The sequence below is a fragment of the Sminthopsis crassicaudata genome, chromosome 1 (assembly GCF_048593235.1).
Source record: "Sminthopsis crassicaudata isolate SCR6 chromosome 1, ASM4859323v1, whole genome shotgun sequence".
Taxonomy (NCBI): Eukaryota; Metazoa; Chordata; class Mammalia; order Dasyuromorphia; family Dasyuridae; genus Sminthopsis; species Sminthopsis crassicaudata.
Window position 1 is genome coordinate 517,515,820 of NC_133617.1, and position 72,089 is coordinate 517,587,908.

Below are 72,089 nucleotides of genomic sequence, written 5' to 3' on the forward strand. Positions count from 1 at the left end.
TTCAAAATGTATATAGAAAGCATAGGTAGGACCCCTGGCCTGAACTTATATAAGCAAAACCAGACCAAAAGATATAGGAAGTTCTAAAAAAATGAAATTTAAAGATGCAACAAAGTACAGTTCTGATAAGGAAGAAAAGGGGGAGCTGTCTAAAGAGACAAAGTATAAGGAATTCATTGGCTGACAGATTTGAAAAAGACATGCATAAAAGATGAAAACAAGGGTAGGTAATGAAAGATGAATACAAATGATTGACACAGTCCTATAAGAATGTTGTCAGGAGTGCTAAAGTATGAATGATTTGAGGCTGGCAAGGAAAGCTAAGAAGAACAAAGACAACCAAAAAACTTTTTTCCCCAGCTACGTTGATAACAAAAGGAAGATCAAAGGAAAGATAAGACTACCTCGGATGGAGGAGATGATAATAAGGGATGATGGAAAAGTCTAATATCCTGTCAATTGGTGATAAGAGAATATTCCATTTCTAAAACCTCGATTAGAAAGGATTAAAAACAATAGAGGGGCAGCTAGGTGGCACAGTGGATAGAACACCAGCCCTGAATTCAGGAGGACCGGAGTTCCAATTTGGTCTCAGACACTTGCTGCTTGACCCTGGGCAAGTCACTTAACCCCAGCCTCAGGGGGAAAAAAGGCAATAGGGAAGTTATAAACTAATTTTTCATGCCACCAAGTAAATCATTCAACAAACATTAATTTATTAAGTACCAGGCTTTGTGCTGGGCATTGTGCTAAGTGTTTGGAATTTAGTGAAAGAAAAAATCAGACAGAATTCAAGAACTCTCTTGCTATTAAGGAAAGATAAATATAAAGAGTTCAGAAAGTCATGAGAAGATTTATATGAATGATGCACAGGGAAGAAAGTACATTCAAAGGAATAAAACAATGATTATAACAATATAAATAAAGATAATAGTTCAGTGCAACAACATTTGTGTCAAATAAAACAAACAATGGTGATACTGTATTTCAAAGTTGAAACTAATACACTACCCTTCTGTTAACAGAAAATAAACTACAGAATTGGAAAATGGTATGCTATAATACTGATAGTCTTATTGGCTTTGTGATGAGTTGGGAGGGAGATGTACTTGTTGGGATGTTTGCTAGGAAGTGTCTGTTGAATCCAAACAAGATGTATCTTCCCCTCCCCAACAACAACAACAAAAAGGCATAAAGCCCTTAAGTAATAGTTAACATTAGAATGACATTCCCTTGGAGATTTCTAAAATGTTGAGCTAGAAGAGATCTGATTGAATCATATTTTTATCAAATCAAATAAGCTTTGGTAATATGTGATAATACAAGTCAACGCCTAGTGTTAGAAGCAGGTGTCTAGGTAGCATAGCAGATAGAGAGCCAGCTCTGGAGTCAGGGAGACAAGTCCAAATCTGGTCTCAGACATTTACTAGCTGTTAAACCCTAGGCAAATCTTTAACCCTGTTTACTTCAGTTTCCTCATCTATAAAATGAGTACAAGGAAATGGCAAACCACAATAGTGTCTTTGTTAAGAAAATGACAAATGTGGTTCCAAGAAGTCAGATGTGACAACAGTAATAACAAAATGTTACATACCCTTTATTTGAGGCAATTGGGGTTAAGTGACTTGCCCAGGGAAGTGTTATGTGCCTGAGGCCAATTTTGAACTCAGGTCCTCCTGATTTCAGAGCTGGTGTTCTATCCACTGCGCCACCTAGCTACTTTTAAATATAGTTTAAAAATAAAATTTTATTGATATGTTTTGTATTTTTAAATAAATCAATCAAAATCTCTCCCAGTGTTTCTATCCCTCCTCCCTCCCAGAGAGTCATCTCATATAAAAGATATTTTCCTAAAGAAAAAAAAGGGAAAAACTAATCAATACATGGAAAAAATCTGAAAATAAATATAATATATAGCACCTATATATGTCCCATTACTATGAAGAAGTACCTGGGGCTATTTTCTCATATCTTTTCTTTGGAGTAATTTTTGTTCTTGGTAATTTTCTAACATTCACTTTTGATTTTGTTGTGGTTGTTCTTTATATTTATATTGTTGTCATTGAGTATAGTGTTTTCTTGGATATGTTTACTTCATTCTGCATCAGTGCATGTAAATAATTTTGTATTTTTTTGTATTCATCAAATTCAGTATTTCTGAAAGAACAGTAATACTTCATTGAATTCATGTACCACTATTTTTTTTTTTAGCAATTCTACTACCAATAAATATCTATTTTGTTTCTAATTCTTTGCTAAATTCTGATTCTAATATTTTGCTTAAAAATCCTGTTATAAACATTCTCAAATATATTAAAACTTTCTTCCGAACAATGACTTTTTTGAAATATAAGCCTAGTAATGAAAAAGAAATGTGAGTGAAAGGATATGGGAATTTTAATGTCTTTTTTGCATATTTTTTTTGCATAGGTCAAAATTGCTTTCCATAACAGCTTCACCAATAATGCACTAGAATATTTAACTTCCCACAACTCTTCCAATATTGGTTTTTGTCATTTTTACCTATCTGCAAGGTATAAGGGTAAAACCATTTTTGAAAATTATTTTCTTATTATTAGTAATTTGCAACATTCATTCATATGGTTGATGACTATTTGTATACATCCTTTGATGCCTAATATATTATAGTCATGGACTGAAGAACTCTTTCCTCTGAACTCCTCTAACTCTTTATTTGCTTCTCTTTATTTTACTTTTGTATTCTTTTTTAATTATCATTCTTTATATGACTGGATAAGCTCCTATAAAGGCAATGATTATACTTTACTTTTTGTATTCTCATGGTACCTTACACAATAATATGTACAAATACTATATCCCTTGCAACTCTGGCCATCACCTTCTCCTCCCATTAGAACTCAGGCTTCCAGTTGTGAGACTCAGAGATCCTATTGGTCAGCATTTGACTTATCTTAATCTAGTCTCAGGCATACAGAGCTACTTCAAGTCATTGGACCTGTACCGTCCCTTCCCATTCTCTATCTTGATTTTTAATTTTACCTCTAAGAATAGTAATTAAGTCAATACCAGCATATCAGAAAAGACAAATCCAATTAATTGTTGGACTTTTGACTCTCTGGGAACCCATCTAGGGTTTTCTTGGCAAAGATGATGGAAGGATTTGTCATTTCCTTCTTAAGCTCATTTTACAGAAGAGGAAACAGAGGCAAAACAGGATTAAGTGACTTGTTCAGCATCTCACAGCTAGTAAGTATCTAAGATCAGATTAGAATACAGATCTTCCTCACTCCTGGACCAATGCTCTATCCACTGTGCCACCTAGTTACTCCAGTAATGACACTATGACTAATCAGGATGCTTTTGACATCCTGCTCTAAAATACTCTAAAATACACCATTCCTCCATATATGTTATTTTGTATTATTAGAATATAAACTTATTGAGGGCAGAAGCTATCTTGCTTTTTCTATTTCTATTTCTATTGCCTAGGACAGTATCTGGTTTATGTGCCTTGGAATTAAATTAATTCTGGTTAGTTATGTGAATCAAGTAATTAGATCTTGTGCTATTTTAACTAAGAACCATGTCCTAATATTCCTCCCTTCCCATGATCTATCCTACTACTCTAGATCCTCCCTGCTATAAAAATAAAAGGTCAATGTTATTAGTACCAGCTTCTGCTCAGAACTATCTCCAAAAATAAGGGACCCTCTGACCTTTTAGAATGCTATTATAAAAGGCCTGGGAATCTTTGGTATAGGACTGCCTGACAAGTATTAAAAATGATCTCTCTGTGTTATGATTTTGAAAAATTGATGCAGCTTTAACAGTCTATATTAATCAATCCTGGTCTCAGAGAAGAGTTGAAGGAATGTCTCTGCTTTTTTAAAATAGAAAGATGATAGACTAAGGGTTTGAAATTTTAAATACACTAGTAAATGCAGTTGGTTTTGCATAATATTTTTTTTTTGGTGGGGGCATTCAAGGGAGTGGTGTCATCTTTTTGGGTATCTGCTAAATAAATTATAATTTATGTAATGAGATATTATTATGACATAAGAAGTAATGAAAGGATCAGTTTTGGAGGAAAATGAGAAAATCTGTGAGCATAAGTAGAATAATTTATGGAATAACAATGTATAAGAAAAAAAATTGGAAATATTTTAAACTCTATCAATGAGTTGGTAAACCACAAATCCAGAAACAAAAATCAAATAGCATACTGACTCCTTCCTTCCTTCCTTCCTTCCTTCCTTCCTTCCTTCCTTCCTTCCTTCCTTCCTTCCTTCCTTCCTTCCTTCCTTCCTTCCTTCCTTCCTTCCTTCCTTCCTTCCTTCCTTCCTTCCTTCCTTCCTTCCTTCCTTTCTTTCTTTCTTTCTTTCTTTCTTTCTTTCTTTCTTTCTTTCTTTCTTTCTTTCTTTCTTTCTTTCTTTCTTTCTTTCTTTTTCTTTCTTTCTTTCTTCTTTCTTTCTCTTTCGCAATTGGGGTTAAGTGACTTGCCCAGGGTCACACAGCCAGGAAATGTTAAGTATCTGAGACCAGATTTGAACTCGGGTCGTCCTGACTTCAGGGCATACTGACTTCCTTCTGGAGGTTTGATGAAGGTAAAATGAAGAGAGAGATATATCAGGTATAGGCAGTGTGGGAGTTTGATTTGCTGGAATAATGAAGGTTTAAGAAGATAGATTAATATTTTCATTTTTATCATTGTTCAACTGGGGGCATGTATAAAAAAGCAAAAAAAATTAAATTTGGTACCATTTAAAAATTATGTATAAATAAGAACACGAAAGACAGGAATTGTACAGACTTTAGACTCTTTTCAAGTATCTATTTTTTTTTATGCTATGACTACTCTTAAAATAGCCTCATCTAAATAAATTCTTTGAAAAATGTTTTAAACACCTATCTGGCTACTGTGGTACATTTTCCCCATTGTCTTCCATAGCTTGCTTTATTACAGGAGTCTATTATTGCTTGGGAGTCTACCTGCTCTTGTTGCTATATATGGCTATAATTTTATACATGTGATTTTCATTTATTTAAAAATATTTGAAGGGAAGCTAACACTGTGACTCACTAAGATAGTCATAATCCCTATGTAAAGAATAAATAGCATTAGTAGATTATGACAAAATAGAGGAAATCATCTTATGCAAAGTGCTATTTTTTTTTAAACACTACTAAGGGCAGTGAGCACTGTGAAATAGATTCACATTGCAATACAAGACTTGAAAGAGCAATTGAAAATAATATTTTATTGGGGATGGAGTTACAAATAACTTTATTTTCTATATTCAAAGTTGATACCCTTCTTGTCTACTTTTCATTATAAAAACAAATGACATTTATACAAGATGTCACAAAAGTCTTAGTGCCGAATGAAGTTTTAATATTATTGAGGCTTAAAAATTTTCATAGTTTTCTGTGCTCAGAATTTATACTTTTATTTTAAAAATATTTTTCATGAGGAAAATATCTAATATCTTTACAGGTTATCCCAAAAGTCTTAAAACTTTAATAGGGACATTTTTCAAAGTGCCTTTATACATATTATTTCATTTACACCTCTCAACAAGCTTGTGAAGAAGGTTCTACAGATATTAGTTTCTATTTTACAGATATGGGGATAGTATTTGTCCTCAATAAGCTTCATTCTACTGGTGAGGAGGTGATTGTGATAAAAAGATGAGGGAAACAAATCAAGCATAGAATATTGAGTAGGGAGAGTGCACTGAGAACTGGAAATATGAGAATGATGAAATAGGTTTGGTAATAGATAGAGAAGGTAGCAGCTAAGATGAGCCTTAAAGACAGGCAAAAGATTTTGAGAGAGAGATGAAGAAAAAATCCTTTGCATGAAAGACAATGACTTTTGTAAATGCACAGAGGTGGTAAATAGAATTTTAATTTAGGGAGCTAGGGGGATGGCTGACAGTGTACTTTGTTTGGAAGATATTTCTAAAAGAAATATAGCTGGAATTGTAGGTTGAATTCAAACTGTGGAGAGCCTTCAATGCCATACTAAGTGATTTGTATTACATCCTATAGGTAATTGGATGCCATTGGAAGATTTTGAGTAGGAGGAGCATGGTCAGACCTGTGTTTTAGAAAGAATATTTTGTCAGCTGTGAGAAGGATCTATAGACTAGGTGGTGAGGATCTGAATTAGAATGGGGCTTATGTTAGTGGAGGGAAGGAAGCCCAGATATTATGAAATTAAAACCAACTAAGGAGATGTGGCAAGATATGGAAAATGAGTTAGAGTGAAGCATCAAGGATATTTAGAAAATTAATAACTTGGGTCCCTTGGATCATCACTAAGGAGAATGGTGGTGCCCTCAACGAAATTAGGATGTTTGCAGGAGTGACAATATTAGGGAGAAGATGATGAGGTCCATCTTAGACATGTTGAATTTGGTACACTATAGAAGAGCAGGAGCTATGTATCTTGCAATGTTGACAACTTCAACAGTTCAAGGACATAATTAGGGCTAAATGTAGCAGAGGTGTGTGTGTGTGTGTGTGTGTGTGTGTGTGTTATTATTTTAAATTGATTTGCTCATGTTTTGAAGAGGGGCCAAATTGACCAGCTTATATTTGTATGATAAATCCAGAACATAGTCCAAACATTAATTTAACTTCTATATTTAATGAATCTTTCCACCATATTACAAAGTGTGCTGTATACTTAGGCTTACAGACAGATGCCCCCAAACTATTCAGAGTTGTTTGGTACATTCAGATCAGACACAATACTTAATTTACAAATAGATCTTGGTGAAAAATTAAAAGAGCAAGCACTGTCATAAGGACAGCATTTGTTAGAAACAGATTTTTCTAGAGAGTAGGATTCCACATTTGACTATATAACATTTCCCTAAAGTCTTAAGACTTTTGGGAAATTCTATATTTCACCTAGTTTTCAGAACAGGAAATGCCACTCATTGTATTTATCTTGAGTTGGCAAGTGATAAAAGCAATTAAATCTGTGAATATGAACTTTGCCCAACTGTATGCCTACAAACTTGACCTTCTAATTGAAATGGATGATTATTTACAAAAAATATAAATTGTCCAGATTAACAGAAGAGTAAATAAATTCTTAAATAGTCCCATTTTAGAAAAAGAAATTGAATTCCCTAAGAAAAGAATTTCTAGAGCCAGGTGGATTTGCAAGTGAATTCTACCAAATATTTAAAGAACAATTAATTCTAATTGTAAAACTATCTGGAAAAATAGATAAAAAAAGAGTCTTACCAAATTCCTCCTGTGACACAAATATGGTAGATACCTAAACCAGGGTTAGCCAAAATAGAGAAACAAAATTACAGACCAATTTCCCTAATAAATATTGTTGCAAACATTTTAAAATAAAATATTAACAAAGATATTAAAACAACTTATCAGAAAGATAATACACTATGACCAAGTAGGATTTATATCAGGAATGAAGGGCTGGTTCAATATCAGGAAAACTATTGCCATAATTGGTCATATCAATAACAAAATTAATAGAAATCATATGATAATTTCAATGATGCAGAAAAATCTTTTTTTAAAATTTTATTTTTAAAATTAATGTTATAATCATAACATTTTTTTGACAGTACATATGCATGGGTAATTTTTTTACAACATTATCTCTTGCACTCACTTCTGTTCCAAATTTTCTCCTCCTTCCTTCCACTCCCTCCCCTAGATGGCAGGCATTCTCATACATGTTAAATATGTTATAGTATATCCTACATACAATATATGTGTGCAGAACTGATTTTTTTTTGTTGCACAGGAAAATTGGATTCAGAAGGTAAAAATAACCTGAGAAGAAAAACAAAAATGAAAACAGTTTACACTCATTTCCCAGTGTTCCTTCTCTGGGCGTAGCTGATTCCGTCCATCATTGATTAATTGGATCTGAATTAGTAGAAAAATCTTTTGAAAAAATACAGCTCCCATTCCTATTAAAAATGCTAGAGAGCACAAGAATAAATGGAGTTTTCCTTAAAGTGATAAGCAGCATCTATCTCAAACCATCAGCAAGCATTCTTTATAATGGGGAGAAGCAAGATGCATTCTCAGTAAGATTAGGGGTGAAACAGAGCTTTATCACCACTCTTATTCAATATTGTACTAGAAATATTGGCTTCAGGAATAATAAAAGAAAAAAAATTAAAGAAATTAGAATGGGCAATGAGGAGATAAAATTATCACTCTTTGCAGATGATATGATGGTATACTTAGAGAATCCTCCAAAAACCTAATTGAAACAATTAACAGCTTCAGCAAAGTTGCAGGATATAAAATAAACCCACATAAATCATTATCATTTCTATATACTACTAACAAAATCCAGCAGTAAGAGAGAGAGAGAGAGAGAGAGAGAGAGAGAGAAATTTCATCTAAAATAGCTGTTCTCTAACTTGAACTCCTATTTTCAACTTAACTTTTACTGATAGTTTCACTTACTGGATTCAAACATTACCTTTAAAAATCAATTAGTTCTCTGGCTTCCAAAGCAAAATTCTAGGGATAAATTTACTTCCTGGGAACCTAATCCAACATTTCAGAAAAATCTGCTTTGTACTCTCTTAATAAATAAATAGACCTCAGGGAAAGTGGTTTTACTCCTCAGGCTAGAGGAAGCAAAGGAGTTTTTTGGGCAATATTTGTACCCATTCTAAAATAATTACATTACTTTAGGCCTCTCTCATATTTGATAATTATTCCTATTTACATGATACTTTATGCTTTCAAAAATCTTTCCTCACAATTATAACCCCTATTTTACAGATGAAAAGATGGAGGTTCAGAGGAGGCACACTGTTAATAAATGTTGGAACTGATACTTTAATTCATGACTACTGAATCCAAGACCAATGCTCATTCCTTTATACTCATGCTGCCTACCATATTGGCTTGTTTTCTGAAAAAAAAATACAAAAAAGACAAGTAATACTGGCTGAGTGGAATTTTTTCCCTTTTACTCTTTGTAGCCATAACTTATGCTCTTACTACCCATAGTCAATTCCTTATCTTTCCTTCTATTCTTCATTTTTTGCCTTTTGAACTTGAGCTTCTACTTAACCTTTCACAAAAAAAGGTGGATACTAAAAATAGGGAAAATGTGGTTGAGAAATCACTAGGATTCTCCATGATCAAGACAGTGTTTAGCATCAAAGAGTTTAATGTCAAAGGGGGCAGTCTGGCTACCAAAGAGTGAGTGAGATGATTGCTACGTGATAGTAAGGCATAAACACAAATGTGCTGGAAGATATTGTACCTCCTAATTTTAACACGAACACACATTTTATGAGTGTGCTCCAAAAAAATTAAAACATGAAGTCATGAAGATACTAATTCCATTCTAAATATACCATCATATAAAATTACTTCTCTGCATCTTACTACTGTGCAAGTAATGTCTATTAATGCATAACTTTCATGCTTTTAATTGATATAGTGTCTCAAGATTTTATCAACAGCATCTACAAAGCAGCGGCAGTGACCAAATAATCAGCAGGTGATTTAATAGACTGTCATGAATATTAAAATCTTTAATGACATAAAATTAGTTTAAAAGTGTGGAGCTACAAGAACCAATAAAGGAGGAAGACAAACTAGAATTCAATATCTCTAGGGCTCAATAAAATGGAGTTGAACTAGATAATAACCTAAATCTCTTTCAATCCTAAATCTAAAATAATCTTAGTCAAGATCAAGCCAATTTTAGCTCTCAATAATCTTAGTCAAGTCATTTGATGACAATGAATGGAGAAACACTTCAATGGAGATACTGACCACTAAAACAGAAGAACTGCAACATGCATAAAATGGACTTAAGACTTGAATACTTTTGTTATGTTTCAGCATTTTAAAATGTTAGAATTGATAACCGATCTCACCAGTTATAGGTAAAGTTTTCATACTTCTTTTTGTTAATGTGATCCTGAGTTCTAAGTCATAAAATAAATCATTACCCGCCAGTACAGGACATTCAATTAAAATAAAACTTCATCAGAACATATACAATAACAACAACATTGTAGAATCAGAAATCTCAAGAAATCTGATCAATACAATGACAATTTATGATTCCAGAAGACCCATGATGGAACATATTATTCACCTCCTAATAGAAGTGACAGACTCAATGTACAGAATAAGACTGTTTTTTTTTGATATAGTCTATGGGAGAATTTGTTTTGCTTGACTGTATACAATTGTTTCAAAGTTTTCTCTGTCTCTGTCTCTGTCTTTTTCTCTTTTGGGGTAAGAGGAGAAATTAGGAGGGAGAGAGAACAGATCTTGTTCATTAAAAAATAAATACAACAACCTCTTTCCCTAAGTCTAAATTTGATGAAATTGGAGAAACTAATAAAATCTGAAGAGGAAAAAGTTTTAATTCTCCAATTTATTACAAATCTTCATGTATATAAAATTCAAATTCTGTTAGTTACAGCTATTAATGAAATAGAGGACAAAACCATTATTGACATCCCAAATTATTTTGAAAAAAAGCATAGCATAGATACACCAGAATTTCAAGCAAAACCAAGATAAAAACTTTCAAATATAGAAATCCAGTAGAAAAGGTAAGAAAAATGGGACCAGGATTTACTACATATCATGTCTATTGCTCTGCTATAAGAGGATGCTTTCAATAAACCCACAGAGGATGAATTTATATTATAATACTTTTTATCAAACTATAAAAGTCAATTATGTATCAACTGCGAAATAGTTAGAACAATCAATATAAAAGAATACTGGCAGGATAGTGACTTGAATCTGATTAATTACTAGCTAAAATCCATGGGAAAAGGTAAGAAAGAGCTGTTGTTATAAATAACTTAAAAGTCTACAAAAGTAGTTCCCTCACTACAACCCTATGAGGTGGAAAGTAAGTATTATTTTCACTATTTTATCAGTTAGGAAGATCTAACACAATTCAGTGACTAGAGTCTTAGGCTTGGAGCTTATGTTCAGATCCTGCTTCTGATATTCACTAACTGTGTGACGCTGGACAAGTCACTTAAATTTTGTATGGTAACTTCAGATTATCTGTAAGGATAACTACTAATTCTTACACATAGTTTAAGAAGAAACTGAGAATTAGTAATCCTAAATGACGTGTTCACCATCACAAAACTAGGAAGTTTCCTAGCCAGAATCCAAACTTAACTATCCTGATTTCCATTCCAAAGGTAGGTCTTTTACCAAGTGCCACAGTCCTTATATTCTCTACTTTGTGCTTTAATCTACTTAAGTAGAAGAAAAAAAACGAGAACTATGATACTTCATTTTTTTATTTCACAGAGTTGCTGCATGGATAAAAAGAAATATTTGTAAGCACATTTCAAAGAACTGAAAAACATGTGAGAGATTTTGTTAGATAATGTTGTTTTATTGATATTTCCTATGCTAAATTTCTTTTTGAGTTAATTTTGAGCCTTAGTGCTAGAAAAATTTTACTTAAATTAGCAAGAGAGAGAAGCCAGGAAACTGAATAGGACAAGAAGTAGAGTATAATAATTTATAACTGCAGTATCTAGGAAAAGATCTGTGAGATTTGTGTGCATTTGTAGTGGTGGTAGGAGCAGAGAGAAGAGATTGTTATGCTTCTCTAAGTTCATGGCTGTGGAGAACCTTTTTTTTTTTGTAAGCTTTTTTATTTTTAATACACATTGCTTTATGAACCATGTTGGGAGAGAAAAATCAGAGAGCAAAAGGGAAAAACCATGGGAGAGATTAAAAAACAGAAAAAAGAAGTGACCATAGCATGTGTTGATTACATTCAGTCTCTTTAGATCTTTTTCTGGATGCAGAGGGCATTGTCTGTCCAAAGTCTATCGGGATTGCTTTGCATCACTGAACCGCTTAGAAGAACCAAGCCTTTCATAGTTGATCCTAGCACACTTTCCGTTATTGTGTACAATGTATTCCTGGTTCTGCTCATTTCACTCACCATCAATTCATGTAACTCTTTCAAGGCCTTTCTATAATCAGCTTGTTCATCATTTTTTATAGAACAATAACATTCCATTACCTTCATGTACCACAGCTTGTTCAGTCATTCCCCAATTGAAGGGCATCTACTCCTTTCCAATTTTTTGTTACCACATAAAGAGCCACTACAAACATTTTTTGTACATGTGGGTCCTTTTCACTCCTTTATGTTTTTCTTGGAGTGCAGACGCAGGAATGGTACTGCTGGTCAAAGGGTATACACAGTCTTACAGTCCTTTGGGCATAGTTCTAGATTGCTCTCCACAATGGTTGGATCATTTCACAACTCCACCAACAATGCATTAGTGTCTCAGTTTTCCCAACATTTATCATTATCTTTCCCTGTCATCTTAGCCAATCTGAAGGTATGAGGTGGTATCTCAGAGTTGTTTTAATTTGCATTTGTCTAATCAATAGTGATTTAAAACATTTTTTTCCTGAGGCAATTGGGCTTAAGTGACTTGCCCAAGGTCATACAGCTAGGAAGTATTTAGTATCTGAGGTCACATTAGAATTGAGGTTCTCTTGACTTCAGGGCTGGTGCTCTATTCACTATACTACCTAGCTGCCCCTAGAGCATTTTCCCCATATAATTATAAGTGGCTTTGATTTCATTATCTGAAATATCATATGCTTTGACCATTTATCAATTGGGGAATGACTTGTATTCTTATATATTTGACACAGTTTTTTATATATTTTAGAAATGAGACCATCAGAAATACTGGCTGTAAAGATTTCCCCCTAGCTTTGTACTTCCCTTTTAATCTTGTTTCTCTTGGTTTTGTTTGTGCAAACCCTTTTTTAATTTAATGTAATCAAGAGTTGTCCATTTTGCTTTTCATAATGTTCTCTTATTTTTTGGTCATAAAATTCCTCCCTTCTCCAAAGATCTGATAGGTAAATTATTCCTTGTTCTTAGGGAGAACTTCTAATTTAGAAACTCTCTCTACCAATGCAAAATTTGAAGTCTGAAACTCATAGGCAATTTTTAATCTTAGAGATTTACTTGGGGTCCTTAAGAGGTCACACAACCAGATGTATCTGATGAAAGACTTGGATTCTGCTCTCACAGACTCCAATACTGGCCATCTTTCAGTTGTAGTACCTAAGGTTGGGGAGACAGAATCTGAAATGTAGAACAGTTAAATCTATATCATGATGAGTAATTTTATGAAAGGATCCTACTGTGATCTGAATGAAACAATGAAACATGGCCACAATTTCCATATTGAATATATTCCTGCATGAACACATCTTAAATTAACACTTTAAAATTCCTGCTCAACATTCAGCTTGGGCTTCACTATTTCATAGGAATCTCCTAAGGGGGCTCTCCTTCTCCATGAAGCAATGCTTTTCCTATTACCATATTATTAATAACTTTAGGCGACTGTTTTATCAACAAGGTGGAAAGATTCAATTGGGAGTAGCGTTGATTTCTTGGGCTCTTCCTGAGGCTGCTGTAGCATCTTGAGTCTCCCTTCCAGTCTCTGAGTCCATTCACAACGGAGCCTGTAGACAGGAAAAAGATTCTTTGAGCACACATGAACCAACTTTCAGATTCAAGTTTTTTTTTTTTTTTTTTTTAATTATTATTCTTCACCCTCTTATTATTCTTATTATTCTTCAGCTTCTCTTATCACTCTGCCACATGTGTACAGGAAGGCTCTACTCTGTTCTATCCTGCCACTCCCGGCTTTGACTTTCAGGGCTGAGAAATTTGGAAAACATATGGTTGGGTGGGTATCACTTCACAGTGAGAAGCCTGTGTGACCTTGTCAAGATTCCTAATGAATCACAAGTGCAAAGTATTAGTATTTATTAGTATTTAGTATCATATCTTCTGTGGGTTATGCTATTAGGTACAAGGAAAGGGCTCTTTTCTATTTAAAGACTTTCCACTCAAGGTCATAGTTTATATGAAAGAAGAGAAAGCTTTAGCTTAGTACTAACACTGCTTCGTGTCTTTCCTGGTGGGATGGAATAGTGGCTATATTGCCCTAGGATAGTAGTATTATGATTTTCTTAAATCCATGAATCAATCAATGAACATTTGTAAAGTGAATGAACACTCATTAAGAATTTACTAAATGTCTACCTTGCCAAACTTCATTTTCCAGAGATAAATCTAGAATTAGGGATGGCAGGATTAGGAACTCAAATGGAACCTTGCTGTCCTGAGTGAATTGGTGAAATTTAAAGATGTGTATGTAAGGTCCCTATGATACTAAAGTGATTTCTCTTTTTCTTGGAAGCTTTCTAAGTCAATATTTCATACACATTCAAGCCCTGCTCCAGAACAAAAATTCCACGGTGATAGGGGTTGCCTTTTCTGATCATTACAGGGAAGCTGTCATGCTACTATTCTGAAAGGCACCCTATTTAAAGTTCTTCTAAGAGGGATGCTGCAGATGTGCAACAATTGAAAGAAGGCTGAATTTGGAGTCCAAAGGATTTTTGTTCCAACTCTCTTACTTGCTGCTTATTTGACCTTGGACGAGTAATTTCACCTTTATGTCTATTAATAATCACAGCTAGTATTTATTTAGTGCTTTAAGGTTTGAGATTGAGCAGATAAATGACACAGTGGTTAGAGCACCAGGCCTGGTATCAGGAAGCCCTGAATTCAAATCCAGCTTTAAGCCACTTACCACCACTATATGCCCTGGGCAAATTAACTTCATTTGCCTATTTACTCATTTGTGAAATCAGCTGGTAAAGGAAATAGCAAATCAATCCTGAATCTTTGCTAAGAAAATCCCAAATGATGTCACAAAGAATAAAATAAGACTGAAATTAAACACAAAAAGCTCTGCAAAGTACTTTATGAATATCTTATTTGATCCTTATAATAACCCTGTAAGATAGGTGCTATTATTATCCTTATTTTAATATGAGGAAACTGAGTTTTAGAGACTGATTTGCCAAGATAGATACATAAAGCTAGAAAGTATCATAAGACAGTATTTGAACTGAGATTTTTAAAGTTCAGTACTCTATTCAGTATAGATGGCCCTTAGCTATCTATAAATTGAGGAGGTTGGACTAGATGACCTTGAAGGTCCCTTCTGCTCTAAATCTATGACTCTCAGCCAGCTACATGACCAGACATTCTATTCTTGTTCAGTAATTGCTGCTTTCTTGTCCTGCAAAGGAAAGCTCTTTTGGGAGTAGTTATGATGATTGCTGGTAGAAGAAGCTAACACTCCATGTAAAAGGAAGGTCTAAGCCCAAAAGTAAATCACCCATATTAAGCTAATTCTTTGGTTGTATGTTAGGAATCTTTGGAATTACCATGAATTCACTCAGGCCACAATGATAGCTTGCTAGAGGGCTCTATAATGTACCAGGTGTCTACTTGGAATTAATTTTGTTTTCAAAGGTGCCCTTGGGCAATGAGAAAATCTGGCTTAATGTTTGTATTTCTATACAAACACCTGGGGATTCAGAACTGGGTAGTTTTGATCTCCAACAATTTTTGAAAGATTGATGGCTCATGTGTTAATCCTGGAGCATAGATGCCAATGACAATTGTCTCTGCCTTTGCCAGGGGAAAAAAACACTCACATACACAACAACAGACTTTAATGTTGACATTTTAGATGTCCTAGTTAGTACCTCATGGAATGGGAGCTTACATAATTTTTCCTTTTTTTTTTTTTTTTTTTTTTTTTAACGAGAGGAAGTGACAATCCCTGGTGCTAAAAAGACAACCAAACACATAAACAGAAAAACAACAAAGAATATACCGTATTTACTTGTGTAATCCCATAAACTCGATTTTTGAAAATCAGTATGGCATTTTTCCCCAGTAAAAAAAATGTCCTCTTTTGGGAGTTCCTTTAGCTATTAGCAGGATAGAAACAGTTGAAGAATTATGTGACTCTGTTTGCTGAAAGTCACACAATGTTTTACTACTGTTCTTATAAGTATATCAGAAATTCAATACAGGGAAAATTAATGCTTAGGCCTATAAGCATTGTACATATCCATATGAAACAGAGTTTAGCCTTATTCTTTTGCTTTGGTCCCCAGAGAACAAAAGTTGAAGGAATAGGTTGAAATTGCAAAAGACAGATTTTAGACTACATGGAAGAAAAACATACTAAGAACTAGAATTATCCCAAAATTCAATGTATTGTTTTGAAAGTTAATTAATTTCCAATCACTAGAGAATGAATGAATACTATCTATAGAAGAAATTCCTAAAATTCTGTGATTCTAAGTTACTAGTGGTAGTGGTACTAGTGGTGCATCTTGATTCAACCTGTCAGCAGTAGTAGTTGACAGCAAGGTACTTATGCAAATAAAACACAGTGTCTAGTTACATTTAGTAAAGTGCATTTTCTTGTCCTTGAGTCATTTCAGTCATATTTTAGTCTCTGTGGCCCCATTTGGCGTTTTGTTGGCAAGGATACTGTAGTGATTTGCCAGTTTCTTCTCCAGCACATTTTTTATTTTTTTGGCTGAGGCAATTGGGTTAAGTGACTTGTCCAGGGTCACACAGCTAGGAAGTATTAAGTGTTTGAGGTCAGATTTGAACTCAGGTCCTCCTGACTTCAGGGCTGGTGCTCTTATCAACTGCACTACCTAACTGCCCCTCCAGTTCATTTTATAGATGAAGAAATGAAGACAAGCATTATCAAAGAATTTGCCCAGACAGCTAGTGTCTGAGGCTGACTGCAGAACAGTCTGCTCTATCCAATTATCCATTTAGCCTGCTCATAGTTAGCAAATAATTAATACTTGTTATTTCTTGTCTTCCTCTATCCTTTATGGGAGAAAATATTTGGTAAGAAAAGAGAGTACTGGAAGTAACTGCATAAATTGATGGATGTCTTACTATTATGGGACCTTTTATTAGGAGGGTTCTATACTCTGATATAATGCAGATCCATTCTGAACATTGACTAAAAATATTCATTGCTGAAAATGCTAGAATGGACCTTATCAATTACTACCTCATTTATAATGAAATATTGCGAGCTTTGAAGGCAATATTAACTGATAGACTCAAAGTGCATATTGAAGCATAATTTTTCTTGCTTATTTTACAGCCTTGGCAAATGTGGAAATATGTTTTGTATGATTTCATGTATATAATAGATATTGTTCTTGTTTTCTCAATGGGTGACAGACCGGGTGAGAGAGGGAGAATATTTGTAATTCAGTATAAAAATAAAAAAGAAGGTAATATTAAAGAGAACCTCTATTATATAAAGATAAAAATGGACAAGAACAATGGGGAATGAAATAAGAAAGACTCGCATTTTTATAGTGCATTAAGTTTAAAAATTTTTTTCCTCTCCCAAGCCTTGTTATTTAGGTGATACAACTATTATTATTAACTTCATTTTCCAGATTACAAAGTAGAAGCTCAGAAAGACTAAATGACTTACCCAAGATAACTTAGTAAGTATCAGAAACTATACTGCAGATGCCAAGTCGCCTTGTGCACTTTCCACTACATCAAAAGGAAAATACCAACAGTATGTCCTTGGGTTTCAGGACTGATGTAATGACAACTGCATCAGGAGAGAACTGTTCTGTTGCCTCTTGACAGGTGTTTGGGGTAGAATTCAGAGGATAAAAAGAAGGCACTAGTTTATGCCAAGCCTATGGGGAATCTCATGGAAGGTACAAAGACATGGAAAAGCCAAATGTAACAGTCAAGTGAAGGGTGGGCAGATGAAAATTGAGAAGAGAGAGGGGACAGAAAATTGTGTGTGGTGCTGTAGGGTGGTGAGAGGATTTGCTTAAGCTTGAAGATTTGGTACTTAAAGTATCATCTAACTATATGTGTTTAATAAAGGGAGCAGATATCTTGAATGACAGAGACAGGACCCATGTCTTAAAGACACAGTGGAACATGGAAGGAAGGGAGTGCTGACAGAATAGATTTTTCAGGGGAACCTTTCACACTTGGCACAGATTTGTGAGATCAAATCTCCTCTGGCCATGTCAGATCTGAAGACTGACAGTTTTCAGTTTCAACACTGGCTTAACAAGGACAACAGCTGGGTACTTTCATTTCAAGATTAGTGCTGTGGATGCTTTACGTAGAGCACTTTGTTAATTTCGAACTCTTCAGAGTCACACTATCTTAGTATGATTATAAATTAATCTTCTTACTTGGATGTATTCTATAGTGACAGGCAAATTTTGGGTCAAAGATTAGTTTTATATATTATTCAAAGCATGGAACCCTCACTCAGTTCACAAGAGTTGGAAGGGACCTGAAAAGGTATTTAATCCAACCCACTCCTTTTATAGATGAAGAATCTGAAAATTGCAAAGATATTAACTTATTGCGGATCATATAACCAATAAATGAAGGTATCTTTCCTTTGAAGCAGGCACTTGGTGGAATGGAATCAACAGTGGATCTGAGCTCAGAAGATCTAGATTTTAGCCCCTTACTAGACAGATGATGGAGGGAAAAAGTACTGACTCAGGTGTCAAATGACTTGAGTTCATATTTATTTAGGATGTTTACTACCTGTGTAAGTATAAATTGGGCCAATATATAATCCCTGGATCTCACTATCTTGTGTTTGGATTAGAAGTTCTCAGAATTCTCTTCTAGTTCCAGTTCTATGCGAGATAAAATTTGCCTCACTTGGTTTCCCCATTTGTACATTGAGAATAATATTTATAAAAAGAAGCATGATTAAGTAGATAAAAGACTGACTTTGGTACTTAAGAAAAAACCTTCTCTCAAGTCTTCTCCCTTATACTAGTTGAATGACCATAAGTGAGTCAATTCTCTAAGTCAATTCTCTAAGATTATAAACTACAGCTGAGTTGCCAAAATACATTGGTAAGGGAGTTTTGATACTGAAAGTTCCCTATCCTGATGAAATCCCAAATTAAGACTGCTATACCCACTCTTTCTCTCCTCCTTTCCCACATACTATCCCACAATGTAATATTTTTACCATTATATTCATATTGAACTTAGTCTGTCAACAAAGAGAAGTAATATTAGTTTTGGTCTCAAGCTTCTTACCAACTTCTGAGATCAAGTGTGAACATGATTACCATATATACATTTCTCATTGGTCCTATATCCCCCATAAAATTGATGTGTCAAAGTTCAAAGTCCTATTCCTTCACCATTAATAACAAGGTTCATTATCATTCATGAGAGGTAATTTTTTTTCAGAATTTCAGAATTATGATGCTATAGTTCTAATCATTTTGGAATGAAAAGCAGGTAATCAACATTTGAAACATTCCAACTCTTACAGGAGGAAAAGTCTTCTGCTCATTTAATGTTTTCAATTGCTTGCCTTTCCTTTCATGTTTATTTTTCTTTAATAATTCTATGCAGAAATTAATAGTAGTCACTTCTTGGAATTAATTGGCAATTATTTGTAGGCAGATAACTGTTTTTAGAAAGTGAATTAGAGGGTCCCCAAGAAGAAATAGTGTTATCTTATGGTTCTTTAATATTTTAAATGCCAGGTGGAAACTAATAAAACTTTATAGTAAATTCCAGTATGACAGTGTTAATGTGTTGAAAGGCTGCCAACATCTTGTAGACATGTAGCAGTACCATAATCTTCATCTAATCCATCATTGTATATTTAGATGGGGGTTGGACAAAATCCAGACAAATTTTGCTGTTACATGACACTACTTACTTATCCAGGGCACTCCTGCTTATTCGAGAGTTTTCACTTTCCACTTGCTTAGCATGGTGTTCAATTTTTTTCTCCCAAAAGTTTTTTAGTCCACCTGCATCATGCACAGTCATTTCAGGATGTTTCCATCTGTAGTTCTTACTCATTTTCTGAAAGTTATAAAAAATGATTGTAACTTTTTTTTTGGCTATGGGATTGAGTTGAGGGAGTCAGGAAGTAGACTAAATTTTGTGAATAAAACAAAACCCCCAAAACTCTCCCCCCCCAAACCAGCTAGAGAAAGCCACAAGAAGATCACATTATGCACAGAGGAAGTCCACATGTTCTGTGGACATGTACTGTCAAGAGGTCTATATCTGAAAGCAACACATAAGCATTTTGTAACAAAAAGTTACATTTTTGGAGAGATCTCTGGTATAACACTGTACATAGCCACCACTCATTATTGACATAATGTTGTTAATACTATCTTTTATAATAATAATAGGTAACTTGCATGTAATTTTTTTTGATGACAAGAAAAATTTTTAATGCAATTCTTTCTCTCTCTCTGTCTCACTTTAATTCTCTTTTGGTTGTTGTTATTAATTTTCCAAATACATGCAAAGATAGTTTTCAACATTCTTATTTACAAAATTTTGTGTTCCAAACTTTTTTCTCCCTCTCTCCCTACCCCAGACAGCAAACGATCTGATATAGCTGCATATCTCTTTAATTCCTTTTAAGAATTTTTTTTGGTCACACATAGAATCTAGCACATAGCAATTGTTTGAAAATGTTGCTGAATTGATTTAAATCACTGCATAGAGTTTTAGTTTGTTTGATTCTGTGACCTATTAAAAAGAATGAGATATTTTCTTGAAGTACTTCAACTAGTTTCTAGTTTGTCCAAATAATGAATCTCCTGAAGTGATCACATTATTCAAAATTGCACTTCACAGTTCCATTGAACTGGAACCAATGACTATATTTTAAATAATTATAATTTTCAATTGTATGAATTCCAAAACATGCAACTACCTCATGAGATTCATTATATACACTAATCAGGACCTAGTTCCATTTCCTATGGTAACTGCATTCATGAATACATGGTACCATTTGGAAAATGGCCAAGACATCAAGAAGTATCCTGGTGTTCGAAAACATTTATTTTCATTGATTTTAATTTTGTTGAATTCATTTTTATGATATCTCAAGCTCAACATATTCAAAATAGAACTCATTATCTTTCCCCTAAACTTGTTCCTCCTCCAGTCATTTCTATTTTTGTGGAGGGTATCACTATCTTTCTGCTCATTTGGGTTTACAACATAGGAATTGTCCTGAACTATTTTTTCTTCCTCATCCCTCCTCCACATCAAATTAGATTCCAAATCATAGTTATTTATTTTACCTCCAAATCATCTCTCATATCCACCCCCTTTTCTATTACCCTTTTCAAACAGCTATCACCCTAATTCATGTATTCACCACCTCATCTGGGCCACTTTCCATACTGCAATAGTTTTCTATATAACTGCCAAAATAGTCTTTTTGTCATGTCAGTTGGTCCAGTGATACTGTGCAAAATATTAGAATCTTCAGTTACTATTTTTTTTACCTTCAGTATAAAATATAAGCTCTCTAGTTCATCATTTTAATCTCTTTGCAATATGTCCAGTCTATCTTTCTAGAATTATTCTATTATTCACTCCTCTTTAAACAGTATAGTTCTAGAAAAATTGATTTACTGATAGTCCCTAAATTTGATATTTTATTTCTCATCTTTATACCACTACTAGGCTGTCTCCCATTCAACAAATACTTTCTTTTAACTTTCACTTCTTAGAATCCCTAGCTTCCTTCAAGACTCTGATTATGTATCATTCCACATGAGAAGCCTTTATTGATTACCTTACTTCTAGCTCTAAATCTTTGCTGTATTATCTGTGATGTAGTTGGGATTGTTTTTATCCTTTTAACATGAACATGTATATGCTTATCTGTTCATATGTTATGTAGCCACAGTATATAGGAACTAAACTCTGTGAGGACTTAACTCTAGTTTCTTCTTTGCATTCCCAGAAGTTAGCACAGTAGTTTTCATAGAGTAGGCATGTCGCAAACTCTTGTTAGATTAGACAGGACTGGATCAGAACTCATAGGATCATAGGATTTAGAATTTCAAAGATTATTCAGGCCAAGTTCCTGATTTTAAAATGATGTGCACAGTTTACATAAGACAGAGTCCTTGCTTTTATGGAACTTCAGATCTAGAAGGGGAGCATGAAACATATAATAACTAATACAAAGCATTAAAAATGAAAAATACATGAAAAATAATTCAGAGGAACATATAAAAGGATAATGTTAGAGACAAGGTGGAAAAAGATTATTCCCAATTAATGGAAGATCAGAAAGAAATGTAGTTTAACAGGCTTTTCAAGATAGATAGGGATTCTACCAACTAGGTGGTGTAGAATAGATAGAAACCAGAAAGGCTCATCTTTGTAAGTTCAAATCTGGGTCAGACATTTACTAGTTGTGTGACTCTGAGCAATTATTTACCTTGTTTGCCTTTGATTCCTCATTTGCAAAATGAACTAGAAAAGGAAAGGCAAACAACTATACTATTTGTCAACCCCCCAAAAAAAAAACAACCCAATAAGGTCACAGAGAGTCAGACATGATTGGAAAATGGCTTAACAATAGCAACAGCAAAGGATTCTACAGGCTAAGATGAATGGGGAGGGCATTATGGGCAAAAGAAGAAACTTCAAAAGTCTAGAGTCTAGAAAGTGAAAAATGTATATACTTCATTGGAGTAATGGAGTACATGGAAAGAAGCTGTTTGAGATCAATATGGAAAGGTAAGGTGCATCTAGATTATGGAGGATCTTGAATATTAACTAGAACAAAGATTTTGAACTTTACATGGTAGACAAGTGTAGGGTGCCATTGTAGGATTTTGAATGTAGGAATGACATATAACCAGATCTGTCATTATTTTGAAGAATAACTTGAAGATGTAGGTAGCAGAGGTGGGAAGATTTATTGATTAATCTTTAATATTTCAAGCCTATGCATTCTATTATCACCTCCATTTTACAAATGAGGAAACTGAGGTTCATAGAGATTAATACACTTATCCAAGTTCATAAGACTAATAACTATCTCATGTGGTTTCCAAACTTAGGTCTTCCAGATTCCAACTCTCCATCCATTCTGCCACACTATTTCTCCTATGAGAACCGTGTACTTGTAGGGAGGAATATGAGACTATTTTGTGGGAATCTTATTGAAATAGTGGTTTGAAGAGTAAATCCCAAGAAGATATTACAATTGAGAAATTGTCATTGCCACAAGAGCCTTGCTTACTCAAACAGAATCTTTAGAGTGCCATGGGAAAACCCTGAAAACTATTTATAAAGACTTAGAGAAATAACATTTTTAATCTTTTACAAGGTTTTCAGAATATGCAGAGGAAAATTAGTTGTTTGTGAATCCCTCTGAATTGCAAAACTTAAGAGATAAGAAGCTTTGTTTGGGATTTGAGTTAGAAAAAAATGAAAAGTGACATCTTTAGCAAATGTTCAATGGAAAGGTTGCTGATGAGGTGGATCACATCTTGTGTTATCTGGTGAGGGTTTTGTTTCAAAAAGAGAAAATAAGTAACATAAAAAAACAACATGGAAGAACTTTGTTTTCATGATATCCATTTTCCAAGGAGATCAATGAACTTCTCAGAATTGATTTCACTGTTTCTCCCTTGTTTCTATGAGACTGATCAGTGTTTGGGATGATTGTTTTCCTTTTCCCTTTGGGGAAAATGAAACATACAAAGATCATGGTTTATTTGCAGTTATCTAACTGGGAAGTGGGTGACCAAATTTCCTACCTTTTAAAAGGATACTTTAAAAATAAATTTCTAAAGGTACTACCTCAAATCTGTTAGACTGGCTAATAGAACAGATACAAAATGATAAATGTTGGCGATGTGGGAAAATTGAGACAGTGTTGGTAGAGTTGTAAACTGATTCAAACATTATGTAGATGATTTAGAACTATGCCAAAATATTTATAGCAGCTCTTTTCTGGTGGTAAAGAATTGGAAGTTGAGGGGATGCCCATCAATTGGGGAATGGTTAATTTGTGATATATGATTGTGAATGGAATACTATTGTGATATAAAAAACATGGGTAGATGCTCTCATAAAAACCTGGAGAGGCTTACATGAACTGATGTAAAGTAAAATGAGTAGAATCAGTGTACAGTGATATATACTATACACAGTAATTGCAATATTATAAGATAATCAACCATGAATTCTCAGCAACACAATGATCCAAGACAACTTTGAAGGATTTATCATGAAAAATGTTATCTATCTCCAGAGAAATAACTGATGAATACAGATTGAATATAGATGAATATAGTCTATATATAGGTTGAAGCATTCTTTTTTCAAGTTTTCTTCATTTTTCTTGGGTTTTTATTTTGTTCTCTGTTTTCTATGATTGTGACTAATGTGGAAATATGTTTTGCATGATTATATATGTATAAGTTACATAGAATTGCTTGACTTTTCAATGAGGGAGAGAATTGAGAACTCAATTTTAAAAATAAATATTGGAAATTGTTTTTATGTGTAATTGGGGAAAAATAAAATATAAAATTATTGACAAAAATAAAATTTTATATGAGATATGATAAATTTTAGAGTAGAATTCAATCTTTTGGGGAGTCCTATTTAGACTTCTCAGTACTACCCACTGACTATTCATTTCCTGGAGTTCAACCTTGAACTGAGTTTGGAAAATGAAGAACAGTAGGAAACAAAATTAAAATACTGTTAACTCACAGCTTTCCCTTTGGGGAAATTGATTTTTACTATAAACTGTTATGTTCGATAGAAAGATTTGATCAATGATTTTAGAATAAAAAATAAGAAAAAACAGCCATAAGCACAGCTGGAATGCTCAGAGGCCACAGAATAATACTATCTTGACTGCTGCCAGCAGCACCTTGCTTTACAAAGCAAATGAGACATATATTAATGACTCCTGGGAATTTGCCCTTTCATATCTTGAAACTGTGTTCATAGCATACTTCATGAAAATATTAGACTGTCTTCCTCAGGAGCTACCATTTGTTTAAAAAAAAAAGTGAGAGAATGTGCTATTTACATCTTCACACCCTTTCATCATTCTGTATCTATAAATCATGCTGACACCCAGAAACTCTTCCAGGACGGGCTGTTGGCTCTCAGACAAGCTCTTTAGATAGTTATACTCTTGTCTCTAAAATCCAGTGCAGCCTGTTGATGGGCTGTCTAAGCCAGCTTGTCCTACCAATGCCATTCTTCTCTGAATCACATTACATTCCTCCATGCTGGGTTTGACTTTGATTCAATAGTGAGATCTGAAATATCCGTCACTGTTCAATTGCTATTAACTTACTTAGTATATAAGAAAACAACAACCAAAAAACCCTAAACCAAAAACAAACAAACAAAAAAACATTCCCTAATAGAACAGAAGACGCCTTAATTACTATTGGTATTTTTCTCTCTAAATCCTCTTAGTCAATTTAAATGTTATCAGATACTTTTGGGTGAATTATTATTATTTCCTTTTCCATGTGTAAAGCTAAGGATCCAACACCTATCTTAGAGAATTATTGCTTAATTGGTATTTCTTTTCTAAAGTATTCTATATCTCTTGCTGCATGTTCTTGACTTTACCAGGAGAGACTAAGCTTTGGCCCATTTGAGTATGACCATAGAGCCAGGCTTTGGCTGTTTTCTGGGTACCTGTCCAGTTAAATGTGAATAGACTCATCACTAGTGGATTTGCCAATAGATGATGAATTATTTGGTCATGGCAACTGTTAAAACAAAAAAAAATATAAAATGTCTCTAATTCCTAAGCAGCTTTTATTTCACTGTTGCAGTGATGGTTGATAGACTGGTGCAACTGGGGACAGAGTTTTCAGAATCTCATGATTTTTGGTGTCTAAGGATATTCCTTGGTAAACTGAATGTAAGGTTCTTGAACAATGGCCAATGAGTTGATATTACTATTAGAGGAAGTGTGTCATGTTGATATTGTTATTTTTCTCTTTTAATGAAACTAGAAAACAAAAGGAAATTAAAGTTAAATGGATTGTTCACAGGTTGTCTTTGGAGAGTGAAATCAGAGTGGAATTGTTGTTATCATATCTCCAAAGGCAACAAGAAACATTCCCTGGGATACTTAGTCCCCTCACCTTGTAGTGCTCATGATGAACATTTGTAAAAAAATACTCTGAAGATAATTATGTTCTATCTGTTAATAACTTGTGGATGATGAAACATAGTGAAATTCTATTATGAACTTGATATGACCTTCCAAATTAAATCAGTACATATTTTTTTTTTTACCACTTCATAGCTCAATTTAAAGAAAGATATAGGGAAGTTGGTGAGCAATGTATTGGATAATATATCTTAAGAGTAAGAAATAAAAGAGTTCAAGAATATGTGGCCCATATAGGTACCTCACACTTTTATACCATAATTGCTTTTTTCTAAGAAAATAATAAGAAGGAATGGGACATGATAGGCATTGATTGAATTGTAGATCAAAAAATAATTGTGTCTATCCCTTAAACAGGAAAAATAATAGGAATAGGGACTATATTAGAGATTTCAGTGATCTCAGGAACTCCTGGGTGAGGAAACTCCTTTTACCAATACAGGTCAGCACTTTCTCTGTAATGTATAGTTTTAGAGAATTGTATAGAATAGTTATAACTTAAATGCTTGGATCATGCATTAGAAATGGAAGTGGCACCTAGGTCTTCCTGGCTTTGAAGTCTGCTCTCCATTCACTATGCAATATTACCTTTATGCAAAGCATTTTGCATACATAATTTCTTCTGAGTGGGGGCTGTGAGCAACAACATATATAGGTGCTACAGGTATTATTATTGACATTTTATAGATAAGGACTTGAGACTTTGAAAGGTTAAGGGACTTTTCCATAGTAATATAGCTAGTACATAGCAAAGTTGAAATATGAACCCAGGCTTTTTGACTTCAAAGCCTTATAGGACTCTTCCTACCACACTACACTGCCAGTAATCAGTGATGACTGATTACTAATGTTAGAATACTGTATAAATTAGCTATATGGGTACAGTTAGCTCATTGATTTATTAGAGGAACAGCAAATTCAACATCAAATTAAAAGAATAAAAATTAAAAGATTTATAATACATAATTAAAACATCTTAAACTTATCTTGTTTAAATAAGCTATTGCTGTCCTCAAAAGGGAAATGATTAAGAGGATAGATATATTTTACAGACTCTGGCCATATCCTATGATAGTTTAACTGATATAAATCTGTTGCCACAATAAGTAGGTCAAACAATCCTAGAAACTGCTTCAGTCAACAATAGCTAGGAGCAATAGTAGCTTAAAATAGAAACTCTACAAAAGTACATTTCTAAAATCTTATGAAGGAGGATCATAAGATCAAATATTATGATCAATATTGCTTTATAAAATAGCGAAAAGAAATACAAGGAAACACAAATTCGTATTTTTCAAATTGTAAAGGGTTACATGAATGCAAGCTATAATTGCATGATCAATTGTCTTGAGAACAGGGGTCATCTTTGAAGATACTGAACTTTATGTTAGACAATTTCATGTCTAATTATATGACCTTATCTATCAATGAATCAAGAAATATTTTTTAAAGTGCCAACTATGTGCCAGGCATTATTTTAAGAATTGAGGATACAATTGACGAGGACTGCCCTTGAAAGCTTACTGTCCTTGAAGAGATTGCAATTTAATGGAAAGACAATGAATGAAAAAAACTATACAAAATAAATCATACACATCTATTATATATGTATATCTTTATGTATATATTATATCTAAGAAATAATTAATAGAAGGAAGGCACTGGGATTAATAAAAGTTGGGAAATATTTCCAGTAAAAGACAGGATTTTAATTGATATTTAAATGGAAACCATGAAGGTCAGAAGGCAGAATGGAGAAAGAGGAGTGAAAGCATTCTAGGCAAAGGGGGCAGACTGAGAACATGCCAGAATTGAGAGATGGAATCTCTTATTCATGAATATTGAAGAGACCAGTATTACTGGTTAGAAGAGTACATGTGTTGGGGAGTAAGGTATAAGAAGATTGGAAAGGGAGGAAGTAAATAATTAGGTTATGAAAGATTTTAAATGCCAAACAGAACATTTTGTATTTGAACTTGGAGGCAATAGGGAGATATATTTTAGGACTTCTCAGTAACTGATTTTGAATAACTTTTAAAATGAGTATTCCAGCTCTCAGAATTGGTTACTGAAATAAATGAAAAGATTGAATCAAATATGCAGTGTTATTAGTTGTTAATCCTTAATTTACATAAACCTAACATAAATTCATTTCTAACAGAAAAATGATTAAATAGGAATGCTCTTGTCCCTACTCCCAGGTCAGCAAAAAGAATAGGAATTTTCTTCCCTCTTTCTTTCTTTTTCTTATACCATTATTGTAAACCTTCTTGGAGCTTCCTGGAGCTCTTCTGTCTCCATTTAAACTGGATTAGTTTATATATTCTGAGTTATGCCCAAACTTTTAAACATCACGTATTTGCTAATTGGGCATGTGTAACTTTTTCCATGTACCATATAGACAGGACTTAGGTCTTCTTTGATTTACATAATGGATATGTCACAGTTGAAGAAAGAAATAGACTAATACAATCCTCTTTAAAGAATAATTAGTAAATTCATTGACTATTACTATGATTTAGCTAACTAGCACTGGTATAATGTATCAAGATTACAGAGTACTTTATTTATTTTTGCTGAGGCAATTGGAGTTAAGTGACTTGCCCAGGGTCACACAGCTAAGAAGTGTTAAGTGTCTGAGACCAGATTTGAACTCAGGTCTTCCTGACTTCAGGGCTGGTGCTCTATCCACTGAACCACCTAGTTATCCCTTGCAGCTTTATAAATAATTTTTTATCTTTATAAATTTTTTATTTTATAAATATTTTAATAATTTATATTTATAAATATTATTTTATGAATTTGTGTTTATATTTATTTATAAATATTTTTATAAATTTATAAATTTTATAAATATTATTTTATCTAACAGGATTGGTAAGTAAGTGCCATTATTATCTTCATTGTATAGATGAGAAAAGTGAGTCAGATAGAGATTAAGTGATTTGGCCAGGGTCTTACTTCTTCTATTAGATGTCTGAGACTAGATTTAAATTCCGACCTTGTCTCTAGGTTCAGCATTCTATCCATTGCATCACTTTTGAATGTAAGGGGATGACCAAGGGAATCTGAATAATTTGAGGAATTCTCCAATCAACCTTCTAAGATTCCAGGGTGTGGGCCATTTTTAGGAGGTAATCAAAGGGGTACGGCATATACTGAATGTGAGTCTTGGTATCATACTGATTGATTTTTATATATTGGGGTTGAATAGTGCCAGGCCTGAAGTTAAGAAGACTCATCTTCCTGAGTTCAAAGCTGGCTTCAGATACTTGCTAATTATGTAAACCTGGGCAAGTAACTTAAACTTATTTACCTCAGTTTCCTAATCTATAGCATGAATGAATCAGAGAAGAAAATGGAAAAACATTCTAGTATCTCTGTTGAGAGATTTTTGTGAGAGATTTTGTGACCCAAATGGGGTCACAAAAAATTGGATATGATTAACAACAACAGACTAGGGCTATCTTCTGCTATTTGGCAGAATGAGAATCAGTTTTTACTCCCTGTGATCTATAAAAGTTAAGACTCTGTCTCTTTTATTCTTTTGAATTATCTTACTTAGAGTGGAAAACCACTTAATGACTTGGATAGTGTGGGTCTAACAGGAAGGGTTCAGTAACACCCTTTATCCTTTGTTTTATTATAGCTTTTTATTTCCAAAACATATGCATGGGTAATTTTTCTACACTGACCCCTGCAAAACCTTCTGTTCCAACTTTTCCCCTCCTCTCTATCCCCTCCCCTAGATTTGGTCCAATACATGTTAAATATATTAAAATATATATTAAATCCAATATGTATATATACACACACATATTTATGCACTTATTTTGCGACATGAGAAAAATTGGATCTAGAAAGAAAGAAAAAAATAACCTGAGAAGGAAAACAAAAATGTAAGCACACAATAACAGAAAGATTGTAAATGCTATAATATGGTCCACATTTATTTCCCATAGTTCTGTCTCTGGGTATACCTGATTTTCTTCATTACTGAACAATTGGAACTACACCTGAATACTTTAAACTTGGGAGGAAGGGAGAATCTAAGTCAGGTCTGTCACAGTGTCACTGAGTCAGGAAGCAATTTTGTAGGACTCTGCTAGAGAGGATTTTAATGAAACTTTTGGATCTTGTTCTTCGATTAACACTAAATTTCTTTGGGGGGTAGGTGGGTAGGAGCTAATGGATCACTTTAGGGGATGTTTCTTGGGTTCCTGTGACTTTTTCTTTTTATGTGAGGTGAAATAAAGTATATGTCACACCCAATTTTCATTTAAACCTTAAATAATTTTATAGAAAGGAAGAAAAGAAGAAAATAAGACTTTATTAAATGTTCATTATGTTCTAGGCATTGTATTAAATCACTTTATAAGTATCTCATTTGATCTTCACAACAACTATGGGACATAGCTATTTTATTTGTTATTGTTCAGTTCTGTTTGACTCTTTGTGATTTCATTAGTGGTTTTCTTGGCAAAGATACAGTTTTTGATTTGCCTCTCTCCAGTGAGAAAACTGAGGTAAACAGTGTTAAATGATTTTCACAGCTAGTAAGAATCTGCGACCAGTTTTGAATTTAGGTCTTCCTAACTCAAGGGCTGACATTCAATCCACTGTGCACCTGACTGTTGATAAGTTTTATTATTATCCCCATTTTATAGATGAGGAAACTAAGACAGATAGGATACATGACTTGTCCAGGGTCACATTTAGTGTGTACCAGGTCAGATTTCAACTTGTCTACTTGACTATCTGTATACTGTGCCTCTTAGCTACCTGGGAATTACTTTTCACTATATTTGGTGAAACCTAGACATAAGATATACCCTGAATCTGTTAAAATATTTTCTTGGAGAAACTCCAGATTGGGGCAACAAGCAAAGAGAGAAACTAATCTTTTGGGAATTAGGTCTCAGGAATGGACTTGGTCTATGTGACTCCAGAACTTTTTTTCCCTCCAGTGTATATGTTGAAAGATATAAATACAATAGGTTATACATATTATATAAAATTCTTTTTCAAGATTTAATTATTTGAAAAAATGGCTTTTATCTTGACACAAGCAATTAGTGACTGATGTTTATATTTTTCACATCTTACATTATACCTTTAAAGATATATGAATGTATGATATTAAGATTCTTCTCTAGCTCAGCTACTTCTTGAAAGTGATGATGTCTATGATGCAAAATGAATTAGGGGGAAAGCTAGAAAGTGTAGTAGGAAAAAATTCTAGAGTTGGAGTAAAAAATGAAATTAGTTTTTATGAAATTTAGCTGAATTAATCCTCTGTGACATGAAGATGGTAACAGTGACTTTTTAATACTTGATACTTCTGAGACTTTACTTGAAAAAGTAAAGATGATAGGAAAAAGACAATATATTAGAATATTGACAACCTCTCATCCAAGAAACTGTCTCATTCTCTTGATGAATATCTATTTCTTGATATTACTCTTGCTGTCTTTATCTATCTGATGGTAAAATGGATAGAGCAAAGGGCCTGAAGCCAGGAAGAATGGCAAGAGTTTACATCTTGCTTCAAATCCTGCTGTGGGACCTTGAGCAAGTCAGGGAACCACTGAGTGCTTCAGTTTTCTCAACTATAACACGGGACTAATAATAGCACCTTCCTACCCTGTAGAGTTATTGTAACGATGAAATGAGATATATGTTAAAAGGTGGAGGAGCTTGGCATAGTCTGGCACACAGTAGATACTTTATAAATGCTTATTCCCATCTCAAGCCTTTTTCTTTATATTTTTATCTTGCATAATTTATTTTTAGAAGACTAAAAAATCATCTGTACCCAATAAATAGTGAAAATTACTTTTTGCTCCAGCAAGCCAATTTTTCCTTTATATTTTTTAAAAGTCAAGTTTTTAGAATATCCATGTTCAAGTTTCTACTTCAGAATTCAATGAATACCTCATATGTTAGGTATTATTTAAAGTTTTTTTTGGTTAAAAATCCAAGAATACTGAAACACAGTACTAACAGGGAATCACACAGGAGAAGTGGTGAAAAGGATTTCATTAATGAAATGCATGATAGAAAAATAAAATAGATTAGTTTTATGGCATGGTTGAAAGATGGACAGTCCCATTGGTATCCAAACAATGTCGATGGAACAAGAAGAAGGCATTCACCAAGATGAATGGAACCAATTTGGAGAGTTTACAGGAGGACATGGACAAGTCATGTAGGATGGGAAGGCATGGCTGGTTTGAGATCTGTGTCATTGAATGAAAAATCAGTGAAATTACAGCTTCACTACAATGTTGTTATTGTTGTTTACTTTTAATAATATTTTATTCTTACTGACTTATATGAAACACTTTTTGGGGGGTTCTAAATTCTCCATCTCCCTTCTTTCCTCTTCCATGAGGCAGTAAACAATTTGATATTGGTGATACATGTGTAATCATGCAAAACATGTTACCGTTAGTCATGTTTTCACTGTGATGTTGAAATATGTATTATTGAAATGTTTATTGTGATGTTGAAATATCTATATCTTTCTGTTGCATGTTTAATAATTAGTTATACATTAAAAAGCAAAGTTATTTTTGCTTAATGAATACAAAATAATTTAAATGCAAAGAAAGTACCATAATTCTTGTCCAGAATGCTTTTTTGAAAGGATTAGCTGTACTGTTGCTTAATTTTTGTGAGAGAAGTATTTTGCTACTAAGTAATCTCACTAAGGTAAGCTCCTTTTTATTTCCTCCTAATTCCACTGTGTCTTTCTTTTCATTTGTTCTATAATTGCAGCAAGTTTTGAAAATGAGCTCTGCAAAGCAAGTCATCATGGATAATTTTTGGAGTTTAGATGGAAACAAATAAACACTGAATAATGACTGAAGAGATGTTTTGCAACTCTTTCTCTGAATGAGTCATTTGCATATTTAAAGTTGTCATGTTTTAAGAGCATCCATTTCCCCCAGAAAAACAAGAAGATAAAGAACTAGATTGAATACCACCAGTTTTCTATATGCCGGCAGTGAAATTGGAAGTACTTCTAATATCACTATTTTCTATACAGACTATACCAACCCTTTGAGCAGAACACATAGTCACCAGATTTAAAAACAAGCATCATTCAAGGGAGAATTCTAGAAGTATAAACAGCAAAGTTTGGAATGTGCAGAAAAAAGTTTACAAACTTACCAGGTTGATAAATGCAAGAAGGTTGATTCAGATGAGAGGAATTGATAGAGAAAAAATATCCAATGATCCTATTAGAGTTAAGTATGAGGATGGAACATGATATTAATGGGTAACAAGAATAATATCATTAGAATAATATAAATTTAAAAATCAAATTCTAGTTCACATTCCTGTAGTACTTTACAACTTACAAAATACTTTTCTCACAATAATCCTTTTGGAAATTAAGCACTGGTATTCTTATTGCATTGACTTATTCTTCACTCTCACCTTTTCTTCTGCTTACTTGTGTGTGTGTGTGTGTGTGTGTGTGTGTGTGTGTGTGTGTGTGTGTGCTTGTTTGTTTTTCTTTTTAGATTATAAATTCCTTCAGGACAGATATTTTATTTATTTATTTGTTGATTAACTGATTTATATTTCCAGTGCTTGGAACAGTTCTGATTCATAGTATTTACTTAATAAAACTTCATTAACTATTAAGTAGCAAAGAGTAGCATAATAGTAAATAGTAATATTTATATAGTATAAAGAAGAGTTGGGACTGAAACAGTGTCATGTTCTTTTGACTACACCATGCTTCTTCTTTCATTATAAAAGATCTTTTCCCCAATAGTAGGAGAAACTAATTGATATATTGAAATATATAAAGTGACTGAGATCAGGTAAAGACCTCAGCAAAATCATTTCTTTGGGTTTTAGTTTGTTTTTTCTAAAAAATGGACATATTGGAATAGATGAATGGTTTCCAAAGTGGGATGGTTATATCCCAGGAAGTATATGACTTGTGGTCTTCTATGTTAACAGTGGTGCCTTCACTCACCTATTAACTTTCACTTCATTGAAACTGAATTTGGAGTAAACTAATTAAAGATTAAGGTGAATTAAACCTCATAAATTGGACAGTGGCTTAATAAGATACCTGCAAAGGAACTTTGATTGGAAGATAACATTAATAATGCAAGCACAATCAAACAAGAAAATGGCAGAGTTGATACCTTTATCACTAGCATGAAAGCTTTGTCAAAAAATTATGAAATAAACATGATCTAATCAGATATGACAAGAAATTTACCCCAAAATTGAAATTATAAACAAAATATTTTGAAATGTGTTTATATATTCAGAATAAAGGACATCATTCTAAGTATATATTGTGTTTTGACATATTGGCTAATGATATTATAGCAGAGTTAAGAGTCAAAATTCCACGTGTAGCTCCATTGTAGTTTAACTGCTGTTGATTTCTTAATTAATTTTGATCCTAGATTCTAAGTCACTAATGAGTCACATTCTCATATTTCCTCATAAATTAATAGAAATGTATAATCTCGCTAACTGATTAATTATCTCTGAGTTTCTATAAACTGAAAAATTTTATTTCCCATATTTATATTCTGTTCGGTATTAAAGTCTGTTCTCATAGCTCTCATAACATAACTAGGTTGTGCTATGGACCTAAAGCTGGGAAGAACTGAATTTAAATTAATCCTCAGATATTTAATAAATGTGTTACTGGGAAAATCATTTAACTTCTTAAGGCCTCATTTTCCTTATTTTTAAAATGGGGATAATAGTAGCATTCTACGTCTAAGAGTTGTAGTAAGGATCAGATGAATTAGTATTTATTGTCATCTTTAACCATAGCTTGTAGCTGTTGAATCCTCCATTGAAATCAGTGTCTTAGACTGACAGTTAAAGTCTCAGTGACCATTACCTCATTTATTCTCTAGAAAGCAGTTCTTATAGTTGTTTTCTCTGTATACTTCAGTATTTCTCTGTCTGTGACATCTCTCCCAGAAACCATTTAAGCTATACATCTCATAAAGATTCAGTACCTTTTTATAGATGCAGAATAGCATCTGTAGTCTCTGTGAGAAAGGTTATTTAATGGTAAGATTACAGTAATATTAAGAAACCTAAATTAAAGTTTTATTGCCAAAAATTATTTATGCCACCTATAAAACTCTCATATCTGCACAATAAAAACTTAAAACCTTCTAATTTATTTAAAAATTTTCCAAGAATTCTAATATATTTTAGTCTATTTATTAAAAATATTAAAATTCAATATTAATTAATTTGTAAGAATAATTGATTGACAGGGAAATGGACATTTACTACCTGAATTTCAGGCAAAACTTTTCAACTTCTGTCAAGTTGGCAGGTGAAATGGAGGCAGACCACCCACCTCAAGGAGAGAGAATTTAAGAGTCATTGGAATTTGGATACATAATTTTAAAAAAAGAAAGAAGCTTGGACATTATGTTTCAAGAAATCATGAATGAAAACATCCCAAATCTATTAGAATCAAAAGTCAAAGGGAAGATAGAAAGAAGGTACTTATTACCTCCTGAAAAAAACAAAGGAAATTTTAGAAATTTAAACCAAAATCCAGATTTTCCATATCAAGTTAAAAATAATGAAAGCATTCAGAAAGGAGTTTAAGTACCAAAGAACTACAGGTAGGATCTCAAAAGACTTGACAACTTCTACTGAAAAGTGGCAAGGAAGTTTTGTAATGTTATATTCTAAAAGACAAAAGGGATTACAACCATAATCCTAAGGGGGGGAAAGTAGACCTTTAAGGGAATAGAGAAATCTGAAGCATATGTGATGAAAAGACCAAAAAGAGATTAAGAGAAATCTATAAGGTAATGGATAAGGTAAATTTATCTGAGCAATTGGAAGGAATTTGATAATGATGTAGCAATGGCATCCTATAAGTAGGAGAAGAAACCAGTGTCTCCTCAGGCCCTTAATGTCTTCAAAGAATATTGAGAAAGCCAAATAAGACTGATTTTGTTCTGAAAGTTTTTTGAGAGGGCAAAGTAAAGGAAAGGTAAAAGGAGGAAAAAAGCATTGGTTACTTGCTTATTTTTATAGTTGGGGCATGTGAAATTTATTCAAATACAGAGAAAGGGGAAGGGGGTGCAGACTTCAGATAAACTCCATTCTTATCTAGAGAATACAAAGTAGAATTGAATATCCAGACCTCTTGATTTTCTATTTCAATATGTATATGAATACATGTAGTTTGGTGGGACATATATCATATTCAGGTAGGGAATAGGAAGGGGCAAGTGAAGAGATGGGGCACAGTAGCAAACAAAAAATAAACTTTCTAATCTTGAAGGGGCAATTAAAGAGAAAATAATAAGAAAAGAATTAGCATTTAAGTGGTGGTGGCACACAGTTTAGGAATGGCTGAACAATTGTGATGTATGGATACAATAGAATATTACTGTATCATAAGAATTAATAATAGCTAACATTCCAGGTACTATGCTAAGTGGTTTTTAATTATTATCTCATTTGTTCCTCATAACAAGTCTGGGAAGTGCCACTACAATTCTCATTTTGTGTATGGAAAACTGAGACAAACAGAGGTGAAATAACTTGCCCAAAATCAGACAACTAGTACCTTCTACCTTGACTCCTATCTTCAGGAATTTCTATCTTCTTGACTCCAGGTTCAGCACTCTAACCACTGCACTAGCTGGCTGTCCAAGAAGAGATAATTTCATAGAAGCCTGGATAGTATGAATGAAAGCAGAGTGAAAGAATCAGATCTAAAAGAACACTGGATACAACATTATAAGAAAAAACAATATTGAAAGAAAAGAATTCTGATTAATGCAGTGACCAAGCATATTTCCAGAGAACCTGTGATGAAACATATGACCTGCTTTCTGTCAGATAGGTGATAGATTCAAGTTGCAAAAAGAGAAAAATTTTAAACATGGTTATATGTGAGCTTATTTTGCTTGGTTTTGTTGTTAGAAAAAGTCTTTTCCTCTTATTTTTAATTGGGAGCATAGGTGAGGGGTGCACCCCTCAAAAGAGCCAATTGAAAAAAAATTTTTTCATGCAAAGAAAAGAACAAAAGAATGTTTAGAAAGAAACACATAAATAGGGTAATTTTGAAAGCAACAGGTTGTATTTGATATATATGTATGTATATATGGAATTTATTATCTATAATATATAGAAGCAATGCAGAATTATTATACATAATGTAGAAAGCAACATATAATATATAGGTACATAAATGGGACTTATTATGCTTACATAATACATTCCATGTTGTTTTCATCTACAATGTTCATGCATATAATTTCATATACAATCTTCTTTTTTTTGTGTTCTGAGTGGTATGGATAGAGTGCAAGATTTGGAGTCAAAAAGAACTGAATTCAAATTTTGTCTCAGACACTTACTAGATCCGGGATCCTGGGTAAGTCCCTTAACTTTTGGTTAAGTTTCCACATCTGTATTCCGGATCTGTAAAATGGGGGTATGACTAAACCTACCTCCCAGGGTTGTTGTGAAGATCAAATGAGAAAATGTTTGTAAAGTGATTAGCACAGCATTTGGCCCATATTATGCTTTTAATAAATGCTTTTTCTTTCCCCCATATGGCAATTCCATTTTATTTTGGTATTTAAGTTCAGAATAACATTTTTTCTAAGTGAGGAGAATGAGCAAATAAATAGTTTACTGACTCATAGTTTTTTTCTCTTTATACCATCCTTTGTTCTGTCCTCTCAAACACAATACCCTTCCAATTCATCAATCTTCCTAATTTACCTGATCTATGCTTTAGCCACATGCAAGTATGCCCATATTCTTGTTCTCAACCATTACCCACATGGATTCTATTTCTAAGAATCATGAATTCTGAAATTCCCCTATTTATCCATAGCCTCTTTTCATTTGATCTTCACTAGTGCCTTGCTCTTCCTAAAATTGTTTTTCATCTCTGTATCCCTCAGTGTTTTCTCATGATCTGGCTGACTTTGGAATTGTAGTGTATATGTGCGATTTGCTTATCTGTGTTCGGGTTTCCTTCCAGCATAGAATGCAGCTTCTGAGGACAGGAATTGACTTATTCTTATTATCTTTGTACTCATCATCCAGCACAGTGATTGCTACATAGTAAATACTTAATAAATTATTTTTGAATTAAAATAAAAGAACATGCACTTTTCCCATGAGTATCATGATTTAGTGAGCCCAGACAAGACATATTTCTTCTATTTGGATTTATGTATTTTTGTGTACTATCTTTTCTCAGCTATGGCAACCATTAAAACCAACTATCAGAGTAAACTGAACTTAGAACCAGACCTTTAATCACAGTAACACAAAGATTTAAACCTAAATTTTCCAAATTAGTGAAGCATATTCAATCACATTGCTCTCATTAAAAATATAATTAGGTCATTAATGCTAATATTGGAGTGAGAACAAAAGCTTTTTTGATTCTGTAAATAAAATAAATCTGGTTTAAAATGTTGTTTACTGTATCTTTATCTCATCTGTTTCAATTTCTCTTTTGAATACATTTTCTAATGGAGGCAGTTGGTGGGTCCGTGGATAGAGTACTGGAGCTGGAGAGCAGAGTTCAGATCTGACTTCAGATGCTCATTTTGATTCTTGTTCATTCACTTGACCTCTGTTTGCCTCAGTTTCCTCAACTGAAAAGGGCCATTGTATCAAATGAGATTATATACTAATCTAATGAGATAATGGCACAAAGTAGATGCTACATAAACACTTATTTATTCCCTCCCCCACCTTGTACATGATGTATTAGAAAAGTTGTAGCATATTGATTGTATGTTTTTTTAAAAAAAATATTATGCTAACAAAATAGTTTCACTACCACTAAATCAGGATCATCTCTAGATCCTTTCAGCTCCCAGTCTTTCAATCCTATGATCCTAAGAATAAAGATATCTTAAAGAATTTTATATCTTAAATAAAGAGCTTTGGAAAATACACTAATGCAATTACTTTAGGATGGGAATACACACCTTCTTGAGGTGTGTGTGTGTGTGTGTGTGTGTGTGTGTGTGTGTGTGTGTGAGAGAGAGAGAGAGAGAGAGAGAGAGAGAGAGAGAGAGAGAGAAAGAGAGAGAGAGAGAGAGAGAAACACACACACACACACACACAGAAACACACAGAGAAACAGAGAGACAGAGACACAAAGATAGCAATAAAGACAGAAAAGAGGAGAGAGAAGCAAAGATTCATACCACACTTCATATGCCAGAATCTGGAAAACTACAGAGGTTGACCATGAAAAACAATTTTGCAGTAGTTAAGGGAAGGAGAGATAAAAAAATCTCAGAGAGAATTTCAACAGAGGTAAACGTGTTGCTTAGTTGGAGACAGGCTGATTGCCAAAAACAAATCAAGAGAAAATAACACAGAGAGGGGAAATGTTGGAGCTACTTTTGAATATTTACACAGCAAGACACATTTTGATCATTGATACTTGTATATCTGGTGTGCCAACTGAGTTGAATGGATTAGGGGATTTCAATATATCATGACGGGCTGACTTTTCCCTTTCACCACCCAGTCCCTGCCAAGAGCCAGAGTGTCTGCCTAAGCTCTGCAAAGATCCTTTAGCTAGAGTGCTGGGAACTCCCTTCTTTTATTCCTGTTCATGGCAACAGTGAGATTTGCTCTTTCACACAAAATGGGCAAGATGGATATACACAGCAGTCAGAGGACATTAATAAGACCCAATCTAAGGCAGATGCTATCTGAATGAAAACTTCCCAGGTTTCTGGGAAAAGGAACAATAGCTTTAAATCTAGAAGTCAGTTGGTCTGTACCCAAAATACTTTTCTATGTACTGGTCACTTGCTAGGCACTGTTAATACAAAGAGAGGCCTTTGTATCCTGTGGATACAAAAATCAGTCCTTACTCTGAAAGACCTTACCGTCCAGTGGGGGGAAAACATGCAAACAACTATGAACAAGCCAGCTTTATACAGGATAAAGTGGAGATAATTTAATGAGGAAAGTCACTAAAATTAGGGGGATTTAGGAAAGGCTTCTAGTAGAAGGTTTAATTTTTAACTAGAACTTGAAAGAAGCCAGGAGGCAGAGATGAGGAGGGGAAGATTGCAAGCATGTGGGACAGACAATGGAAATGTATGGAGCCAGGAGATGGAGTATCTTGGGCAAGGAACAAAAAGGAGACCACTATGACTGGATCCCAGAGTACATGGGGAGGGATCATGAGGTAAAAGAAGACTGGAAAGGGGTGTGTGTGTGTGTGTGTGTGTGTGTGTGTGTATAAATTATGCAGGGCTTTATATGTCTGAGGATTTTATGCTTAATACTAGAGATGAGAGGGAACCATAGGAGTTTACTGAGTAGTCAGTGATATGATTAGACCTAGGCTTGAGGAAGATAATTTTAGAAGGGATCTTGGAAGTCAACTAGAATGACTCCTTTATTTTGTAGATGAGGAAAGGAGATTGAAAGAAATTAAGTGGTTTGTCCAAGATGACAAATGCAATAAGTATCGAGATGGAGATTCTAACTCAGATACTTGGTTTATAAATCAGTAGTTTTAAATCGTGTGTGTGTGTGTGTGTGTGTGTGTGTGTGTGTGTGTGTGTGTGTGTGTGAGATAGACTTCTTTGGCAGTCTGGTGAAGCCCAAGGACTCCTCACAATAATGTTTTTAATTGCAAAAAATATAATACATAAGAATTTAAAGAAAATTTATTTGTTGAAATTTGATTTTTCCCTCCTCTCTCCTCTTTCCTCCTTCCCTCCTCCTCTTTCTTCTTTTCTTCTTCCGCCTCTCCCTCTCTCCCTCCTTCTCCTTCCCTCTTTTCCCTTCCCTTTATTTCTCTGTCTGTCTCTTTGTCTTTCTCTGTGTGGCTGTTTCTTTGTCTATTTCGCTGTCTTTGCCTCTCTGTGTCTTTATGTCTCTGTCTCTTTGTCTCTGTTTCTCTCTTCCTAAACTTCAGCTTAAGAAGATGTGTGAATCCAAATCAAATACTCTTTACACTACATTGAAGCTTTGAGTCCTAAGAATAAATGAATAGTGTTGAACAGCGGGCAGGAATCCAGCCTTTAGGCTGGCTCAGAGTTAGAAAATTCCAGGGTGATGCACTCTGCAGCTAAAGCAGAAAAAAACTCTCATTGACTGAGGGTAGGTGTTAAGCTGACATGTGTTGCCAGTCAATCTCAGTTATCATGTCCTGTCTCCTACTTTACCCAGATTTCTTAACAGTTAGTCTCAAGGATTTATTAAACCGCCACAGAATACAAAACAAAGCATTAAGGATCTGATGATATTAAAAATGGCTTATAGCAATGGGTAGCCAATGTTTGATATGGGAACTTATAAGGTTTTCAATTGTTCATGGCTTAATTTTTTTCCTAATTGCAAAATAGCAAATTCATTTGCTTTCTCAGTATAGCCTAAACTTCTTGAAGAAAGGAGTTATTCTTATGTACCCTTAATATTGAGCATGGTATCTTGCATATGATATCAACTTTATTAAACACTTGTTGAATTGAATTAGTTCTAACCTATATTAAAGTTATCTGTGTATATTTCATTCCTATCCTCATCATGTATTCCATTTCTACTTCTTAAAAAACTCTTAAAAAATCTTTGTAGCCCCAAGGCCTAGAATACTGCATTGCACATAGAAGATACTTAATAAATAATTACTTATGTCTCTTTGAAATGATAATAATTAAAGACAACTTGGTAGTCTATAAGTTCTTTGAGATCAGGGACAATTTCATCTTTGCATTTGTATCACCAGCATCTGCATGCTACCAGCATATGCTTGAATATTTTAATAGATGAGCCAGTTGTTCAGTATATATTTATTAAGCACCTATCATGTGACTGGCACTCATTAATATGGTATTTCTCTAGAAATGTAGACCATAAGCCATCTATGCCTGTTCATTTTGCATGACTCTTATCAATACCTCCCATAAGTTTACAACAAGCTTCTACTCATTGTAATAAAACAAGAGGTCTGTCTGTAGTTTATACTCTTTGACCCATCTAACTTTTCTTTTCATCATGCATTTATTTGGAAATCTTCTTGACTTTACTTTTTCTGTATAGTTCCTCACTTAAAATGTATCACAACCTGTTTATATCTACAATTATCTCTCCATTACCTTTTTGGCATCCTTGGACTTTGTAGTAGGCACTTAATAAATAACTTATTTATTGAATTCTTTACTACCATTGCAATAACTGTTAATAATAGCCTCAGAAACACCAGTCACATGCAACCTCAACGTTGCTACTTCTGTGTCCTAAATGTGATCTATAAAATTAGTTACGTGCCTGAGTTTTCCTTGAACCATGTGGTCAAATGCATAGCTACAACTCCCTTGTGAGGGAAATAATGTCTTCATCCAAGTATAACATAGATCACCACTTGGAAAGTAAAGTTCAGAATTGATTGAATAGTTAGATTCATCCCACAAACATGCACAGGAAGATGCTCAGGGCATACCTCTAGAATTTTATGTTAGTTCTTTCCGCTCTTTATGACATGTGAATGTAAGAATCAAAATGTAATAATGATAATATTAATATAGTAATGATAGTTATATAATGCTTTTTAAGTTCACAGAATACTTTATCTCCTGCAAGTTAATACATGTTAGCTTATTTGAGGCTCATAATTTGTAAGTAGATACTAGAAGCATCATTATTCAGATTTTAAGAAGTTTCAAAATGTCTGACCTAGAATTTTCTTGTAATTATATTATCCTTTACACTATAAGTTAGATTTCACATGTTAGAGATTACTTAATGAATTCATTTTATATCTAAGAATGCCTTTGATAGCTTCTAAGGGAGTAGGGTAAAATTTAGAATTGGCTGAATGTTTAGCCTTAAATAATTCAATGTCACCTTGTGAGAGGTCTTCAGTGGAATATCCCAAGGATTTGTCTTGGGACAAACACTGTACTGAGCTATTTGACATTTTTACCAATAACTCAGATAAAGTTATAGATGATATTTTTTATCAAATCTGCAAATGACACAAAGCTGAGGTGAGTAGCTGACAAGATGACAGGATCTGAAAATATCTCAATGTGTTGGTTCAAATCTAATGAGGTGGATGTAAATAGAAATATACACAAAATCTTAACAGATTTTAAAAGTCAGTTTTATAAGATGAGGAATTTATATCAAAGGAGGCATAGTTTCTAGTATTAGGGAAACCATAGTCTTCCTGCATCCAAAACATATCTGGATTTTAATGTTCTAATACAGGTACCACTTTTTAAGAAGGATATTAATAAGGTGGGAAGCAACCAGAGGAGTGCAGAAATTTGAATTAACCTAAGATATTTAAGGGTGGGGATGCTTCAGGGATGTGATAGCTATCCTCAAGTACTCAACTATTTGTCAAGTGGAAGAGGGATTAAATTTATTCTGCTAGTTCCCAGAAAGAAAGGCTGAGAAAAATGGGTGAATTTGCATATAGAAAGATTGGGTGGTGGTGATGGTGGAGATTTATGAAATTAGAGATTTCTCAAAATGGAATGAGTTTCCTCACTCTCCAAGGAAGGGGTGCACAACAGTTTGTGAAGTGTGGTATAGATGGTTTTTTTGTGTAACTACAGGCTGAAGTAGATGACATCTGCTGAGGTTCTTTGTAAATCTGAGATTCTGGTTGAGAATCAGGCAGAAAGTTAGATGACCTCTACTCTAAAACATGGACTTACCCAGATAGCAAACTTTACTTAGGATTCTTAGGATCTAGGTGGCTCAGTGAATAGAGTGCTGGGCCTGGACTCAAGAAGACTCAATTTCATGAGTTTAAATCTGGCATCACATATTTATTAGCTGTTTTACTCTGGACAAGGCACTTATCCCTGTTTACTTCAATCTCCTCAGCTAAAATGAACTGGAGAAAAAAGAGGCAAAACATTTCAATATCTTTGCAAAAAAAAATTCCAAACGGGGTCACAAAACGTGAGGCACGATTGAAATGACTAAATGACAGCAACAAAGTTTAAGAATGTTGTCATAATCCAGGAGGCAAAGTTATTGAATTGTGGAATGGGAAGGCAATCACTGTTTATAATAGATCTGGGGAGCACATTAGCTATCTTCTTGCTATAGGACTCTCTATGGATGGTAGAGAAAAGCAGGGAAAGCCCAGTTTTCTTTGCTGGTTTTCTTAAACTGTCCTTAATCTGATACTAAGAAGCTAAATGTGTTTCTTGGAGGTCAATCAAGAATGCCAGATGAGACCTTTTTCAGGCAAAGCACTGCAGATCAAGGAAATAAATCTGTATTTGTGTTCTCCTGTTTTGAGTGTGTCCACGGGAAACTCTTATGCATTGTAAGCTGCTATAAGCCGCCTAAGGTTTTAGGCACAGAAGAGGAAGACATCAAAAGGCTTGCTGATAATTGTCACAAGGTCAGTGACAGCTGTGTCCTTGGCAATGTCTTCTGAGGGCTTCCCTTTTTTCTTAGGAATAATTTTGTCAGTTTAATGGACCTTATAAGGAGTAGAACATTGACTTAGGAACAGGATATTGCTGATGCCTTCTCTCCTACTTCCTTAACTGTAAAACTGATGATCTTAGGATAGGACATAAGAAATAGAAATTACATCAAGACTTTTAATTTCTCTCTAAATAGTTACATTCCTCCCATAATCTCCAACCAGGATGCTTTGGAGAGCTGGGTAAATTTGTATAGTTCTTGATTCTTCATTCTTTCTAACGCCACATATCCATTCAGAAATCTTGTCAGTTATACCACCATAAAATTTCTCATCACAATCCCCATTTCCCACTTATATCACTAGCTATCAATAAGTCAATTAGCACTTAATCTCTCCTGGTCAGCTAGGTGGTGCAGCAAATGGAGCACTGATTCTAGGTTAGAAATACCTGAGTCCCAATCTGGCCTCAGACACTAGCTATGTAATTCTGACTAAGTCATTAGAACCATTGTTTGCCTCAGTTTCCTCAGTTGTAAAATGCGAATAAAAGTAGCACCTGCCTTTCACAGAGTTAATTCTTCCTCAAGTGAGCTTCAAATGACATATATTTATAAAGTGATTAGCACAGTTAGCACAAAGTGGGCATTTAATAAATTACTGATTCTTCCCCAACTGTGTCTAAGGATTGTGTTATGTGCTAGACATATAAAGAAAGGAAACAAAATAAATCAAAAAAAGGTCCCTGCTCTTAAGGAGCTCACAGTTTAATGGGGGAAGCTCACAGTTTAGAACTTTAGCTCCTGAATTATTGTAATACCTTCTGAAATTGTGTCTCAGACTCAAACAGATTCTTTTCTGGATCTGATTCTTACTAATAGGAGAGAATGAATACGCTGGTGAAAATGATATAAAGCCTGCAGGGAAGAATATATTCCTTTTAAAAGATTGTAATATAAAAGGAGAAGAAATCTGAACATAGCCTGATATACATCTTTGATATTGGGAAAGCAGTTTTCAAAGGCATCAGAGAAAAGATGGGTATTATTATCTCATGGACTAAAATGCACAGATGAAATCAGTTCAGGAGAGAAATATTCAAGAGTGAAATTCTGAAGACACGAGAGAAACCATTTCAATGAAGAGAAAAAAATGGAATTTATCTAAAGAGACTTATGTAGATGACTTGACACCTTCCCAAAAAACTTAGATTTTCTTTTATTTTCAATTTTCAAATAGTTATTTATTTGTGCCTTCTATCTCTACCCTTTGATTGAACCAAAGAAAAAATATGAAAAATGCAATTCTCATCATAAACTTGCATAATCTGTCAAAACAGATGCTAATATAGACTGTGCCTGAAAATGTATGTGTTTCTCTGAATTTAAAGTTCACTATCTCAATGAGAAGGTGAACAGAAGGATTTATCTTCAATCCTCTGGATTTGTGCTTTACAATTGCATTGACCAGAGTTCAAAAATCTTTTGAGTTGTTTTTCTCTACAACGGCAACTTAGATTTTAAGAAGATATATACAGAAGATGAAAGCAAGACCAGATATCAGGAAAGTTAATATAAGATCATGGCACTGTTTTGTAAAAATAGCATCAGGAATGCTAAAACTGAGAGTTCTTGGCAAGAGAAGCTAAAAACAAACCAGTGTTTCAAACTATGCTGAAAGAAAAAGTAGCATTAAAAGAAGAGAACCTTTACTTGGAAAAGATCTGATGATAATAACTGAAAATTGAGGAAAAACAAAACTATATATGGATGGACTGGGTTAAGTTCTTAGGGAGCCAGATACCTAATATAAGGATCAGGCTTTTGTTTTCTATACTTTAGTTCTATAATTCTTTATTCTGATGCCCCAGGGAAAATTACTTAAAACTTACATTTGAATCATATTTAAGGTTTTCTCAAAGGGCAGGAAGAGTGTGAGAAGGTAAACAATGTACATTTTTAGATCAGTTGTTGGATAGCTATTTATATTCTTTACATCAAAGAAACTAAATACAAAAAAGTTTTCAAGCGTGCATTTTCAGAGACACAAAACAGGAGATAGTAATATAATGGTTTTTATACTGTCCTGGAAGTTGAGATTTAAAGTCATTAAAATATAAATCATTTGAAACACTTCTAACTAGGTATTTCAAATTTTTCCTTGGCTCTACACTGTCCAGCTCCTTCTTCTAGACCCATGACTTCTATCAAGAGAGGCCAAGAACAGAATTCCTTCCTTCATTGCTAGTTATTTTCTCTGATGCAGAAATTCCTTGCTGACAGCTAGCTATAACTAAGGTACCCATATTCTCCAAACTACTCAAAATCACAAAATTGTTTTCCAAAGCTGGGAATGTCTGCCTATTGCTATTTGGTCAACTGTGTTCAGGAAAGCAGCAAACAAAAGAAGTAGCCAAATTCACCTAAACTTGCCCATTGCTTTTGTTGCCATTTGATACCAGTTTGCTATTTCTCCCATAGTGGGGAGAAGGTCACTGGCTCTTTTCTCTGCCCTTCTATGGATTGTTTCAAATAATATGCAGACAGGAAGGAAAAATAAAAAGATGGCAGTTACTTTTTTTTTTTTTTAAAGTTTACTGAGGCAGCAATTCTTCCTGCTAAGTAGCCGGTATGGGTACATCAGTCTCAAAGCACTGAATTACTAAATGCAGAAGAGTTTCCTCAGAAGGGGCCACAGCTTAGGCTCATCATTCCATGGAGTATCCTCCAATCCAAGCTTCCATTGTATAGTTAAGTTGTTAGTAAGAGAGCATCTAGCTATTTTTAATGAACTTAGCTCACCTGGCCTAGATGAATTGGCTTGATGAAGTTTCTGAATCCCTGTCAGTGATATTTGAAAGGTCATGGAAACCATGAGAAATCCCACAAGAATGGAGAAGAGATTTTGTGTTCCAATTTTTTAGAAATGGTAACAGAACATCCTATAAGCTTTGAGTTTGATGTCAATGCTTGGGATTTTTAAAATCAGTCATTATAATGAAGGATAATAACTATATAGAAAGGAAAAGAACAATTTCAAAGTGTGATTTGATGGCTTTAATCAAGAATTGGTCATACCATACTGAGCTCATTTCTTTTTACGATAAGATTATTAAACTAATTGATCTTTAGTTGTTGTTGAGTCAATTAATCATGTCTGGCTCTTCATTACTACATTTGAGGATTTCTTGAAAAAGATACTTGAGTGGTTTGTCATTTCCTTCTCCAGCTCATTTGAACAGAAAAGGAAACTGAGGCGATCAGAAATAGGAGACTTGTTCAGGGTCACACAGTTAGTGTTTGAAGCCAGATATGAACTCAGGAAGATGAGTCTTCCCAGTTCTAAGCCTGGTGCTCTAACAATTGTGCTACTTAGCTACCTAGTGGTTGCTTAGGCTGGAAAGAAAAGAAGCCTAATCAGGAACATAATAACTGTTTTCAAGTATTTGAAGTATTGCTTTATGGAAGAGAGAATATAGGCTTATTCAGTTTGAACCCAGGGGACAGAACTAGGAACAATAGGTAGAAGTTGGAAAGGCCTAAATTTAGGTTTGATGTCAGGAAACAGTTTCCTCACAATTAGAGCTGGTCAAAAGTAGAAATGTAATTTATTTGAGATGATGGATTTTTTCTCCTTGAATGTCTTAAATCAGAGATGAAATGGCCATGTCTCAGGTATATTATAATGGGGATTCCTTCATATCTTAAATGGACTTATGGTCTCTGTGGTTTTTTCCCAATTCATATTCTTCAATTTTAAGAAGTCTCACTAACTTCAACCTCTCTTCCATATGATGGCCAAAATAATTTTCCTAATACTAAGATCAAACTCTATAACTCTCCTACTCAAAAAACTACAGAGGCTCCCTATTGCCTCCAGGATCCAATGTAAAGTTCCCTCTTTGACATTTTAAAGTTCTTTCAATCTAATCCAAATTTATCTTTCCCAGCTTTATTATACCCAGACCAAGATTACTTTAAAAGAACATTAATAAGTTGGAAAGCACTCAGAAGAGGGTAAATATGATGGTGACAAACTTTTTTGTACAATGATTATGTTTTACAGTTCAGAAAACTGATCTTTTTATTGTTTCTCATAAAGGACATTGGCTGTTTCTGCCCCTCTATAGCCATTCCTGTAATGTACTCATTCCTCACTACTGCCTATTAGAGACCCTAATTTCCTTTAAAGCTGAACTCAAATCCTGCTTTCTATAGGAAAGCTTTTGATCTAGTGATGTCTTCTCCACCAAATTAAAATATATTTTAATATGTACATATTTTAAGTACCTTATAGGTAGGGGACTTTCATTTACTCTATGCCTAACGGCTAGAAGAGTGCCTGACACATTGTAGACATCCTGAAAATACTTACTGTTTGAAGGCTATGGAGTGGTATAAAAGCTTTGTTATCAATCCTACTGAATTGTAAAAGCTTTGAATTTGAATCTAGTGATAGACTGTCTGCAACTTGTCATTCAAGGACCAAACTTTAAGAAGCACACTTCTGACAAAAGTTTCTCCAACTCTAGCCTTGATTATAATCTATAGACTTTTAAAATGATTTGTCATGTTTTGAAGCCAGTTTTGAAACATTTTTACCACTTGCATAAATTTTGTAACCTTTTGAGATATATGGCATGCTTCAAGGCTATACTACTTCATTTCTATTTGGGAATTCTGTGATTCCAGAACAATTATTTCTCACATGTCAACATATTTATCAGAGTTCATCATTTATTCAATGAAGAAATGCCTTCAGGCATATCGAAAGAAAAAGTTCTCTAAAATATTTTTAGGGTAAATGTTATATAGTTTGATGAAAATGCTCAGATCTTAAAGGCTTGTACAACCATCTGATGATGGCTTGGGGATATATTTAAATGAAGAAGTAAATTTTATCAAGTAAAACTGACTTTTCCCCAATACTCCAGTCTCTCTACTGTCTTTTTTATAGCACGTTATTTTATTTCATAGCAATGATTAGTAACTGGTTTCTTTTTTGTTTATTTTACTAATTTTCTTGTATTTTCAATTTCAAATTTCAATTTTCTTTACCACATAGTAGAAGAATCTGTAACAACCTTTAGAGTTTCTAGATCCCCCTTCAAGTTTTGGTTTATTTTCAGAGGATTATTAAATAGGCTGTTTTCAGCAATAGTTTATCAGTGTGGGTACTGTTTCTATCAACAAAACTTTCATTTGCCCTTCTTGTTTGATCTTGTTTTATTATAGACTTGAATCATATTTAAAACACTAGACTTCCCCATGCCAGTAATAGGTCTAATAGTTACTGAGATATGTTCAAAAAGCTACAATTTTTGTATATTTCTTTGGAATTATATCTAGTCTTAACAACTAGAGAATTAAAAGCACGACAAAAGATAACAATGAAATATTTATATGGAATGAAGTTTAATACCCAACTGGCAGAAAGCTTTCAAATTGTGGGAAAATTAGTTCAATTTATTTTCATTTGGTTAAATTAATTCATTTCTAGTCAGCTTATGTAAGTAGAACTATTGCTGTCAAAAATGAAATCATATTAAAATATTGTTTATTCCAAGGAATCCACACACCACTGTAGTATGTCTCAGAGATAAAATGTTAACCCACATCTCTTTGATTCCACACTTCAAAAAAGAAAAGTCATGATTTGGTTTGTTTTCCTCATCTGGCTTCAAATAGGGAGGACAATGCAACTCTTTTGAGAGATGTAAAGTAGAAAATCCTTCACTTCTATGTTGAACTGCTTTCTCGACTATAGTTTGTATAGAAAATGAATCATCTGTATTAGTCACTGGCAAATTTCTTAATTTAGTCATCCATAGGGATTGTTGTCAAAATGTCTGTATAATAGAATAAAATGTTTTCATTATTAAAACAACAAAGTGATCTAAGTAACCATAATCTAGTAACAGTTTTGGGTAAGGTGGTTATTATAATCCATTGTCTGCCTTTGGAGACGTAAAGCTAGTCATATTATACATAATAACCAAATACCCGAATTGATCCATTCAGTGGAAAAATCAGCCTCAACAGCTGTTGACACATTGCAGACTATGTCACAGTTTTCTAAGTATTTTGCTTTTCAATCAGTTTTCTTGGGAACAGTCCTGATACCTCTGACCAGGCATTCCAAAGGGATTGAGGAAAGGCTTCAAAAGTGATATCAAGGATGTAAGTAGTAGTGACATGACATGAAGTCATCATTATCTAGCCTCATCAGGCAGCTCACATCTTAGGCCAGCACATAAGACATCCCCAGGGCTGTAAACAACACAGGGAAAGCCAACTGGGAATAATAGATTGCCAGAGTTATACTAGTAAGCCAAAAAAAAAAAAAAAAAAAAAAAAAAAAAAGGGAAAAGAACCTATTTGTACAAAAAATATTTATAGCAGCTTTTTTTTGTGGTGTTTAAGATTTGGAAATCAAAGAGTTGCCCATCAGTTGAGGAATGGCTAAATAAATTGTGGTATGGTTATAATAAAATATTATTGCTTTGTTTTTTTCAGAAAAATCTTGAAATACTTATATAGACTGATGCATAGTAAAGGGAACAGAATGAGAACATTGTTCACAGAAACAACAATATTGTTGGAAGAACAGTGAATGACAGCTATTCTTAGTAATAAAATAATCAAAGACAATCTTGAAGGACTAAAGATGAAGCATATTATTCACCTCCAGAGAAAGAACTCATACTGTTTGAATACAACTGAGATATGCTATTTCTTGCTTTCTTGCTTTCATTTTTCTCCCTTTTTATTCGAGCCATGTTTTACCTATATGTGATTGCTTCTCATCTTTGGGAAAGGGATAGAGAAGAAGGGATAGAATTTGGAATTCAAAACTTTAAATAAAAATGTTAAAAAATTAAAAAAAGAGATCTTACATAACTTTTGAACTCTCCTTTCTTCAATGACAAATTTTATTTAAGTAATAGTATACATAAAAGGCTAGTCCACAAGTTCCAAATGCAAAATTCTTCCCCTTCTTTGCTATTATCTATTGTCTGTAGGCAGTGCCAGAGTAGAAAAATATTTAGTCTAGTCCTGAAGATTTTCACTTATAACTGCTACTTTCATTCCTTCACACTGATTGTCTGAATTTCCTTAGTGTGGTAATACAAATGAAAGGAATTACAAGAATATTGCTTGATGCAATTCTTTAATGAATTTTGTGGTGGATGACAAAAGGCAAATGTTAAATGTCTCTTAAATTATATGTGTGTATGTGTGTGTGTGTGTGTGTGTGTTTTATATGACAAGTGGGGGCATACCTATAGAAGTTTCACAAAATGAAAATAGAGTGATTTAGGAAGGAATCAGGATTGTAACATACTAGGCTCCATATTGGAGAATTTTCTATTTTTGTAATTAAACAATAAAATTACCTGATTATTGTGGGCAAAAAAATAGAGACAATACTGAAGTCAGAGTCACATTAATATTACTTTAGTTATCTAGATGCAGAGTATACAATGGTCTTTATTTTGCTGATATAGCAGATTAGTTCTTCAAAGTCTGGGCCAAAGTCCCTGGGGAGGGGGGGTGAGGGAGACCATTGTGGCCTCATCCCAGGAAGGGACATGATCTGACTACAAGGATATGTTATAGACCAGTCAAAGGGTGGAAAACGGATCTCATTCCATTATTGTTCCCCTTATTCCCCAGCATTGCTCTGTGCTGCTCCCTCCCTTTGTCCTGTCCCTTTTCTCTGAAGCACAAGGTTCCAATCACTCCCTTTCTGAGGAGGAAGTGGTACAAATACACAATATACTATCTATCTATCTATCTATCTATCTATCTATCTATCTATCTATCTATCTATTACATAATATGATATGGTGACAGATCATATACACACTTGAATATATATTTTATAGATGTTATGTAATAAACACAATATGCACAATTATATATATGACTAATATACATATGTATATATGTGGTTATATATCACTGTGTATACTGTATGTAATAAAATATGTATATATATGTGTTATATAATATAAATATGTATATATTATGTACATATCACACGCTCACTATACATGTATGTATAATTATATATGATATATATACACTCTATACACATACAACTATACATCCATATAATCACACATGTGCATATATATATAATTATAGATTGCATAGAATATCTGTTATAAGTATTATGCATATGCAAGAGATGTATTCAATTTTTTTTTCTTTTTTGATCAATGGAGGGATGTGATCAAAAAATTTTGGAAACTACTACAATTCCCATTTTACATATAAGGAAACTGAGGTAGCGAGCTGGTAAGTTTCTTTCTGAGTGAGGATTTGAATTCAGATCTATCCTGAGCAGATCCAGTACTCTAAGTGCTGTGCAGTGTAGCTGCCTCTAATCTAAATAATCTAATCTAAAAATTCCAGCTAATTCTAATGAACTATTTAGTATAATTATTTTTATTATTATTTTAGTTGTCACAATCATTATTTTTACCATCAATAGAAATAGGTTAAAAATGTAATGTGATATGTGAACTTGTTCGGATGTTTGACATTAATAAATTTAAGAAAACAAATACTTTGATGTCTATCTATTCTTAACATTTATTTTAAATGTTTTCTGATGTGTAAATCATAGATAATTAAGTTTTTACTTTCCTGAATGGTGCTGTTTGTTTGCCAGTAGCTTGGAAATATGACAATTTATCTAAAAATGACTGAGTGAGCCATAACTGTGTGTGTTGAATAAATACTGTCCATGAATTAAGTAAATGGATAGGTCAGCATACAAAAGAACTTAAATATTATGAAATTATAGTTTCTCATTAACTAATCATTATATTGCTTATAGGCTAAGGTAATAGAACAAAAGGACTGACTGATATCAAGATATACTCCAATTAGTGTTACAGAATAACTAATAATGTTAGCTATTTTAATAAGTTCATCTTAGTGTTTAAAAAGATGGATGGCCAACTTTATGTTTAAGATTGATGGAGAAGACTTTCCTGTTTATGATTTCTTCTGTTTTATGTCTCCCCGTTTTTATCCCAGGTCACTGCTACAAAATATAATGTTCCAAGGTACAAAAATATTTTGGATTTTTTTTTATCACACTATCTGGGACATCTTCAGAATGAATATTAAGGACATACAAAGCAATAGTAATGTCTCTCAAGACCTAAAGTTTAAAGTGAGATGTCTGAGATTTGCTAAAAGTTGAAAAAAAATCGAAACACTTTTTAGTGCTTAATTTAAAGAATCATAGAATTGAATTCCTAGAAGTTATTTGTCTGGTTCAGCCTCCTCAGAACCTTACAATTATTCTATTTAGTCCAATTCTCTCATATTATTAATGAGGAAACTGAGACCAGAAATTAAGTGATTGCTCAGAGTTTCAATGATAATAATTAGGGGAGGTGGTTTTAAACCCATGTTTTCTGAACGTCTAATTGACATTCCTTTCCTTGTTATACACAGACTCTCCTTCAAAAAGTTCTTGGGTGTGGGATCAGAAGTGCTCTGGCAAATGGTAACAGAAGCAGAGAGGGGAAAATTTATATAAGGCACACTTTTAAGATTGATCTGTATTAACACTTTCTTAAGTTCAGGCAATCAAAAAATCAATAACTCATACTCCAATTTGTTTTTATTTCTGAGTTGTAAATGCTTACACTGAAAATTTAACCATTGGTTTTGCCAGTTTAATCAAGTTGGCTCCAATATACTCCTGGGTGAGGTGATTTTTTTTTCTATTAAAATGGATGTTTGTCCATTTTCAAGTAAAAAAAAAATGCTATTTGCATAGCTTGCTAATATTTGGTGTTATAAAGGTATCTATGCTTTCCAAGTATAATAACTTCCTTATTCTAAAGATTTTTAAGCCTTGTACGATTGTTCTTTCAAAACACTAGAGCATCCTTTCACCAAAGGGCTGAAATCAAATTTAAGAATGCCATCCTTAGAGAAGAATTAGAAGGCCCATGTAAGCTAGAAAGCTTGAGTTTCAGGATTTGCCACCAAGCTTCCCTGACAAGTTTTGTTACAATTAATAGTCTGATCCCTACTCCTTTAAAAGAAGAGAGGGGGGAAAAACATTTATTAAGTGCTTACTATGAGCCAATCATTGCACTTGATGAAAGTTGTCTTATTTTATCTTTACAACGACTCTATGAGATAGATACTATCTTTATCTCCATTTTATAGTTGAGGAAACTGAAACTCATAGAAATTAAATATCTTATTCAGAGGCACATAGCTAGTAAGTATCTGAGATGGGATTTGAATTCAAGTCTTTCTGAGCACAGATCTAACCACCATACCTCCTAGCTGCTTCTGCCAATTCATAGCTTCACAAAAAAGAAGAAGGAATTGCTGTGTTCCTGCCTATTCATTCAAAGGAAAAAGAGTACAAGCAGAGGAGAGGGGTTGGGGATAGAAAGAATATGGCTGAATAGAACCAACTAGAAAATAAGTGCCCCCATGAGGATTTTTAATTCTTTATATATGTGTGTGTGTAAGGGAGAGGGAGAGGGAGAGGGAGAAATGGATCCCTCTGGCAGCCTGGAAAAACTTGCTCCTTTCTCAGAATGATATTTCTAAATGCCTAAAATATTAATTATATCAAAAACATTTATATACATATTTATATATGTATATATGTATGCATGTGCATAGATAATATATGGGTATAGTCTTATACATATGTGTGTATATGTATATATATATAAAGAGAGAGAGAGAGAGAGGAGAGTTCATGAATATGTGTGTGTGTGTGTGTGTGTGTGTGTAAGTTCATGAACCCCGGTTAAGAACTCTTGCTTAAAGATCTTCTGTACTTCAGAACAGAAGACTACAAGCCCAACTTGAGTCAATCCTCTCTTTACTGATCTTGCTCTGAGCAGGAAGCTTCCAACACCAGGAAACTCTTTAACTATAGAAGAGTGAGAGACTGAGAATGAGGAGGGAAGTCAGGAAAAAAAAAGTTATTGAACAAAAAGATAAACCCTCCCCCCCCACCAATATTTCAAGAGAGAAAGGATAACTATAAACCTAACTTCTAAGCAAATATACCAAAAGTGAGACTCAAGTTGCATTAAGGAAAAATGAGGAAAAATCAAAGACTATGGGATACTGGAAACACATTACATTATGAGTAATTTTTTCCAAGTATAGATAGATACTTTCACATATTATATTCCTAGTGAAAAAGAGAATTTTATAGATTCCCCTGATATCATTTAACAAGAGGCAAGAAATTCTAAAATATAGAACTTAGAGAAATGTGCACGAATCTCTCTAGAGAAACAGATGTTCTGAAAAAAGAAAATAGCAAGTCTAGCGAACAAAAATATGGAAATAGAAGAATATTTTAGAAGAAAAACAAAAGATTCTGATGAGACATATGAAATTTGTACTAGTAAAAGTAATTGATCTTGAAAATGAAACTCCCAGAGACAACTTAAAGATCATAGGTGTTCCAGAAGAACAAATATATGTTTTTCAAAGCCTGAATACTATTTACAGGAAAAAAAATTCAAGAAAAATTTCTAGCACTTTTAAATACCCACAATAAAGTACTGATCAATTGAATCTTCAAATTGCCATCCTGAAAAAATCCAGTACTTGAAACTCGAAGGTATATAGTGGTGAAATTTCAAGTTTATCACCACACAACAAACTTTGAAAACAATCAAGAACACCTTTATTCATAATGAAGTTTTAATTCAAATAATTTAGAATAATTTCATATCCTTGAGAAATTAGGGAGAAAATGAAATTGTATATTCCAAAAAGCAAAAGAGGTTAAGCTGCAACCTAAAATAACATATACTGAAAGGTATAATGTAACCAGCAAAGAAAAAGCCAGAGTTTTTGTGGCACAGTGGATAGAACACCAGTCCTGAAGTCAGGAGGACCTGAGTTCAAATTTGACTTTAGATACTTTAGACCTGGGCAGGTCACTTAACACCAATTGCCTCAGCCAAAAAAACAAAAAAACCAAAAAAACCCCCAAAAACCAAACCCCCCCCCCAAAAAAGACAGACTATTAACAAAAGGAAGGTATTTGAAGCATTCCTTTTAAAAACGACTACCTACAAAACTTAGAAGTGAGCAGGAATTTCAGCAAGTGGGAATTACAAAAAAGTTAAATAAATACAATTATCAAGAAAAAACAATGAAATGATTTCCTTCATGTTTATAGGATCTTAGAAAAGAAAACTGAGAAGAAAGAACAGAAAGAAATCATCAATGTACAAAAAAGGGTTAATGGGCTAATGACATAAAATCTAAAAAATGGGATGGATTAAATCCTTTGTTCCCATTTAGTGAAGTATCTTTTATGGGAGGAATAACGCATTTGGGAATTGATAGGTTGAGAGGAAGATAGAAGAAGTTATGAGAGGAAGATATCAGAAGATAATTCTGATTTAATCCAAGAACCAAAAGATAATTTGGATAATTTTTCTTTTTAATTTAGTTTAGTCTCTTTAGTCTAACAAGAGTATAAGGATTGTGAGAGAATAGTAAAAGTAAAAAGTAAAGAATGGGAGAGACTTAGAGAGAAGAAATAAAAGATGGGTCTTGCCCCAGAAGGGGAAATGACCAAATGCCATTAAAGAACATTCTTGAGGGTGGAGAGAGTATATGTCTCTAGTAAGAAGCAAGGCTATTATTTATGCATATGTATCTATGTATGTATACATGAATATATTCATACATGAATAAATATGTGTGTATAATAATTATGTATTACATGTAAATATTTCCCCAGGGGAAATGGAAACACTCAGAGATGACTTTCTTGAAACTAAGATTGTATATCCAAGGACTGTATCCCTCTCAGGATGGTATGTAAAAGTCACCAGGGTCAGTACACAAAATGTTAGGGAGACAAAGAACTATAGATAGTATAAACTCATACTAGAAGTGGTTGGTGATCACAATAAACACAAGGGACAGATCCATGCTGGATAATTTGGGATAAAGAATAATTCCCATTATACAATACTAAAATTTTTATGAGTTGTATTTCTTAAGAGTGAGGAACAGTAGAAAAATGTTCCCTCCCTAATCCTCACCCCCCAAAGAATATACAAGGTGATGGGTGAGTGAAATCATCAAATTTTTTAAAAAATGGGAAAGAAAAAGAAACTTAAAATTGGCTCTTCAGAAGCTCTGTCTTTCTGAGGGACAGAGTGAGAGTAGCAAAGGAACAAGTGAGGATAAGCCCATGAATGGGAAAATGAAATTTAAGATAAACTAGAGGTGGATAGAAATAAGAACAACAAATAGGAAATTTATAGAAAATTGAAAAAATAATATTTAATCCAAGAAGTTTGGAAAGATGAAGGAAGGATGCTTTTGAAACACATACTTGGCAGGGAAAATAAAGGGTTAAAAATGGGGCAGAGGAACAGGAAAAGAAAAGAGAGAAAGAAAGAAAGAAAAAGATAAGAAAGGAAAGAAAAGGACATGAGAAAAAGAGAAAGGAAGAAAATAAAGAAAGAAGAAAGAAAGGTTATCTATATTGTGGATATATGCAGATATATATATATATATAAATACACATATGCATATGTATTATATATATATATATATATGAGAAAGAGAAATTTCTTTTTAAATAAAAATGTGCAATTGAGCTTGAGGTGATTTTGATATTATTATCAGTTCTAGAAAAACACATACATATACACTCACATACACACACTCAAATCCATTCCAGGATAAAAGTCCTAATCTTAAGAACAGGATAATATAATCTATCAAATCATAAAAGGCTTACTTTTCAAATAGCAACCTCTTCACCCAAATCAATGGATTCTCCTGAGTGCTGAAGAGGATGTCTTTATCTCAGGCTTCCTCTCTGTAATATGTCTCACTGAGTAAATACCTTTATTTCATCTGTCACTCATATTTATTTTGGATTTGGTGACAGGGCATATTTGGGATTGATTCAGTGGCAGCAAAAGACCAACCCCATTTTGAGAAGTTTGCAACATGCAGAGTGGGATGGTCAGACAGTTACAGGGCATTGACTCAGTGCCACACGAGCTGTGTTAGAATTTTTGGCAAGTGCCCCTGGTATCACAACTGGGCTCAGGAGCAAATAGTTCTTTGACAGGCACAAATGACTGGATCATGCTTAGTTTGGGGCTTGCTGGAACTCCAGGCTATGCTCATCCAGAAAACTACACAATGTACCTTGTTCAACACAGCTCACATGTTTCAAGATTGTGTTACTACAGTGACTAACAGAAATCTTTTGAACTTATTTTCCACCTTTTCTCTTTTCTTTTCTTTTGAAGTACATCTCTGAAAATAGCATTGTTAGTTACTGTAGCAAAATTGTAGATTCTGCAACTGACTCATACGACTAAATTTGATAGGGATGCAGTCTATGATATTTGTAAGTTGATTCACTCTCCTTTAGAACAAAGGAGGAGAAATCTGAACTGTGCTTCTGAAATGTTATGATAAAAGTGTATCAAGCAGCAAATGAACTAACTGTTGAAAGCTTGGGCTTAAAATTAATCTCTAATTGATTTACACTCAATTAGTTATGAAAAATAAAAAAGAGATAGAAAATTAGGATTATTTGTAACTCAAAAGTTATCTCATTTCATCCTTAAGAATAATAAAAAAGATCTTGCAAAGAAGAAATTTTGGGGCTCAGGGAATTGCTGAGATCACATAGCTAGTTAGTGTGGGAGCTGTGCTTGGAATCAGGTTGTTGAATTCTGTCTAATGTTTCTTTGATATATCAGAGATTGTAGTGGACCATATTTCTGAATGTCCCCAACTATATCTCTATGTCCATTTCTTCCACTTACCTTTTCTATTTTGGCATTTAAATCACTTCCTTAGCCTTAAAAAGAAAAAAGAAACCTTAACTAATTTATGCACATTTTAAAAAGTCATATCCCCAAAGGTTTAAGCCAGTCACCTGGTATATTTTGAGGGTCATCTCTGACTTCTTTCCTCTCTCTACTTAGTATTCTATATTCCTTTAATTCTGACAGTTTTTCCTTCAAGTTATTTCTTTTATCTATTTCTTATGTGTTCCTAACACTTTAATTCAACTCAAAGACTCCTTGATGGACCAGTGAGACCTACAAATTCTTTTGCAAAATAAATTTTTAAAGTAATTGCTAGGTATATATCTAAAAGACATCCAAAAAAGGAGGAATGACCTATTTTTACAAAAATATTTATGTTTGCCCTTTTTGTGGTGACTAAGAATTGGAGATCAAAAGAATGCCCATCAATTGGGTAATGGCTAAACAAGGTGAGGTATTTGATAGTAATGGAATATTATTTTGCTATGAGAAATGACAAGCAGGATGATTTCAGAAAAACCTGGAAAGATTTACATGAACTGATGTATAGTGAAGTGAGTAGAATCAGGAGAACATTGTACACAGTAAATGCAATATTGTTTAATAAAGAACTGTGAAGGATGACTTAGCTATTCTCAACAATAAGAGTCTCAAAGGACTAATGATGAAGAATTCTATCTGCCTCCAGAGAAAGAACAGATACTCTCTCAATACAGATGAAAACATAGTATTTTTTACTTTCTTTCCTTTTATTTGAGCCTTTTTATACAAATTGACTAGTATGGAAATGTTTTACATGATTATGCATGTATATACCTATATCTGATTGGTTACTGAATTAGCGGGGGGGGGGGGGGGGAAAGAGGGGAGAGAGAGAGGGATAGAATTTAGAACTTAAAACTTTAAATAATTTTTATAATAAAAAATAAAGTATTTGAATAATATGTTAAATTTTAGTTAAAGGTTGGTGAAAATTAAGATGTAATTTTTTTCCTCATCCAAAATCATAGACTCCATTTCAGGATATGTGAACCCTAGAGTAAAAACTCAAAGTCCTCATTCCCTCACTTTTAGATTGTTTCAAAAGTTTCAGGTAAAAACTTTGATGTGTAAAATATATACAGAACTGTGAGTAGTATGATATATTTAAAAAGAGAATGAAATCTGTGATCAAGAGCCTAGAATTTGAGGCTCAGATCTCATATTAATTAGGTGAGGAGCATAAAAATCTCAACTTCTGACTCTGTTTTTCATTTGTTATTTGTGATAATATTTGCAATATACTTATGGGATTATTGTGAAGAAAGTGCTTTGTAAGCCTTAAAGTTCTTTGTAAATATGAGTCACTATAATTAAAGATATTTTAAAATATTAATCAATTGCCATTTGTTTAGTGACCAAGGATTATAAATAACCAATCAAGAGAAATGATAAAAAATTGCAAATAATCACTGAAAAAATTAAAGAAGTGTGAATGTAAAGATATCACCTGGGGGGCAGCTAGGTAGAGCACTGGTTAGAGCACCAGCCCTGAAGTCAGAAGGACCTGAGTTCAAATCTGCCCTCAGACCCTTAACACTTCCTAGCTGTGTGACCCTGGGCAAGTCATTTAACCCCAATTGCCTCAGCAACAACAACAACAACAACAACAACAACAACAACAACAACAACAACAACAACAACAAAGATATCACCTGGAACTCACCCACATTAGCAAAAATAAGTTTTAAAAAATCAATAGTGGAAGCATGAAGGGGAAATAATTATATACATTCATTGCTGGAGGTATTTCAAATCATTAGAAATAAGTTTCAGAGACATTATAAAACATTTTAAAATCTAAATTTTATTTTATTTCATGATTTATCTTATCTCTTTTCCCTTCCTCCTTCCCATTCAAACTGAAAAAAAGCACTGTTAAAAACATGTATCATAAAGAAAACAAATTCTGATATTGGTCAGGTCTGAAAAAAAATGTATCTCAAGCTGCAGTCTCAGTACTTCATATCTTTATGGGGAGCTGAGTAGTGTGTGTCATCATGAATTCTCTGGAAATGTGCTTTTCCATGATGATGATCAGAGTATTGAAGTCTTTTAAAGTTGTAAGTCTTCTTTTTCTCTTTTTTAATTAAAGATTTTAATTTTCAAAACATATGGATGGATAATTTTTCAACACTAACCCTTGCAAAACCTTGTCTTCTAAATTTTCCCCTCCTTCCCCCCACCCTTTCCCCTAGATAATAGATAATATTTTAAACATGTTAAAATATGTTAAATAACACATGTATACATATTTATATAATTATCTTGTGCATAAGAAAAATCAGATCAAAAATGGAAAAAAATGAAAAAGAAAACAAAATGCAACTAAACAACAACAAAAAGTGAAACTGCTATATTGTGATCTACACTCAGTTCCCATAATCCTCTCTCTTGGTGTAGATGGCTTTCTTCATCATGAGACCATTGGAACTGGAATTGGACCTGAATCATTTCATTGTTGGAAAGAGTCACATCCATCAGAATTGATCATTGCACAATTTTGTTGTTCCATGCACAATGATCTCCTGGTTCTGCTCACTTCACTTAATATCAGTTCATATAAGTCTCCCCAGGCCTTTCTGAAATCATCCTGCTGATCATTTATTACAAAACAATAATATTCCATAGCATTCATATACCATCACTTATTCAGCCATTCTCCAATTGATGGACATCCATCCACTCAGTTTCCAGTTTCTGGCCACTATAAAGAGGGCTGCCACAAACATTTTTCCACATGTGAGTCTCCTTCACTTCTTTAAAATCTCTTTGGGATTTAAGCCCAATAGAAAAACTGCTGGATCAAAGGGTATGCACAATTTGATATAAAGTTGTAAGTCTTTACAGTGTTTTTGTCATCTCCTGGTTCTGCTTATTTTACTCTGCATAGTTCCCACAAGTCTTCCCATGTTTCTCTGAAAGCACCTCTGTCATTTTTTAATTACCAAATCTTTATTTTTAAAAAGTTAATAATTTATACAAGGATATTGGTAGGTGACATTTATAACGTTGAAAAATTACAAGCCAGCAGTAGGAAAATGGTTTTAAAAATAACACTATGTCATAGTTAATGCATTTAAAATAATAAATGTAAAAATTAAGAATAATATGGCAAGATATATAAAGTTTTATAATACAAAATGCAGAAAGTAGAACTAGACAAAGAGTATAAAAATAACTGGCATTTGTATAGAACTTTATGCTTTGCATAGACAATCTAATTTGAATCTCCTAACAATCTTGATGATAGATACTATTATCCCCAATTTACAGATAAATAAACTGAGTCTCAGAAAGGTTATGTGATTTCCTCAAAGTCACAGAGCTAGTAAGTACTATGCAGGTCTTCCAATATCCAAATCTAAAACTTTTAAAAGGAAAAATTCTTAAAGATGTTAGGGAAGGATGAACAAAAGAGAAGGGGAAAACATAGAGATAAAGAGACAGAGACACACACACAGAGAGAAAAGAGTCAGGAGAGAAGAATCAATCTTTCCTAATTAGCTTTATGTTGGAATTCATTTTTATATAACTCAAAATGTATAATTGTATTTGATGTTTACAAATATTTACATAAATTACATAAGAAATTAATACTTTTTTCTAGTTTTATAGGATTTTTTATTTTGTTCAAGAATTAATCAGGTTTTTCTACCTATTTTAATTTCTATTGATCTGATAGCAAATGCCTTTCCAAATTAGTGAGTCTTTGATAAGCATTCACCCTAGAAAGAGGAAAAAAATGAGACCCAAGCAGACGGTATGTATCCAACTGAGATTAATTGAAGGGTATTGATACCTATATTGATATCTATATCCTTTAATAAATCTCAGATTGAGAGATTTATTTGTATGTACATATATTACATGTACACACACTTATCCTCCTCCCTTCTTCAATTCCCCCTAAATTCCTCTACACCACACAGTTATAAAACCTTCCTGAAGACTAGAGATAGGGGCCAATACAAATTTCCAAGTCAGTATGCAATATAATATATGCAGAATAGTTGAGTGGGAGGTAGCAGCTCACAAAATGGTTTTCCAACTTTTAAAATTAGTACATGATAGTTCCATCTCTTATATATATAAGTAGAATTTTTTTGTTGTTGTTTTCATGGATTTTAGGGCAATGACTGCTTGGGGAAGCAAAGTATTATCTATTTCTTCTGCTCCTAAATTTGTTTTGGGAAATTTATGCATTTTCACTGATGATGGGATAAAGGAAGTAGAAAAAAGAAGGAAGGAATGCATCTTACTCATCCCATGGCCAATTTTGAATCTATTCTCATTGAAACAGGACCCTAACTTTCATAATCTTGTCTGACTTCTGAGAAACTACTCTAGATCTCAGGAAACAATTTCCCACACAAGTATCCATTAGTTTATAATAAACCTCATGATAAAATAAATAACAAAGTTATTCGCTTTGTCATGGCCTGTATTTCTCATCTAACTCTTAGTTTTATGCCAATGTCTAGACTATAAAACATGCTATAAGTATGGCAGATTAATATTCATTAAGGATTTTTTTTTGTTATTCAGAATTTCATACATCAGTGCATCTTGCATCTGTGAGATAGGCCAAAACAGTTTTTGGGCTAGAACAGGACCTAACCAACTGAAATACAACACAAACAGAAAGTCTGTTATCTATCTACTGAATAATGCTAGGATCATAAAAAGCAAAATCATAGGGTATTAGAACTAGTAGCAGAGACCTCAGAATCATCCAGCCCCTCCCTCAATCTCACCCTACAAGGTGGGATTTTTAACAAGGAAAGAATTGAAACAGTGTCTATACATTTTTCCTATGCCAATCTATCCTGTGTGATATCATATGATTAAATTTCTGAAATTTCCTCATTATTCCCTCAAAAAATTTATACTTTACATCTCTTACATTAATAGTCTTAAAATCTTTGATTTAGCATTCAAATTACCCCTCAATTAGGATATAATATGCCCTATAGGATGCCAATATTGTAGATTCAATCTCAAATGAATTTTTAGGGGTCATTTAGTCCCTCTTATTTACAGATGAGGAAACTGAGGTTTAAGGAAACTAAATTAATTCATATGATAAATACAATGCTAGAAGTAACCTCAGATGACACCTAATAAAATATTTTTATTTTGTAGTTGAGGAGATTGAGGTCCAGGAAGGTTAAATTATTTGCTCAAGATTACAGAGGAGACAGAGACAGGATTTGAATCCAGGCTTCTGACTGTACTTTTCCCAATGTACCATATTGCCTCTCCCAAATGATTGTACAATTCAACCTTCTGCTCCAGTCACCATGTTCTTCCCCCAAAGACCTTATTCATTCTTTCCTTTTATAGATGTATTACTATTTTTCATTCTTCTAGAAATCCTTTCTTTAAATTTCAACATTTATTTATGTAACATCCCTTATGTTTCATTCCAAACTGAGTGAGTAGTAGGGAAAGACTGGGAAGAGGTAGAGGCAAATGGTTTTGATAGAAAGAATCAAATGTTAGAAAACAGATAATATATGGGAAAGGAAGCATAACAAATTCTGTACTCAGAGAATTAAAAAAATAATTAAGCATAATAGTCTCCAAAGGAGGAGATTAAAAATGTTTTTTGCCATTTATAAAACTTAAAAAATTAAAATTAGTGTGGCTTATTAAAAAAAAAAAAGATAAAATGCTTAAAGAGCTAGAAGGAAACACTGATCCGTGAGCTGACATTTAACATCATGGGTGTAAAACCATAGCAGAACATACCATCAGCAGGGGTCTTCTGCATTTGGACAAGAGGAATGCATGTTGCTGAATTCTCTATGTTGGTATTAGTAGAGTGACTCATCTCGAACACCTCATCTAATGCTTAACATAACTAAACATAAACAGGGTGTCACATTGCTTAGAAAACATGTGTCATGTACTATGCACGTACTCATAAATAATTTAGGGGTTTGGGAAGCCTCATGAATATAAATATATGACAATATTTCTAACTTCCTATCCCTTTTCTTATATTTTCTATTTTAGCTCTTTTACCCTTCTACTTATTCACTGCTTATCCACTGAAGAGACATTAGTTCATTATAAAACCTGAATAGAAAACCTAAGATGTAATGTAATAAGATAATTATTTCTAAATGATATGGAGGGAGATCAGATAATAACAAGAAATTGTGGTCATGTAAATTTTGCTATGTCTGACTTCTAGGGTTTGGCAGACATATATTTCAATTAATCTCTTCCTTTCCCTTCCCTTCCCTATTTATTTTTAAAAACGTGTATTAAAATTATTACCAAGCCTAATTGACTCATGGGAAAAAAAAGTGTGGAGAAGATTTCTAGCTAAGTTAGCAATATGAAAGAAGCCCAGCCCCAATCCCATGGGAGCAAATGGAATTTAATTATTCAATGAAACACACACATATACAAATTAGAATAAAGAAAAAAAACTAAAAATTAGAAATTAAATATTTACTGTAAAAAAGTGATATTTTGAAACAGAATGAGGAGGATTTAAGAGTTATTGGGCTTTATAAAAACCGTGACTAAATAAAAAAAATTGGTTACCATATTATGGGAAATCACAAAAGAAGCATGTAACTTGAATGCATGCATGAATGTAAAAAAAATTATAAAATGCTCATTGTATGCTAAGTACTGGGGATAAAAATTAAAAAAAAAAATAAACCCAAGACAATCTCTCTTTGTAAAAGGAAAAGAGCTGGACGGGGCAAAGAGAAGACATTTTACAATAAAATGTGATGAAGTAAAAATAAATTATAACCATGAATGTGAATGGGATAAATTCATTTGTTAAATGGAGAAAAGTGGCAGAATGATTTGGAAAATATAACGCCAACAAAAACATTGTTTGCAAAGAACACAATTGAAATAGAAAAGTTTATAAAGCTTATGATGAAGGACTAGAATAAAATTAATTATCCCTTAGGTGAATTTAAAAAATGGGGGTGGCAATCATGAGATCAGATAAGGTTACAGTGAAATTAGACATGATTAAAAGATAAGTAGGGAAATTACAGTATGTTTAAAGGAAGCATAGATAATTAAATAATATCATTATTAAACATATGCATCAAATATCACAGAATTTAAAAATTTAAATGAAAAGCTAATTGAATTCCAGAGAAAATAGTGAAAAAAAATTTTTTGAGGATCTTAGTATGTTCCTTTTAGACTTAACAAAACCATGGGAACAATTTACACAGTGACAGTAATAATAATGTGAGAGGAAACAACTTTTAAAGACCTCAGAACTCTGATCAAAGCAATGACTAATTACTTTAAAAGACTAATAATGAATCATGGTTCCTCTACTTCTTGGTAGAAAAGTAAAAAATTAGAGTAGTTGTTGGTTCTCTCTCTGTTTTTCTGTCTTTCTCTCTCTTCTCTCTGTCTCTCTGTCTTCATATACTTCAATCAAAATGACATTTAACAATAGATTGAATGCAGAAACAGACTATGCAAATCTAGCTTTTTCTATTAAGCCAGACATTAAAGAAATTTGCAAAAATATATAAAACAGTGTAACTCTTCTCACTAAATTTTTTTGTTTTTGGAAGAATTTTTTTTATTAAAATGTTTTTATGTTACCAGAATAGGTTTATTAGCTATTTTAAAATTAATTGATAATTTTAAAAAATTATCGGTTCTAATTTTTAATATGGAAACTATTGATAGTTATACCCCACAGAAACAAACGCTCTTTGGAGGATTCAATATTTTTTAATAGAATAAAGGGAGTCTGAGATCAAAAAGTTTGAGAATTTCTATGTGAGAGGCAGAGAATGAAGGATGTTTTCTCAGACATGGTGCATTTGTTTTGCATGATTAACTGTAATTGTTAAGAAGGAATACTTCTGCTTGATGTGGCATGGGAATATGGGCTTAAGTAGTGAGTGATATGAAAAAATGAAGATCAATAAAACATTTTTTAGTATATAGAAGAAAAATTAAATGAAGGATACACAAATAGACTAATTGTACTATCTTGTTAAATTCAATAGAGATTTCAAAAATTGGATGTAACAAGTTAAAGTTTCTTATAAATCCTCTTTCATATTTTCTTTTGTACCTTGAATTATTTGTTTCTTGATGATTTTTAAGTTCACAATGAAAAAGAAAAAAATTAAAGATAAGCAATCAGAATTTTAAAAAGAGCTTGGAAGGATAAACTGACATACTGACTGAGCTAATATTTCCCTGTTTGTTTTAGCTGCTTCACTTATCCTATGAATAAGAAAGGATTAGTAATGATTCTCAATAGCTTTGAATTTAATGGAATAATTTCAAGTATGAGCAATGTCCTTTGAACAAATCCCCTATCTATGGAGGAATGCCTAGGTCAAGGCAAGAATAACAGATATTTGTTGATATTTACCGGAGTGAAGTCTTGGCCTGGATGATTAAATTCTAATATGTACTCTCATGTTTTCTCTAGTGAACCCTCTTTGTTTTGATGCCTCTCCAAAGTACTATTATTTTCATTGGAAACACACGACTCAAACTAAGCTCAGATAAAGCTGGGGTAATTTCTTGGTTTTAAAAATAGAAGACAGTCTATCTCCAGAACAAATAGAAACAATCTAGTCAAGATATATAAATTTATTTGAACATTTTGAGATTAGATTTCTTCCATAATCATGTTTTATAGAGGATCTGGTAGTATCTAGGGAATGAAGAGAAAGAAAATAAGTATATTTTTCCATTGACCATTCCATTTAAATAGATTTCTATTTGCAAACTTCTAAAAGAACTGCTTGCACATTTATTCTTAGATCTAAGAAAATGCAATTGCCTCTCAGTCACACAAGATAATGAATGATAAATGAATATTAATAGCTTATTTCCATAAAATTCTCATTTTGTAATTCAGTCAATATCTATCTACAAATACCTGCAAAACCTTTTAGGAAAAAAGTAAAGTTTTTTTTTTTTTTTTTTTGGGGGGGGCCTCACCTGACCTGGCCAAGGTTTGTATATTCTTCTAATGAATAATGAGATGACCAAAAAAAGGAGGTAAATTTATAGATTTATAATAAGAATAGCTCTCTCTCTCTAGAACTTTAAAGATTGTGAAGTACTACTTGTTATTTCATTTAATTTGCACCAGCAGTCCTATGTGGTAAGTTTTATAATTATCTCTATTTTACAGATGATACAACTGAGATTGAGAGAGGCTAGTCATCTGACATAGGATTCAAACTCAGGTTTTTATACTTTGGTTTCAGTACTTTATTCACTACACACATAGCTTCCTCCTCTACTCTGCCTACTGGCTTTTCTGAGTTCTTTTTAGTCCCAATTAAAATCTTACTATTCCCAATCCCTCTTAATTGCAGCATTTTCTCTCAGTTACTTATTTTCTATTTATCCTTCATATATATAGTTTGCTTTGTGTATGTTTGTTTTTATGTTGTCTCCTCCATTAGATTGTAAGCTTTTTGAGGGAAGGAACTGCCTTTTACTTCTCTTTTTATCCCCAGTGCTTAGAAAGTGCCTGTTACATCATAGGTATTTAATAAATATTTTTTGACTGATTATATACTTTGATTGACTTTTGAAAGTAAGCATATCAGTGGGAGCCCATAGATTATATTTTTAGAAGTACAGACCTATACAATCCCTTGAATCTGTGATAGCCATCCTTGGGGGAACTAGAACTGAGAGTGCAAGTTGGAATGATGAGAGTCCTAGAGGAGCACTACATACAGATGAGAAATCTGAGGTCCAGATAGGATAATTATTCAATACGTTTTAGTTTATTGACTGATAGTTGACTACATTTAAATATTCAAAGGGATGTCATGTAGTTGTTATTTAGTCATTTCAGTCATGTTCAACTCTTTGAGATATATTTGGGATTTTCTTGGTAAAGGTACTGGAGTGCTTCCTCATTTCCTTCTGTAGTTCATTTTATAGATGACGAACTGAGGCAAGCAAGGTTAAATGACTTGGCTAGGGTCACACAACTAGTAAGTGTCTGAGGTCATATTTAAAGTCAAGATGATGAGTGTTCCTGACTGTGGGGCTGACCTGCTATCCTCTGCAGCACTTCACTGCCTTTAAAAGAGGCACTAAAACTAAGGGCTACAAGAAAGAGTTGAGAAGGATGAGTGTTCTAAGAATGGAAGATGGACAGTATAAAAGAGAACCGAATAAACATTTATTTACCATCTACTATGAGCCAGTCATTGTGCTAAGTACTTTTTACAAACAAATATTATCTCATTTGACTGTCATAGCAACTTTATAACGTGGATTAGAAATAGGATGTTGCGTCCAGAAAATAGGAAGTAAGTCTGTTTAGCTAGAATATAGAGTATAAGGAGAAATTATTATTAATAAACAATGATTTGGAGAGATTTGGATTTCTCCCTCTTTCTTTATCTTCATTTCAAGACCTTAGTCTCCAAAGGTTGAGCTAATCTTTTCTTCTATTTAGACCCCACATAGGTGGGACAGTCAGTGTGTTCTTCTCAGGGTTAGATGGGGCATAAGTTCTTTGAATAGATTGTCCAAGGCTGAAGGGAACTTGTAAATGGATGATGTAATCAAAGTTCAGGTCCAACTCCTCTTTGAATAGTCATTCTTTCATTAATTGTTGACTAATCAGAGTTGATTGCCAATCTGGGAGCTGCACAAAAACCATGAGCTGCAGCCATGATTGTCTTTGTTCTAAGAGATGACAAAATGACCATCCTTTTATTAAAATTCTGGCATTATTAACAAATGATTAAATTACCCATAAATTAAATCTCTCAACATTTTTACACATGTATGTGTAAATGAAGTAATCTGTATGTGAAGGTTGTAATCTGAAATCAATCCATACAGATAAACTGAGGACAGACTTTGAAGGCTTTAAATGAGTTTAGTCTGAGCCTCTCAGATTTGGTGGAAGTCAAGCCTACAATACTATTGAATTCACAAACTCTCTTCCCTGTTGCTATCCTTTGCAAAAAAAGATCTTGTTATACCAAAGAAACAAAAAATTTAAAAGATTGTTTTGTGCCACTTTAATCATTGTCTCCATGCAGTATTTTCTACTATATATCTAGAGGATGATGAAGTGAAAACATGCTGCCTAGAATTAGCCTTCCCCTAAATGATCGTGTGATGACTGGTCCACTTAGGGGAAGGCTAATGCTAGGCAGCATGTCTTCCACTTCATCATCCTCTGGATATATAGTGGACAAAGAGCTGGGCTTAAAGTCAGAAAGACTCACCTTCTTGATTTCAAATGCAGGCTTAGACACTTACTTGTTCTGTGACCCTGGGCAAATCACTAAACCTTGTTTGCCTCAGTTTCCTTATCTGTAAAATGAACTGGAGAAGGAAATGGCAAATCACTTTGCCAAGAAGACCCCAAATGGGGTCCCAGAGAATTAGACATGACTTAAAAACAACTTAACAGAAATTAATGATCCTAGGGATGTTCATATTGCTATACCAGCATAATCTGAAAGATATTATGGCATATCAGGGGATTATTTCAGATTGGTACCAGTCTTCATGTTGTTAAATGCCAAATATACCACATGGATTTTCATCATTTTAGAATCATGTCAAACAGCCTGGTCTTCATAAACAGATGCTACTAAGACTTTTTAAAAGGCCTTCTTTCAGAGATATCAGTTAGCACAAGTGAGTTGCCAAGCCCCTGTCAGTTTATGATTCTAGTACAAGTCTCTTGCCAATGCTACTAATTAGTTACTTTTCCTCAACCGGTTGTGCCTCAGTTTCCTCAATGAAAATAGAGTTAATAGTAACATTTGCATTATCTCTTTTAGAGATTGGTATGACTCAAAAGCTTTCTAAACTTTAAAATGTTATAGAAATGTTGGAAATATTGTTGTTGTCTAGATGCTTTGGGCAGCAGATAGGAGGGAAAATGCATCCAAAAGGAAATATGGCATAGCAAAGCTGCTTACAAGTAGTGAGATGAGTGCTAATATGTTATTTCATCTGAATCATTCATACAAAAATGCCAGAATGAACTCATGTGACTCCATATTTCTCTATATACTGTAGAGATTTTCCTTTAATATTTACACAGTTGGCTAGTTAATAGAAACTGTGCTAAGTAGAATAGGGACACAAAACATGTGAATGACACAGAGCCAGTCCTCAAGAATCTTACTATGTGAGGCAAGGGTGAAAAAAGGTGGAGGAATGGGGAGAGGGACATGATACAAAACAGAAAGTGATTAGGACAAAAGAGAGTTCCATACAAAAAACTAAGAAATTTAATGTAAGAAAAATTATTTTTCTAGGGGAATCTTCATAGAAGTACAGAGATTTCAATGGGCAAAGCTGAGGAGGAAGTACATTTCACATGGGGTTTAGAGTCGGGGGACATCGCCTGAAAGAATGTATAGTGGCAATAGATGGCAGGACTAGATCAGGGAACAGCTAACTTATGACTGGAAAAGTAGTTTGGAATTAAATTGTGAAGATTTGGAAATATTTTCAAACTGCCTTCATTTTACCCAATAGGCCATAACAGACCTGCTATAGGATTTTTGGACTGGGGATTAGAAAAATTATTTTCATAGCTATGAAAAAAACGGATTGGAAGGGGAATGACTGGAAGTAGGGTCACTAATACAATAAAATCCAGGAAAGAAATAACAAGGTTAAGAACTAGGATGGTAGCAGAGTGGCTAGGATGTAAAAAGCAAAAGTCAGAGGCAGACTGAAGCAGAATTAATGGAGCATATCCATTTGGATTTGAGCTGTGAGGGAAAGGGAAGAGAAAAACATGATTCTAAGATCCTGAGTCTGGATGGCTGTACTGTGTACAGTGTTGATATAAACACAAATGGAGGAATTGGTAGGAAGGGAGGGA

At 33.5% G+C, this 72,089-nt stretch overlaps 1 long non-coding RNA gene across 3 annotated transcripts; it reads right to left on the reverse strand.

Annotated features, from left to right (window-relative positions):
* Nucleotides 1-6,614: 6,614 nt before the first annotated feature.
* LOC141550744 (uncharacterized) lies at nt 6,615-58,220 on the reverse strand. 3 transcript variants are annotated; one of them, XR_012484677.1, is made up of 5 exons: nt 58,135-58,220; nt 36,517-36,625; nt 33,096-33,163; nt 19,641-19,789; nt 6,615-13,506 (listed from the first exon to the last, which is right to left on the reverse strand). It is a non-coding gene; the product is annotated as an uncharacterized LOC141550744 (long non-coding RNA). The 3 variants fall into 3 exon arrangements; XR_012484679.1 differs by lacking the exon at nt 36,517-36,625; XR_012484678.1 differs by lacking the exons at nt 33,096-33,163; nt 36,517-36,625.
* Between the last annotated feature and the right edge of the window lie 13,869 nt (nt 58,221-72,089).